Source organism: Trachurus trachurus, assembly GCF_905171665.1.
Source record: "Trachurus trachurus genome assembly, chromosome: 1".
NCBI lineage: Eukaryota > Metazoa > Chordata > Actinopteri > Carangiformes > Carangidae > Trachurus > Trachurus trachurus.
In genome coordinates, this window is record NC_139891.1 from 37,045,479 (window position 1) to 37,117,567 (window position 72,089).

The window sequence follows — 72,089 nt, forward strand, 5'->3', positions numbered from 1 at the left end:
GGGTCTTAATATTGACGGGCGGGTCGGATCCGGGTTGTATTCAGAAATAATCACGGGTGACGGGTCGGGACACGGGCTTAAAAACCAACGGGTCGGGCGGGCGCGGATTTCCAAAATTGGACCCGTGCAGGACTCTGCTCTGGAGCTGGGAGTTAAGGTGAAAATGTAGCATGGTTTAGCTACAAATCCTGCATTGTTCCTCTTTAAGAGTTTTGGGACCGAGGATGATGGATAGAGCATGGTGAAATTTAATAATTTACTTAAACAGCACTTAAACAACAAAGTCATAAAATCCTTGTATTTACAGTGCAGGATTGTGCTGACACCTTGTGGTGACTGGTGGTATTACGTCTTCATTTTATATCAAATGTGTTGTATGATACAATCTGAAATCATAAATGTAATTGATAGGACATAAGGGATTTTTTTTTTGGGAGAAAATAGAAACCATAAAACTGACTCACCGGCTCATGATGAACTTCACAATATCTGCAAGTTGCTCTTTGTCCACAGCAGCAAAACTGTTTCCACCTGACAGGAGCAGGGTTACAACCACCAGGCACAGGCCCACCATCTACACACACACACACACACACACACACACACACAGATACAGTATGTCTTGTAATCTATTTATCTATTATTTATTCATAAATAAACAATAATAATAATTGTAATAATAAAATACATAAAATCATAAACGTTGTGATAGTAATTATCAAGGCAACACCTTTAGGGGATTTCTTCATATCTGGTACTAATTAAACCCAGAGGAGAACTGATTTCATTTTGGTCGTCCCAGTCAGAAGGCGTTTCTCACCATAACTCATGAATTTGTTGTATTTTTTAAAGAAGTGACTGTAGTTCAACTTCATTGTGTTGTCGTAACGCTCTGCAAAAACACTCCTGGTCAGGGAGACTGACAGTTTTTTTTAATACAACAGCTAAAGTTAACTACAGTTAACTGTTGGTACAATCCACATGTTAACTTTTGTAACAGTGACACAGTAGAAGTCCAGTTTTAGGAGACGTTCATAAAAAAAAAAGGACATTTATGCAGAAATTCTTCTGTTAGTCTTGAACAGCACCGGATTTACAAAATATATCAAATGTTCCTCACCTTCATTGTCGCTGCCTGCAGGTTTAAAGAAAAGAAAAGACAGGATACCATATTAACATTTATCTGACAAATGACTTCTCGGTTTACAGCATATTTACAGCATATCAAAACCTCATGGCTGAATTTTCATGGTTCATCTTTTACCTGCTCCGGTGGAGAAGAGGTGTTGGGTGTATTCTGTCCACAGCCTGGGTGTCTGAGCGAGGGAGGGAACATGTTTATAAGGTAGAAGAAGAAACCACAGCCAAACCCTCAGAGTGGCACCACCAAGCCCTTATCAGGACATTCAGACTTGAGACGATAAGAAGAAGAGACAAACTATAAGACATCACACTAACCATGTTTCCATCCACTTGTCGATCGAATTATCTGAAGATCGATAAAAATAGGCTATTAATGCGAATAATGTCGGCTCAAGTGCATGTCCATGTGCGTAATGATGTCTTGTGCTGTTTTGCGATCATGTTGCTGTATCGAATAGTTTTATTGCAATTTAAGGTGTTTCCATTCATTTTTGCGCACAGGAAAAGTGTGACGAGCTGCTGAAGTCGTTGCCTGGAAACCACTGAGCCATACGCACACCGGCCAAGTTAAGTTGGTAAATAGGCTGTTGACTGGTGCTTATAATGCAACATGCCTGTCATCCAAGGCTCCAGGAGCACAGTGGCCCCTAATTTAAAACTTTAGGAGCGCAAACAGAAAAATTGGGGCGCACACCGAAATCAACTTGCAGAGTAAATTTTCACATTTCCTCTAATTTTCACTGTTTTACTGATAAATACTTTCATGAATGCAGAAACTATAATGTTTTTAAATTCACATTTTATTGTGCAACAGTTTAAATACTGAAAATATAAAGTTAATGTTTAGGCTACACTGACCAACAACAGAACAAGTAGACACACCACTTGTGGTAAACTCATCCTAGAACAGACCGGTGAAGCACAGCTGCATCTTTCTTTGTTTACTCCCGAACAGCCAGGAATACCATCGCAACTCCATACACCGTCCAGGACAGTCCAGGAAAATCAACGGTAGAGGTAGTCGATATTGCTCAATGCGAATAAAAACGTGTGGATGGAAACATGGTCACTGAAACAGCTCAAACTTTTTCACCACTCTGTTCATTTTTAACACCAAATAATGACGTGATTGAGAATTTGAAGCAAATCTTTAATTCTTAGCAGCACACATGATGTCGACATGTTGGTCGGTCAGTCTTGTATTCCTGGAAACCTACAGACATGGTCAGTGGTCCCATGCTGAGGGGTGTGTGCGCTGCAGCTTTCTCAGCCTTTAGTCAGGTGAAGACTTCCTGTTTTTATCTCACCTCTTGTTTTAACGATGGGAACAGAGTGAATGACTGTGGTCAGGCCTGTGCAGCTGATGGCAACAAACAGTCCTTAAAGTGTTTTGATGCTGGGAATCTAAATGAAATGTGTGTGCTTGTTAGGTGTTTGTTAGATGTGTGTGTGTAAGTGTGTGTGTGGTCAGTGCACAGTGTTGCCCACAGTTTGTCCAGTCATGCTGACTAAGCAGTTCTGCAGCAGCTTCAGACTTGTTGGTGTTACGAGCGTTGTGACACCCTCAGTTTCTCAGAAATTGGTGGCCTCTGTGTCGTTACCCACAGGTTTCTGTAGACTGTTTACCAAACTTTAGACCAAGAAAGATCATTATAAAATGGTTCACTTTGGCTCAGTGAGAAGATCCCAGCAGTTTGTTCCACGAGACCACTTTTTTGGACATGCTATATTATCACAACAGTTATGTTTACACTCATTCTGTTGGTTTGTAGGAATACAGGTTTCCTAGCAACATGAGGTGGATCAACCTGCCCCCTATCCTCAATTCACCCCACTCTCCCTTACATCCCTGCTGAGGTCAGACTTCCTGTCTGTTTGACTGTCAGGCTCAGAAACAAACCAGTTTCCCTTTGTGTTAATTGGTGTTTATGAGGCTCAACAGTGAAAAGCTGAATTAACATTGAAAAGTGATAGAGTGTTGTGTTTGTGACATTTCCATCACTTTACCTCATGGATTTGATCTCACTTACTGTTCCAGTTGGACACCTTTCCTAATATGGCATGTTTACTGCATAGTTTAAAAAATGTCCTCTACTGTTAAGTCGAATGCTTTTTACAGTAAAACATGGGACTATAAAATAGGCTGAATAATAGTGACAGACACACAAAAAATGACCAGAATTGATGCCAAGCTGAGTTTTAATAGAGGAAAAGAAAACCAAACAGCAAGATCACCAGGTGACCAGCAGGTGGCACTATAGGACAGATGTGACAATATCATAGCGTACTGTACACTACATCACATATGAAAGATACAAACATAAAACAGAGTTACAGAAGCTCCAGCATTCAGGTAGAAAGCCAAATCACCACTGGCAATGATCATTTCCCAAAAGAATTCAAAGTAACAATGAAATTAAATGGAAAGCATAGATTGTTTCTTTTGAGGGTAGATTAACAATCACTCTGGTCAGTTTTTAACACACTGTTCTACAGGTTTCTTATCAGTGAAGCAGTTGATGCATGTAAAAGCTTCATTCTCTGGTTTATAACAACGGAAAACTTTGTCGTGGCCAATGGTGTTCCCCAGCTGTTTGAGGGCTTCATCTGGTTTTTCACTTGGGATGTCATACACTTTGGAAAACACAAAAGCAAACTGGGTCCAGTTAGAGAAGACTGCTTTAATCTTTGGTATGATAGAGAACTTGCCACCCTCCTTCATACAGTGTGTGACACATGGGGAATTGAAAGTGTAGAAGACTAGAAAGTGATCTTTAACTTTACTAACTAATGTCTCCATGTTTTTCAGAACATGTACCTCTGCGTGAACATTGTCGTTAGGTAGTGCTGCAACCATCGTGTCACCCACATACAATCGTCTAGTCTGGTCATTAAGTCCCTTCTTAACAGCGTCAGCTTTCGCAAACACATCCTGAAGCTTATCCAAGTCCTGGTTCTTTGGGATGTTCAAAGCCACACTGACCTGTTCGATTCCTCTACCATACCTGCCAAACAAAGACATCACAGTGTGAATATATCATCTGTTTTGTTACATATGAGACGGTTGCAGTTGAACAATATGTGATGAAGAACCAGGGGGTGATGCAGTCTACATCAGCTCAATGCATTGCAACTTAAACACATGTTACGGATGATAATCCAGTGGGTTGGATTTCAACCTGGGCCCTGTTTCAGGAAGCAGGCTCAACCAACTCTGAGTCAAATCCCTAGCTCCGACTTGACTGAGCCTGAGCTGGAAAACAGCTGATCAGAATTAGTTCAATCATCTCTGAGTATGTTGAGCCTGAGCCTGATTTTAGTCTTACAAACCCTCAGATGTACAGTAGGTGCAGGTTCCCGACATGCTGGTGGTTTGTTTTTGACACCATGTCATGAGTAACTTTTTTGGCCACCAATCCGTTTTAAAATGATCATTCAATGACCACTGAGATGCCTATAGATGCTGTGTAGGCCTCTGTCAAAATGCCAGGGCTTCTTTTGGTGCCAGAGTTGGTCATTGATGTTCTCCCTCTACACAGGCTGATGTTATAAAGTTGAACTACTGCTGCTCACACTGTCCCACATGAAGACCTGCAGCGCTTGTCTTATAAAAGAGTGCTTTTAGACAAGCCATTGTCTTGCAGATGTGTTCACTGTCTCTGATAGTTAAAAAAAAAAAAAAAGCTGCCATCGGTGAAGAATCGAATAACCTAAAAACATAAAATCTGCTCTGATTATAATGAATATCCATGATGTATAATATCAATGTAGAGAAGAATGTTCAGGTTATCTATAGACTGTGTGTTGAAACACTAGCTATCTTTCATAGAAGTAATAAATCATCCAGGAGCGACAGAACATCAAACAGGCTCTACTATAACAATCCGCTCTTCAACAGCCCTTAAAGGGACAACAAGGAGTTTCTATTTGGTTATGAAAAAGTCTCATGTTAATGTGGATGAATCTACGCTACCCACACTTGTTAATGGGCCCATTTTCAATGAATATATTGTTTTGTTATTATTAGTGGTGGTGGAAATGCTGGGCGAGCCGACCAGTGTTTCCTTACTTTCGGTTTCGTGGCGAGTCATGAGAATAACGCCGCAGAATCTCCGTTTATGGTGGGAACTACGACGGTATGTGATCGTCTTCCAACCTCTGACTTTAATTCTTGATGAATGAAAACATGAGTCTGTCTTGCGCCGGTCAAAGAATTTCACGGTGCGGAGGCTCATAAATGTAGTGTGGAAACACTTCGCTTTTCCAAAACTCCTCGTTGTCCCTTTAAAGTTTCACTTCCACATCCACAACTTTATTCACAAAAGGACACAATGTCTCTGCTTCCTGCTCCACGCTTGGTGGATGATCAACCTCAGGCTTAGATGAACCAAACTTGCCAGGGAGCAGGTTTGGTTCAGAACACATGTTGCCATAGTGACTGATTGGCTCTCTGAAATGGAAAACTAATCTCAGGCTTAAAGCAGATATCAGCTTCACGGCCGTTTCGGCTAATGCTGCGTTCAAGGCAGGCTTTTGAAACCGTAAGTTACAGCTTCAAGTCACAACTACGACTTGGTAGCGTTCCAGGTAACCCGTAGCTCGTGTTTTTACCATCCTGTTGTCTGTGAAAGTTCCCTATAACGGCCACTCGTAACTTCCGACCCGTGAACTCGTACCAGATCGAACTGGTATGACTTCACAGGAAGGAAAAACACAAAGTACGAGTTTCTTTGAACGCACCATGAGTTAGCAGCCCCCGCCCTTGTCAGGCATCAATTGGTCCTCGTGCTACGTCACCACATTCACGCGCATCCCTTGGCTGCACACACAGCCCTTCATGCCGTTCTCTCTCCTCATTGGATAACACTTGTATCCCACAAGGAAAATTTTCTCCTCGGGTTACAGCAGAGCAGAGTGACGGAGAGACTCGTGTTTAGGCTGAAATACTTCATGTAAGTGATTGCTGACGGAAAATAGGACTATTTAGGACTTATATTAACAAAAACATTCCACTGATATCTGCTCTAACATACTCAGAGTTTTCACTAATCCCGCTTTCTGAAACAGAGCTTGATCAGCTGTGCTCTATCATGTGATGTTAGCATCATAACTTACATAGGTAGAAAAGGAGGAGTGGTGGGAGCAAAACACAGGGGTTCTTTTTCCATCTTGAGAGAATGAAATTTATTCTAGACTGGCAAGTTAAAGCAGAAGTAAGCGATATTTTTGTGTTAATATAAGTCTTAAATAGTTATATCTTCCGACAGCAATCACTTAGTGTTTGGTCTGAAACACGGGTCAGTCAGTCACTCTGCTCTGCTCTGAGCCGAGGAGAAAACATTTATCGTATCCTACAATTTTTATCCAATGAGGAGAGAGAACGGCATAAAGGGGCGGTCCTCTCTGTGTGTGCAGCCAAGGGATGCGCGTGAACGTGGTGACGTAGGGACGAGGGCGGGGGCTGCTAACTCCATCTGCTGACAAGACGTTATGGTGCGTTCAAGGCAACTCGTGTTTTTCCGACCCGTGAAGTCGTACCAGTTCGATCTGGTACGAGTTCACAGGTCGGAAGTTACGAGTGGCCGTTATAGTGAATTCACAGGTAAAACAGGTCGGAAAAACACGAGTGGGTTGCCTGGAACGCTACAAAGTCGTAAGTCGTGACTTGAAGCTGTAATTTACGGTTTCAAAAGCCTGCCTGGAACGCAGCATTAGCCAAAACGACCAAATCGCTTACTTCTGCTTTAATACCTGTCAGTGGTAATGCTACTAATATTTCCTTTAAAGGGTCAACGAGGAGTTTGCTTTTGGTTCTAAAAGAGTCTCATATTAATGTGGATGAATCTACATTGCTCACTTGTTAATGGGTCCATTTTCAATAAAAATATCGTCGTGTCTTTATAGCTATTTTGATATTATTATTTAGTGGTCGACTCGCCCAGCATTTCCTAGTTTTGGTTTCCTGGATGCTGCCCAGCGGGTCATGGGAATGACGCCACCAGATTGCCGTTTAAGTACGACGGTATCTGATCATCTTCGAACCTCCGATTTTCATTCTTGATCAATGAAAACATTCTTGGCAATGTTTTTGCTTTCGTCCGTCTTGCGCCAGTCCAAGAATTTCACCGTGCGCGCAGAGGCTCATGGGAAATGTAGTGTGAAAACACTTCGCTTTCCAAAACTCCTCCCTTTAACTTTACAATTTAAAAATTAAAACAATGAAAACAGTAACAGCGAATAGATGAAAAGATGAATGAGTCATTAGACAGACTAAAAACAAAATGACTCACGTTTTAATCAGGAAGTCGACAACTGTTGTGATGGTTTTGATGTCCAAGTCATCAGCAGACACATTGTTTTCAGTAGACAGGAGAAGGACCAACACCACAGCTGTCCAGCACAGGCCAGCCATCTGCATAAAGAGTGATCATGTCTTAAACATTCAGCATTATATCAATGTAAAAAAGCAGAGATAACAAAAGATAAAGAAATTATACTAATTTGTTTTATGAAAAATATTCAATTTATTAACTGCAATTTTCATTAACAGCCATTTGCATCTGCATCGACTGCTGTCAGTGAATGTGCAGGTACAGCTACACTGTGGTTCAATCATAAAACCAAGCAACAAAAAGAATAACGATCCAAAGTAAACATTAACATAGGCATTAAATGTCATGAAGTACATAAAGTGTTATTGTTTCTGGTGTTAAGCATCATAAAAAATACACCATGTCACTCTGCAACATTTCCATCAAAACAGGGTTTCAAATTAATAATTCAAGCAATTATAGATGTGAGCATTGAGCTAAACTTCCTCCTGAAGTGAAATCAATGGGGAGAGAGAGAGAGAAGCACTCACCTTCAGCAGTAGAGTTAGCAGGTGTGAAAGGTTCAAAAACTAGAAAACAGAAGATCAAAGTTAGGCTTCTTTCTCATCTCATGGCGGCTCTAACAAATACATTCAGTAAACACTACTACATACACAACACGAGTTCCCATTGAGCTATCTTGATATGGAAATATGTTGCTCACCTGTGGAATGAAGAGAAGGTGTGAGATGGACGATCTGATGCTGTCGACTCCCTCTGGGCTCCTTCAGCTCTGGGAAGCAAAGTGTGGTTGAACTCAGTCAGACTGAGAGGTTACCTTTATACACTGGAGTGAGACAGAGAGGCCAAGCCTTTATTGTGGCATCATTATCTTATCTATACAAATTTCTTCTGTTGAATTAATTCAAAGCTGAAGGTTAAAGACAGTAAATGTATCATCAGTGCAGACCCTTCCTTTGTCCATGTCAGTACAGTCAAATCCTTTATCTAAAAGTAATATATAAAAAAATAACTAGAAATGATGCTGAACAACCACAGATTGTAAGACTGGTTATAGTCAGGGTTTGGTGCAGGTTTAGGCACAAAATGGACTTTGTTGAGTTTAGAGGAAGGCAAGGCAAGGCAAGGCAATTTTATTTGTATAGCCTGTTTTTACCAAAGGGTCTCAAAGGGCTTTACATGGCATCATAACAACATCCTCTGTCCTTAGACCCTCACATCGACTGAGGAAAAACTCCATAGAAAACCCTTTTAACTGGGAAAAGTTGGAGAAACCCCAGGGTGAGCAACAGAGGAGGGATCCCTCACCGAGGACGGACAGACGTGCAATAGATGTTGTTACAGACAAGAAAACAGTTTGGACAGTTTCACCTTTCTAACATAAATAAATTAAATTTTAGTCACTGGATTTCAGGATTTCATTTCATATCTTATGATACTTTACAAAAAGAGGTGTGACATCCAGCAGATCTCAGGGTGGGCGGAGCCATCTGCCTCGACCAATTGAATTGGAGATGAAGAGAGAGAGAGAGACACACAGAGAGATGTACAACAGTTACAGACAAAATCTAATCCAGTATTTCTTGTTTGCTAAAACACTAAACCCTACTGTCTGAACCCATTTGTTGAATCAGTCACTTTTTTGTGAAAACCAGAAGAACTTTTCACCTGGTTAGACACAACAAACACTTTCTCACTCACTAAAACATGTTTTGTACTGTGATGCACTTGTGTTGCATGATGCTGAGCTCAGGTAGCAAAGTTAAACACAATTGAAACACAGGTGACACATCTTAAACACAACAACTCATCACACTTGTGGCTACTGATGTGAGGACACCAATATAAGTCAGTTCAGAGAGCACTATGGTTGTTGAAGGTTGTCACAATGGACAGAAACAATCTGAGAGGCAGAGGAAGAGTCTATAAGAGGTGGTCTAGGAGGAAGAGGAGGGGAGTGAACAAAAAACAGTAATTTCTGATCAAATTTAAGCCACTGAGGACAGAACAAGTTCTTGTCTGTGGACAAAGAAAACAACCCAACACCACCAGATTTAGGGGCCGTGTCCACAGGACGCGTTTTCAGCGCTCTGGGCGTCTACTTTCCATTCAAACCCTATTGAGTTGGGCGTTCACAGCGCTCAGCGCCTTCGGCGGTAAAACGCCCTCGGCGCTTGCTTCTTTTTGTCGCGGCGCTCAGAGCGCTTCGAGTTGAAATCTGTTCAACTTTTAGAACAGCGCTACACTCGTCAAAACAAGTCGTTAAACAAGGCCGGAACACTGAAGTGTCAGAGTACTCGTTTTGTAACCTAGCAAAAGTGGCATTCTGACGAGGGAGAGGGAGAGCGCTAAGTGCTGGGAAAGCAGCGCTGAGAGCGCTGTCAGCACTGAAAACACGTCTGGTGGACACAGCCCCTTACTGTAATCCAGGATTCAGAGCAGAGAACAACAGGTGACTGCTTTTTTTGTCATTACATAAATGTTTTGTAACACCACAGGGGGTGTTTCTATCAGGCCAGGTGGGGAGTGTGCAGGAACCAGACAAAACAAAAGAGTGAAACAGAGAGTAGCCTTTATTGTGGCATCTTACAAAGTCTCTTTCGTTTTAAATTCAAAAAACAACTCAAACTTCCCTGGTCCCAACAACCAGCCTCTCTCAGTCCTTCTCTCCTCTCCCCCTCACCCAGCCTCACCCGGCTGGCCTTTGTCTCCGTTCCCTCCCCTTTGATCGGGAATCCCCCACACCTGCCAGCTTCCCTGGGCATCATGGGAAGGGTAGTTTTCCCCCTCTGGAGTCCTCCTGGACCTGCTCTGAAGGGATTGTCCCTGCCCTCCAGGACACGCACCCACAGGACCCCACAGTTTCCAGCATGACTATGTACTAAGTATTTAATAGTTTCTTTTCCAGTATATTTGTCATTGGATCATTATCTCTCCAGTATTGGCTTTGTCATTTTTCAAAAACACAATAGCATAATTTTTCCATTGTTGAATGAGACCCATCCTTTGCAGAATGCTTTCCCTATGAGTGCTGCTTGTAAATTATGCGACACATGGGGAGGCATAAACATAGAAAAGCGGCAAATCATTATCATCATGACTACTGAACAGGTGGTTCAAGTGGTCTAGAACACGTGACTCTGTATGACCAGCTCCTCTGGCCTGTTTCAGAGCTTGGGCTGCAACTACTCTGCTGCCAATGTACACATCACCGTTGTTTGTTATACTCTTCACACCGTTGGCAGGATCACTTATGAAGACTCGATGAAGAATTTGGTCAGTGGTCTGGTGCTGGTTGTCTGGGATCCTTGCAGCCAGACTGAACATACCCTTTAATCCATAGCCTACCTACAAGAAACACGGCATGCAGATGCAGAACTCAATACACAGAAGGTTGAGTAATAAAGGCTGTCAGATTAATGTACATTAAAACTTAAATAATAATCATGGCATTAGGATGTGCATTAAAAACTACACCTACTGGTCTCACAGTGATTACTGTTAACAACTTTTTTGAGACTAGGGTGCAGTTACCTAAAATGACCACTAAGTGGTGGCCTTGCACCATTTACCAGCGCTATTGTAGTGCAGTGTTTTTTTCTCTCTTTGCAGGAGTCAGTAGTTACAGAACAGAATAAAACAACAAACATAGTCATGGATAATATGATAAATATTGTGGGGTTTGGGGAGCACATATGTCTGATTATGGTATTAGTAGTTGTTGACAGCAAGACTGAGAAAACCTATGTACTGACCTAACTGAAGTTGAAGTATGGATTTAATATTCAGTATTCAGTATTATTCAATATTCAGTCTGCACACAATGGTGACCTCCCCTAACAAATGCAGCAACTTGAGATCTTAACACATTGAGAGATAAAATAAAAAAAGTATGTAAATATATTTTAGGATATGATCCAGAAATTGACTCACTCTCTCAAGATGCCATTGACAATTGCTGCAAGCCTGTTGTGGTCCACAGCAGCCAAACTGTTTTGAGTTGACAGGAGGAAGGCCAGCATCAGAGCTGTCCACCACAGGCCAGCCATCTGAACACAGATCAAGTTCATTAGGACACTGTCATTATGAAAGGGATCAGACACAAGGATAATGATAATGATCGATTTTAAGGTCCTTTTAATAGTTTTTAAATGTCTTAACGGCCTTGCGCCCTCTTATTTATCTGACCTGCTTTTACCATATCAACCCTCGCGGACCCTGAGGTCCTCCGGCACCGGCCTTTTATCCATACCAAAACCCAGAACCAAAACCCATGGTGAGGCGGCATTTAGCTATTATGGCCCCCACCTGTGGAACAGCCTGCCGGAGAGCCTCAGGACCGCAGAGACTGTTGATATTTTTAAGGGAAGGTTAAAAACACACCTTTTTAGTCAGGCTTTTAACTAGATCTTAAATTCTTCTTATGGTTCTATCTTATTTTTCTGCTTCTATCTTGCTTTTAAAGATGTTATTAACCTTAAATAATTTTACTTGTTTTACTTATTTTATTTATTATCTTACATATTTTTATCTTTTTAAACTGTTTATTCTATGAACTAATTTTTTCAATGTTTTTATCCTATCTTATGTTTTTAGTTTTTAGCTTTAACTCCAGTGTTTCCTCAGGGGGGTCTTCCACGCTGGGAGCTGTGTCTGGGCTGCTGCTGGGGGCGCTGTCCCTGGGTCCCTTCTGCTCGGCTGGCTGTGGTCTGTCGGGGTCGGGGGGCCTGGGCGCTGGTGCCCCCTGTGGCACGGCCTGCCACTCCTCCCAGTGTGGACGGCCCCAAAGATAGCGCTTCCTCAATCCTCAGTGTCATGCCATGTCTCCCTAGTGTCAGTAGTGAGAGAGAGTGTGTGTGTGTGTGTGTGTGTAGGTGTGTGTGCAGTATGGGGTGTGGGAGGGAGGGGTTTTTACTTGTAATTTGTTTTTCTGTTTCTATTTTTCTGTGTGTAAAGCACTTTGTGTTGCATTCCCATGTATGAAAGGTGCTCTATAAATAAAGATTGATTGATTGATTGATTGATTGATAACAACATAAAAACTATTTTCATTTCATTTGTGTAATACATTGTGTTACAATCGTGTAGTGTGTCAGAGTATTTTTTTATCCATTGATATAAGAAGCAAGCGATTAAGAAAGCAAAAAGGAGTCACATTCCTTGACTGAAATATTATTTTGGTCCACCTTGACTATCGTACACACCCAAACACCAGTTGGGTGTGTACAGTATAGATAAATCTGGGATCTCTGGATTACAGACGTTTTTTAATCATAGCTACAGCCAGTGACAGCTACTGATCACCCCAAAGTGTCAGGAAAGTGTTAGAAAGAATAGAATAGAATAGAATAGAATAGAATAGAATAGAATAGAATAAACTTTATTGTCCCCTAGTGGAAATTTGTCGTGGACTCAGTACATGGTAAAAGCTACCTTGTAAAGAATAAATATACATAAAATACATATGACAGTTTGGACATACATGTACACACACTCATGACACATCCAAAGGGAAAACAAACAGAACATCAATTATTGCACACTTCCCAGAAAAACAAAACAAAACTTATTGCACACATCCCAGTCCTCAGCGTATGCCGCCTACAGAGCTAAGTGTTAAGGCCTAATGAACGCCAAGTAAGACATTGTTGACCATGTTGCTACCTGTCTGTTAAAAAATTAAGTTACGAAGACAAGACAGAATTCATTTACCTCCACTGCTGGAGAGTGTTGTCTGTTGAATGTCGTGTCTTCTCAGTGTTTGGAGACACAGTGCTGCTACAGTCAGTAGAAAGGTGCATTTTAAGACCACAACCAAATCCAAATTAGGAAGAAGAGAGGAGGAAGATGGTGGGAGAAACATATTGCAATTTGAATTAGGAAGCCACAAGACTGTGGCCTTTTGTCCTGGACACAAGCCTTAATCAAACGATTCATACAATAACTGCATTAAAAACTAATTGGAAATGATTCACAGGAAGCCAAGACGCTTATTCAGTAGATGCAGGGTAGACTGATGTCAGGCCATGAGTTGGTGCCGAGTTTACATTCTCTGCTTGGGTCAGGGGAGGATTCAGAGACAATAGGTTCAGACTCCTATATCTCCACATTATATTGGTTATCTTCCAATGCTTTCCAGATTTCTTTGTAAACACCCCAGTTGTTTTTCAAGGCATCTGTTATTCTCTCTACATTGCACCATATTCTTGAGCACCCATTGGAGTTGAAATTTTCTTGCAGTAAAAACCTACTGTAGCATTAATTTTACCTGCAATGTACCAAAGTCACTCAATTTTAGGTCCTTTGATCCTTAAATCAAGACCTGTTGGCTGGAAGTCAAACTATTTTATGTTGAACTTCTGTGAAATAGTCACAGGCAAAAATAATCACAAGTTTATCCATCAGCACCATAACTTAATTTTGTTCACACTACCAACTGCAGTGTATGAATGTTCCTTGACTCTAATTACATTTTCTGCTGCAGATATTATACTTAATGGTCATTTGTACCTCATACAACCCCACTTCAAGAAAACTGAACTTTAAGCAGGATGTGCCGGTATAGATTCATGCAGACATGATATTTGTTACCGTAGCTCTACAATGATGAACACACAAGGAGGATGCTTAACCAAGCTTTAATTGAGACAGAATAGAGACTTTGACGCTTACACAGGAATCGTAACAATGAAATGAGGACTGTAAACACTTTTCATCAAACCTTGTTTTTTTTTTGTTTTTTTTGTTTTTTTTTCTGTTTTTCATATGCATTGAGAGCAGTTTTTGTTATATATGCCACAACAGTTGGAGAAACTAATTGTGGGGAAATGCAACAGAATTTTTGGTATGTTTATCTTGTACTGGACTGTGTCCCCTGCCAACTCCTTTGTTTACCCCCACTGCTGACCGCGCCCCCATGACACACCACCTCCCCATGGCTGACTGCCCCCCCACGACATGCTACCCCCTGACTGACTACCCCCCGATGGCTGACCACCACCCCCCGAATGACTACCCTCCGATGGCCGACCACCACCCCCCGAATGACTACCCCCCGATGGCTGACCACCACCCCCCGATGGCCGACCACCACCCCCTGACTGACTACCCCCCGATGGCCGACCACCACCCCCCGATGGCTGACTGCCACCCCCTGATTGACTACCCCATGGCTGACTGCCACCCCATGACTGACTACCTCCCCATGGCCAACCACCACCCCCTGACTGACTACCCCCCGATGGCTGACCACCACCCCCTGACTGACTACCCCCCGATGGCTGACCACCACTCCCTGACTGACTACCCCCCGATGGCTGACCACCACTCCCTGACTGACTACCCCCCGATGGCTGACTGCCACCCCCAGAATGACTGCCCCCCCATGGCCAACCACCACCCCCTGACTGACTACCCCCCGATGGCTGACTGCCACTTCCAGAATGACTACCCCCCCATGGTTGATTGCCACCCCCAGAATGACTACCCCCCCATGGTTGACTGCCACCCCCCCACTGCTGATTGCCGCCCCAAGAGGGAACATTTTGGTTAATGATTTGTGGGCCATCTGAGTAACAGTAACGTGTAACCTGACCACCAGTAGAGCAGCTTTCACACTGCATTGAGGGTCTGTTCTTGCAGCGGTATATGTTCTCTAGACCGACTCTGCCCCCAAGCCGCTCAAGTGATGCACGTAAATCATTTTCAGGAAGGATCATTATACCACTCGGCCTGAATACGTTAGAAAACACCACAGCACGATTAGTCCAGTTTGTAATCCGCTGTATGCTGTCGAGGATGCTCCAGCGGCTTGATTCACTTGTGCATTTTTTGTCACATGGAGAAGAAAGAACATAGAAAAGCAACAAGTCATCACTGTGACCATTGGTCAGCAAAGTGTCGAATCCCTGTAGGGTGCGGTATTCCGCATGATCAGCTCTCCCATGACTAACTGCATTTTGGCACTGACTCTGAACTTGAGCCCATGTAACATTGGCACGGCATTGTTCCAGAACATCACGCCACGGCACACGTTCATTAGGACACTGAGTTAAAACGTCCGGCCACTTCAGAACCGTGGCTGCCACCACCCTCGTTCCCGTGTACAACTTACAATTCTGGATCGAACTCTTCACAGCATCACTTGTGTCAGTGACTTGATTGAGATCATACGACCTACTGACACTGTTGTATGGTATGCTGACAGCCAGACTAAACATGGGATACTTTCTGTTGAAGGAAACAGATGCATAGAATGTAAATATGTGTCTTTTAAAACAAAATATCCATTCTAGAAACTGAGATAAATGGAAGTACTGACTGATCAAACAATGGGTGAACTAAGGCCAACTTGATGTCATGAATTTTGGTCATTTCTGAAATCCAATGGTGGAAAATGAACATGATGTGATTTTTGTTTTCAGATTTTTAACTGAAAAGCAGGTTTAAGTTGTAGTTTGTAGTTTATGGCATACTAGGCTATATGAGTGGAGCTTGCACAACCATTTACTAACTTACAGTCTTCCAGCGTTCATGTAGCTCGGTTTATACCTGCCAAAGGAAGCAGATACAGTAGAGTTAGAAAGGCAGAGTGCTTGTGTAGCCGATGTCAATCTGGCCCTCTGCATTGTGTATTGGTACGGACTGCCCCAGGTGGGGTTGGAACCCTAGTCTCCCGCATGGTGGGCGACGATGCAAACCGTTTTTGCCAAGAGGCCAATGTCCACTTGGCAGCCAGTTTGCACATCCTTTATGGGTGAGTGAGTGCACCCAGACCCTCCGTTACATTTGGGAGGGTGAGTGTTTGGAGTATGTTCCCTATGACCGCTATTAGCCCCCAAGCAAAGGATCGGTTCAACCCCTGACCGAGTTGATTTTAGCAGCATGCCACCCCCCTCCCCACCCCCCAAAAAACAAAAAAACAATAATATACAGTATCTACCAATACATTTTCATTCAGTTTGCTTTTGTTAATCTTTTATCCAAAAATATCCTCTGTGGCCTGTAATGTCAAAGGCCTAAAGCTTCTCCCTCTACATTACAAAGTTGACTCACTTGTTCAGAACTTGTTGTACAATTGTCGCAAGTTGGTTCTGATCCACAGCCAGACTCTTTCCAGCCGACAGCAACACGGCCAGTGTTACAACCATCCATCTCAGGCCAGCCATCTGGGTGGAACAGGGACAACTTTCACTCTCTAACCATGTTGCATCTTTGTCCCAGTCATGTTATTTTGCACTATACAATAAAACAATATCAGGCCTCAGCTGACTCTGTGGTTATTTCCTGAGTGACTTGGGGCGGTCTCCCCTCACCCACATTGAACCCTTGCACCCTTGCCTGCTACTCATTAATCTACAGCCACCTGGGTCAAATTACTAATGCTAGCCGCAGAGTGAAGTATTTGCTCTACACTATCTACTTGTTTTCAGTCATATGGCCTAATACTCATTCCTAGCCACTCTGTTTCTCCAAGGAATAGCCTTTGGTGATGCCATCCCTCCACACAAGACAATCTCAGACCAGACTGCTCTCAGTTGTGGTTCTCTGATGGTCGAACAAACTCCAGAATGCAAACAGAGAAATCTCTTGATGATTAATGTCATCTCAAAGAGCCTCTTGTCTTAACACTGAAAGCCTTAAAGCTGTAGTGCATAACTTTTACATGTCTGTTACATACAAGCAATTACTAGATGAGATAACGCTGATTGAAACACACATTTCAAAACATCATAAAAGAGTAAACACTTGATTTTAGTGCAAAGGCTACGAGTGGACCCTTAAATTGTGAAAAAGTGGAAATTCTTTTACCTGCTTCAGTTAAGGAAGTTGTCTAACAGGCTTGGATTTCTTCTCAGTTGGAGGTGCTGTTGCGGTGGTTGCAGTTATAACAGTCAGGTCTTTATGGAGGAGGATTTGACCATGGCAGCACCAGATTGATCCAGCAGTTCACAAGCAAGTCTTTGCAGCGACCTATGATCTGTCACGTTGCCTCTGCTGCTCTCTGTGATAAATATTTATTTGTCTGGTTTTCCAGCAGCTGTTTGCTGTCCTACAGTAACCTGCTCCCCCAGTTTTACTTGGAGGCCGTTATGGAGAAGCAAGCACCCTAAATACACAAGTCAAAAAGGACGCAGATTCAATGTGTAGTTGTCATAGTTGGGAATATTGCTTTATAACTATTTAAGTTAATTTTGGGCATTTTTGCTTTTATTGGATAGGACATTGGGGATATGAGAGGAAATATTGTGAGAGAGAATTGGAGAGCAGACACACAATAAATGATCATACCAGTTGGGAGCAGAACCAGCAATCTCCTGCATAGGAGCCACAGTCCACGAGGGCTATACTCTCAAACCATTCACCCACCAGAGAAACCTACATAATAGTGTATAATATGGTTCTATATAATACTGGGTTGGTTTAGGGGTTTGACATTAAAATGAATCCATGTTAACCTTTTTCTGGGGCTTCTGGGGAGTTGTTAAAACAACATTCAAAATATTTAAATGTCTTCAGACATATTTCTTCTTGCTCCACAATGATGAACACACAGACACATGGATGGATGCTGAGCCAAGCTTTAATTTGGAAAGAACAGAGGCTTGTGTACAGGTACAGTGTATAACAAAAAGAGGTCATCAAACATCTTTATTTTAGTCAAATTAACTACATATAATTTTGATTTTAATCATACATCAGGTAATTATCAACAAAGTTTTTTTCACCACCAATTCAGAAATCAAATTTATTTATTTATTTAATCAATGTAATCTGTAAACAGTTTCATGCTCAATGTAATTGAAGCAAAAGCTGACAAGAAAAGGAGCATGTATGTTTGAGCAGGTTAGGTTGTGTGTGTGTGTGTGGGGGGGTTAGGGTAATTAGCGCATTTAGGGGTTATTAGCATTGATGTTTGGTTGCTGTCTTGTTATAGTTATCATGGTCCGGTTCCTTAAACTACGCCTAAAAGCCCAACGCATGATTCTACCTGGGACGTTAGTCTCACATACGAGCGCTGAGATAGTGGTCTTCTCTCCAGGAGCGGGGACCTTATTTATCTGGATTTGCAGGTTGTAAAAAGTTGGGTTATTCTGAGGAATGGCATCCTGTATGTCAAGGCGAAGATTTGGAGATGTTAGCACATTAGACACAGCCCTACCTCGCAAGAGATTGGTGTCCCATCGGTTAATAATGGAGTCTACTGCTTCGGCACGTAAGCGACTGTTGGTCGGACCAAAGTTGTGTTCAGCATTTTCCTCAATTGCATATACAAATCTCCCTCTGTTGTCTTGCCATTTACAGATGATGTGTTGATTATTCGGCTGCCGTCTGCTTCGGCGCGGCGCAGTATTCATGCAGGGGCTGTCCATGTCCTCCACGCTGCCACTGGGAAATCCTGGGCGGCCGCCACTGACACCACCTCCACCTGGTCTGGCCATGCCCCCCGTGTTGCCACTGGGAAATGCTTGGTTGCTGCCTCTGAAACTACCTCCACCTGGTCTGGCCATGCCCCCTGTGTTGCCACTGGGAAATGCTTGGTTGCTGCCTCTGAAACTACCTCCACCTGGTCTGGCCTTGCCCCCAGGAGACCGAGGGCCCCTGACATTACGTCCGTCTTGTTGAGGCTGTATAAACTGATTTTTACCAGTGAACATGGGTAAAGGTCTGTCAGAGGAAACAGATGCACAAAAGATTAATACATCAGTATATTGATGCTGTACAGAAAGTTAGAAAGATCGTTTTTAAAGTGCTGAGTATGAGTATTGATTGATCAACCAATTAAACTGAACTGCGGACATATTACTCAAGATGTCTGTCATGTTCTGTTATTCGGAGATCAAATGGTCTTTACTAAAAATTAAAAAAAAGCATTTTTTCAGTCAGTCTAAAGCTTGAGCATGTTTTCACAGTCATCTTGATGTTATTTTCTTGTCCTTTGTCTTTGCAACATTTCTATTTTTAAAGTGCTGTATGAGTTAAGTTTAATCTGTAAATCTTTACTGACCTTTGATCATCTTGGTTGGGTTGTGTATAACTGCCAAAAGAAACAGATGAAAATATTAGTGGGCTTGTTTGTTTCTATAACTGAAGACTTTGGTCAAAGAGAGCTGCGGTATTAGTGCCAAAAACGTCCACTAGGGGTCACTTTTTCCTCTTAATTTGACAATAACTTTCACTATATTGCAGCAAATGGCATGATTTTTGCTGACAAACCTTATTTTTACATACAATTTGAAAATATGATTTCGAAATTTTCAAAAGGTCAATATATTACACTGTCGGCAAATTTACTACCCTTTAGCGGTATTAGTGGCTGTTTTTGGCAACTAACTTTGATTGCTGTAAAAATATATCAGATAAATATTTCTTTCAAATTTTTTTTGCATAAATCTGTTAATCAACTTCAGTCTTGATCAAAACTACTAATTTTTTTTTTTTTAAATCCAAATTTTAACCCTTTGAATGCCAATTTAAAAAATGAAGTCACTGATATGGGAAAAATACACACAAAATGAGCTATTTTCAATATAAAAAGTGATCGGACAAAGGATTTTTTTTTCATGTTATCACAATCTTGGACATGTCTTAGATTAGTAACATCAATGACTTTTATGCATATTTAGTTTTCGTGCAGCAACAGATTTTCAAAAAAAACTCCTTTTCTGGTATTAGTGGCTGTTTTTGCCCCATTGACTCCCATTATAACCACATGTTTTGAATGCAGAGACATGGCACTATATAAATATCATTTTTACAGTCAGGGTGATCAACCCTGTTCAGAAGGGATCAAATTACGTAATTTTACTGTTGATTACCTATAGTTCACTCATTTACCCATTACATTTTGTATAGAAAGATGGAAAAGTGTAGGAATATGCTCATAAACTCGATTATACAGATACAGAAACTAGGCTAGTAATACAACAGGCCTATGTAATGGGTAAATGGGTGAACCAGGTGATCAACAGTAAAATTACCTAATTTGATCCCTTCTGAACAGGGTTGATCACCCTGACTGTAAAAATTATATTTATATATAGTGTCATGTCTCTGCATTCAAAACATGTGTTTATAATGGGAGTCAATGGGGGCAAAAACAGCCACTAAGGATATTTTTTTAGAAAATCTGTTGCTGCACGAAAACTAAATATGCATAAAAGTCATTGATGTTACTAATCTAAGACATGTCCAAGACTGTGATAACATGAAAAAAATTCTTTGTTCGTTCACTTTTTATATTGAAAATAGCTCATTTTGTGTGTATTTTTTCCCATATCAGTGACTTCATTTTTTAAATTGGCATTCAAAGGGTTAAAATTTTGATTAAAAAAAAAAAATTGTAGTTTTGATCAAGACTGAAGTTGATTAACGGATTTATGCAAAAAAAATTGAAAAAAATATTTATCTGATATATTTTTACAGCAGTCAAAGTTACTTGCCAAAAACAGCCACTAATACCGCTAAAGGAAGTTTTTTTTAACGCTATAGACAGAGACGTAACTCAAACACACACATCAAATATGAGGTTACTATGCAGTTCAGTTTTATTATCATAAATATTAGAATAATTGTCTTTTCTTCAGACCACAAGACAATTTTTAAGTATTTACTTGTAGAAACGTTGCTTTAAAAACGCTAAACAGCTGTTGCAGACACCATCACCATCATCACCATATTCATCATCATCATCATCATCTCGGGGTTAGGCCATGTCCAGGCTTTAAAGCTTTAAAGTCATTTGACTCACTTTGTCAGAGTCTGGTGAACAACTCCTGCAAGTTCCTTCTGGTCCAGGTTCAAACTGTTTGCCGTAACCAGGGAGACTGCCAGCGTCACAACCGTCCAGCTCAGGCCAGCCATCTGAGTGTTTATAATAAATAACAATAATAACAGGACAGAACGTAACATAGAGGTCATTAAAACACCAGGGCACTACTACATTCCAGTGGTATTGGTTAATGCAGATCAAAGTGTCTGGAAACCTGGAAGTTGTATTTGTATCTGCAGTGATGGCAAGTAACGAAGTACAAATACTTTGTTACTGTACTTAAGTAGAATTTTCAGGTACTTTGTACTTTTAGAAGTATTTATTTTTCTGACAACTTTTTACTTTTATTCTTTTACTCTTTACTTTTTAACACAAATATCGGTACTTTCTACACCTTACATTTCCCCAAAAGGCTTGTTACTTTTTTTTATCTGGGTTTCCGCGGCAAAATAAATTTACGGCAAAATAAAATTAATAAATGATGGAAGTTCTCACCTTGGCTGCTGCTGCCAGCAGGATCTGCTGAGACCTAAAGGAGAGCAGACACAACCCCCATAATAATAATGGTAAAACATGGATTTGTTTTTGATTAAAACAAAGGATCTGAATGTACTTTTAAACTGTGTAAAAATGGGCATTCTTTTACCTGCCTTGGTTGAAGAAGATGTCTAACTGATGCTGCTGATTGGATTTCCTCTCAGTGTGCGGTGGTGTTGCAGTGATATAAGGGGATGGTGTTTTTATAGAGGAGAGTTTGAGCATGGCCAAACCCTCAGTGGCACTATGCCCTTATTTGACCATGTCTTGAAGAAATTATGAAGAAGGAAAACGATGAGAAAGACATTCTGCAGTTTGATTGAGGAAGTTGAACCCTGACTGTATTATTTGTGTTGTGATGTAGCCGTGACTTAGGACCTTTGCCGGCTTGTTGTCGGTGGATTTTGAGTTATCATTCAGTGTGATTGTCCCCTGTGGTGTACCCCAAGGCTCCATCATCAGTCCCATTATATTTTCCCTCACAGTTGCTATTCAAAAAAAAATACTATAGCTACTTTGTAAAAAAAATTAACCTGTAAGTTTTAACCTTACTATCTTATGGACTGTCCTCACATATGGTCTGGTGTATTTAATTATTGACTTATCAAACAAAAGAGAGGAAATGAGAAAAAGTTTGTAACCTGACACACTAGATATGATTTTAACATTTTAATACAGTTAAAGTAATACAGTCTCTGTATTGCTCAATTTCTATCAGTCAATCTTAGACCAAGGTTTGGTTGAACTGATGGACGATGATATTGGTGATTAATGATTGCTGATTGCTGATTACACTGACTGATATGTCAAGGTAACATTTGCCATGTTGTTCCATTCATGTACTAGCTTATTATTTATAGTGCAGTCTCTCATCCTACTGCCGGTTATGCTGCTGGAAATATACTATCTCCACAATGTTTTCATGGCCTGTTTGCTTCTCCTAAACTATTCCTGCATCATGGCTTTTCCTATAACTGGACAGTTCCAACGATCCCAATTTTTTATTTTCTTGACACCATGGGCCCTAGTCTCGTAGACCGGGCGAAGTCTAACCTCAGCGTAGCTTCGCCACGCCAACGGGGTGTGGCCCAGGTCCATTTCGCAAGTTTGGTGGGCCACGCAGTCAGACTTAGACCAGCGCAAGCCCTCCCCTCGTCCCTCCTACCGGCGCAAACGGTGAAGAGGGAGGAGACAGGGCGGGAGGGAGACAGGAGGAGGAGAGAAAGGCGTGGAGTGGGTTTGACACAGCCGAGTCAGATCTTCACCAATCAAATGAGCTCCTCTCCTCACCTTTAACTGCGCGCTGCAAGTTTGTCATTTTATACTTGGACATGGACGGAGGAGACAGCGACGCCAGAGGCCGAACCTCTCCCCGGAGGAAACAGCTGTTTTGGTCCGGAGGTCCGAGCTCAGAGTGACCAATAATGAGTTTACTAATAATAATACAAATATCCTTAATCAGGTTTGATCTGATACACTGAGAACCCCTGCCCAATGTAAGAAACAACAACTAATAAACTAATAAAGAAACTCACATTTATCCAAACCCTGTGTAAGCAAGATGAGAGGTGTAATCACAACATAAACAAACACCATGCGTAACGGATGAAATCAGCGTAAAGGACGCTCTCTCTCTCTCTCTCTCTCTCTCTCTGTCCGTCTCTTTTTTTCTCTTTTTTTTCTGTGATAGAGATGCTGAGTATACTGTAGTAGGCTATATACTGACTATCTGATACAGAGGCTGTTGTGGTGGACTAAGAGAGATGAAGATTTGTGTTTTGTTTTTCATTACGGCTGCGTGACGCGGTCGCTCGCTCTAATGAATTAATAAGTAAATAAATAAATAAAGCGATCATCACAAGGGCAGAGTGGTATCTCAACACGGCAGCGACATGCAGTCATCCACCCTCAGTCCTGCTTTTGGGACATCCACAGCTGCTTTTCAGTGCCAGTTCGTCCCTGCTGTGTTAATTCAGGTGGAGTTTCCTTTACGCGCCGACAGCCTTTGATCTCTGCTTTGATCTGACGTCAGATGTGACGGGACAATCTATATAGATATAAATTCACTGTTGATTCCATTAGTTGCATTAAATAGTGGTTATTGTGGATATTTATTGCATTGAAATGTGTCTGGAACTGTGTAAATCTGCCTGTGAGGTCTTGGTGACGTGTGTGCACTGCAGGTCAGTCAGCCAAACTTCCACTGCACCTGCTGCGCTTCGCTCTGCGCTGAGACTAGACCTGGTTGGAGGTGGCGAGCTTTCAGCGCAACCTCGGCGAGACATTTTCGCACAAAACTTCCACTGCACCAAGCTGAATCTGTGACGCCTCCCCCTGCTGCGCGGCCACGCCTATCTCAGCGCAGTGCGATCTGCCAATCTTCCAATCTGACTTTGCACTAGGCTGCGCTGGTCAAAACTTGCATTAGACCAGCTGCGTTACCTTGTGCCACCTGCGCTGCGCCAGCAAACTAGGGCCCCATATGTTAGCAACCAAAAGATGCCTGGATTTATTATTATTATATTATATTATTATTATTATTATTATATTATAATTATTATTATTTTATTTTTATTTATTATGTTTATTCCCAGCTGATGAATGTCAGTCTGACATACGCGCAGCTTTGGTTCCCTTTTGTTCTCTTCTGTTTTATCCCTGGTTAAAGACCTTTTTCTGACCTCATGCTTTGTTTGTGCAAAAGTGTTTTGACCTTTTAACCAACTCTGTCTTTTCATCCTGACTTGCAGATTGAAGATGGAGATTTGAGTAGAAACACAGAAGGAGACTGAGGAACTTGTTGCACCACACCAACCAGGTCAGATGTGGTATTGCAAAATCTTTAGTCTTTGGATATGTATAAATGGTGTATGAATAGAGCATGTATCAAATATTCATGATGATATTTTATTTATTTCAATGAGATTTTTAAGCACCATATATGAGGAGCAAGACGCCCAGGAGGCATAGAAAAACAACATGATATAACTTTTATACCATATAATGTTTTTACCCAAACTTTATACAGCTCCCCATCAGAACTCTGAGAACTCTTACACTTCTGTTATATGAGGATGAATGTTTTCATGGTGTTTTGAGTTTATTCTTTTATCTTTTAACTTATAGTTTAACTCTGTTATTGTTCCTTTTGTCTCTTTTCTGACCCTTGTCCTTTTTTGGACTAAATCTGTCCCTTCATCCTGACTTGCAGAATGAAGATTGACATCTCAGCAGTAGCACAGAGGGAAGTGTGCAATTAGGTAACTCTCACAACAGGAACTCAGGTACAACTTGTTCTCTGTGGCCTGAGTAAAATGTACTTTTAATATGTAACTGTGCACCACTGTGTATGCACAAAATTCTGCACTATTAAAACTTAAACTTTATCCTGCATCCTAAGGCTTTCTGCTCGAAAACATCTGTTCCCACATATTCCTTTGTAACTTAAAGCAGAAGTGAGTGATCCGGTCGTTTTCGCTAATGCTGCGTTCCAGGCAGGCTTTTGAAATCATAAATTACAGCTTCAAGTCACAACTTACGACTTTGTAGCGTTCCAGGCAACCCACTCGTGTTTTTCCGACCTGTTTTACCGGTGAAAGTCACTATAACGGCCACTCGTAACTTCCGACCGGTGAACTCGTACCAGATCGAACTGGTACCACTTCACGGTCGGAAAAATACGAGTTTCCTTGAACGCACCTTAACAGTCCTCGTCGCTACGTCACCACATTCACGGCGTTCCTTGGCTGCACACACAGCCCTGCATGCCGTTCTCTCTCCTCATTGGATAAAAAATGTAGGATACGATAAATGTTTTCTCTTCGGCTCAGAGCAGAGCAGAGGGACTGAGAGACCCGTGTTTCAGACCAAACACTCTATGTAAGTGATTGCTGTCGGAAGATATAACTATTTAAGACTTATATTAACACAAATATATCACTTACTTCTGCTTTAAGTGAACAGGAGCATGCAGTGATATCGTCTGTTGACATGATGAAATGGAGCATTTACGTACTTCCTTTTCAGCATATTCACATTTTCACACGAATGCACATTACACATATTTAATCCTCCAAAATTGTTCTGTTTGTTGCATATGTAATCTGAGCCAGGTAAATTTAAGAGTAATGATGCAAGTGACAACGATAAGGACGGACAGAGACAAATGATTCCCCCAAGATTACAGTTTTTATTATATAAAAAATACAGCAGTTTCTAATAGAGCAGCAGGAATATTTAAAAAGCACTTTAATATGATGGCCTCTAAATAACATAAGTCAGTAGAAGGAGTATTACAAGATGGTTAGGCGAAGCCACCATCGAGGGAGGGACAAATTCTACAGGGCCAGAGCACTCACCCTACTTCGTGCTCAACACATGCACAGGCACACACAGCAAAAATACCCAAACTACAAAAATATATAAACTGAGGGGCATGCAAAATTACCAAACACACAGGGGGAGTGTGAAGCTCGGGTGAGAACTCTGAACCACCAGTCCCTCCACTGTCAGGGCGACCACGCCGTCACCAGTCCTGCAGCGCTCACACAAAGATAGGAAACAGATTTAAACCTTACATGTACTGCTGCAACAATCATTTATGATTATTATTTCTTGGGGGAAAATAGAAAAAAAGGAATTAAAGGGATAGTTCACCCAAAATTCAAATTTCACTCATTATCTACTCACCCTCATGTCAACTAAGAGCTGTGAGAATTTTCAGAGTCCTCCGTTCCTTCTCTGAGTTACGGGGGGGTCTGCGCAGCAGTATTTGTCCATATAATGGTTGTGAATGGACACCAGAGCTCTTCGTCCAAAAAGACACACCAAAAAACATCCAAATACCTCCATACTGCTCGTCTGTAATGTCCCTCTTGTATTGAAGCCCCGACATGAGAAATTGTTCCGCCGGTCAGTGCAAATCACGTGAGATTTGCACTTACACAGGCAGAGCAGTGAACTGAGACACTGGGAGCTTCCGCTACAAACAAGCTTAAAATATAGACTTATTTAATTTTTTTCGGAACAATTTCTCATGTCGGGGCTTCAATACAAGAGGGACATTACAGACGAGCAGTATGGAGGTATTTGGATGTTTTTTGGTGTGTCTTTTTGGACGAAGAGCTCTGGTGTCCATTCACAACCATTATATGGACAAATACTGCTGCGCAGACCCCCCCGTAACTCAGAGAAGGAACGGAGGACTCTGAAAATTCTCACAGCTCTTAGTTGACATGAGGGTGAGTAGATAATGAGTGAAATTTGAATTTTGGGTGAACTATCCCTTTAAGGCTAACAAAATCCGACTAAAGATAAAACAATATCAAAACAAGACGAATGCGAGAACAATCATGTACTCATAACAAACAAATAAATACAAACAAATCAATGTAAACAAAACAGCAGTGGCAGTCTGTCTAGTAAAAAAAGAAAGAAACAAATTAAGTAAACAACATCCTGCTAAACAATCCTAAACAAAATAAACTGTTGCTTTACCTCATGACATACAGGCTCGAGGTGTACGGCTCTATTAGTGGGAGCGAGGTTTACACCAGACAGCGACAGAACCTAGTAACAAACTAAACTAAACATAAAAACGCACATAAACACAATAAAGACATCTTGCGACAATATTTAAAACACCCGCCTACCACAGAAAGACATCCAACAATCACACTGGGACGGGGGAGAAATGGGGACGCGGCAGCAGCAGAGGAGAGGTCTGTCCTGCTTGCCGGTGTGTCTATATACTGACAACAATTTGGGAATGAGGAAGTGGGAGGGGCTGACCTCCCTACGGTGTCCGGCTAGGGATGTTTTGGCTAGGCATGTTTTATGTTTTGATATTGACTACGGACTCTTCACTGGATGACACAATGAGAAAAGAATTTCACCATGCATGCGGAGGCTCATGGGAAACGTAGTGTGAAAACACTTTGCTTTCCAAAACTCCTTGTTGCCTTTAATATAAAAAACAATTCCTTTAAACCTGAAAGCATTGTAGGTAGCAATTTAGCTTCTACAACTAAAGCAAATCTAATGAGTTACAGCAAAATGACTAATAATAATTTGTGTCAAGTCATCAAGCTGCATCAATGTCCATCCAACTTAAATGTTTAAAACTTAGGGTTAGGGTTAGAAGAAGTTTAGAAGAATTTCAATCTAGAGGCAAAAAATAATAAAACCAACTCACCGTCTGTTGTGATTGCCTGATGTCTGTTATTTGATACTTACAGTCAACTGTATTTATACCAGCTGCCTGTCTCAAAACCTTGGAATGAAGCCTTTTGCAGGACCTTGAACCTGACTGTTTAACAGAACTTAAAGCTATGGTCTACAATTTGGAGCATTGGTAATTATTATTAACATTGTTTATATGGTGATTATGGTCCTGTGGTCCGAGCTACACAATATAAATAGCAAAAAGAACCAAAAAAATCCATTCAGTCTATCAGCCGTGGGCCTGCATAGAAATTGACCAATGGGAGCCATCCGCCCCGGCTGGGTCTCTCTGCACTGCGGCGCCATGGAGCTACGGGTCCCGGGCTTCCTGCTCCTCTCCCCCAGACACAGTCACCCAGCGCGAGGAGTCTCCCTGTAGCATGAGGCTGTGCACCAGTTGTCGCCGCAGTCCCGTTGCCGCCTCATTACTGGCAGCTGGTGCACAGCGGCGGCATCGGGACTGGCACCGCCGCCGTTAGCAGCGCCGAGCACAGCCGAGCTACAGCCGAGCTACACGGAGACTCTTCGCGCTGGGTGACCCAGGACAGGGTGTGTGTGGGGGAGAGAAGCAGGAAGAGTCGGGGCCTGCAGCTCCGCGGCGCCGCGGTACAGAGAGACCCCGGTCAGGCTGCAGCAGCGGTGCTGAGTTTATGTTGAACAGGTAATCTTTGGTTTTATTGTGGAAGTTGTGACTGTGAATACAACATTTTACTCTGCATTCAAAGCCGTGTTTGGTTTCTGCTGGCAGCAGGCCTGTTGCTTGCTCCGGGGGGGTCGCGAGGAGGCTCCGAGGGGCGGGCCGTATGAGCTCGGAGGGGAGGGGTGTGTGTCTGGGGGCGGGGGTGCTTTTTTCAAATTTTTCTCATCCTCTTTCAAATCGTAGACCATAGCTTTAATGTTAATCAAACACTGTGGCCACTGCTTCAATTACAACCTCGGTGTCATACAAACCACATGAACCTGTCTGTTGTCAGGTTTGAGAAAACTCTCAATAGAATGGAAGAGGATTGAATTCACCTAAACCTTTGATTGTTTGGGTTTTGGTTTACGTACAGTATTATTTTAAAAATACATCAGGAGGACAGGTGTAGGTTGCAGAGTGTATATTATTAATGACAGCCATTTGATATTACAACTTAATTGTCAGAGCTCCTTATTGAGGTTCTGTAAACAAATGCACAGTTGCAGCCCTTTGGCTGCAGAGCGCTGATGACCCAGTTTCTGAGGGTCATACGAGTGCAGAGGATAAACACACAAATATTTCACGTGGCTTTCAGTCAGCCAATCTGTCTTGCTCTTGAACTTAAGGGATAGATAACAAATAAATAAACAAATACATTTTAAAAAAGTACACCAATATATATATTTTTTTTATTTCAGTTGTTTTATACTTTAAGTGTTTTGAGCTTAATCCAAAATTCATACATTTATGTTGATTCATTTATGTTTTTAAGCTGGTGACAGGGAAACTCGTCTAGCTTTTCACTACCTACATCCAGACGTTAATGGCAGCTTTCCTCTTATGATCTGGGCACTTGTTCTTTGCTATAGAGTAAATTTAAAGCAGAAGTAAGTGATATATTTGTGTTAATATAAGTCTTAAATAGTTATATCTTCCGACAGCAATCACTTACATAGAGTGTTTGGTCTGAAACACGGGTCTGTCAGTCACTCTGCTCTGAGCCGAGGAGAAAACATTTATCGTATCCTACAGTTTTTATCCAATGAGGAGAGAGAACGGCATGCAGGGCTGTGTGTGCAGCCAAGGGACGCCGTGAATGTGGTGACGTAGGGACGAGGACTGTTATGGTGCGTTCAAGGCAGCCCGTAACTCGTGTTTTTCCGACCTGTGAAGTTGTACCAGTTCGATCTGGTACGAGTTCGCGGGTCAGAAGTTACGAGTGGCCGTTATAGTGACTTTCACAGGTAAAACAGGTCGGAAAAACACGAGTGGGTTGCCTGGAACGCTACAAAGTCGTAAGTTGTGATGTGAAGCTGTAATTTACGGTTTCAAAAGCCTGCCAGGGGCCTGTTGTTCGAAACCTAGATAAGGGATTAAGCCGGGATATGCTGGTTATCCTGGCCTAATTTAGCCTCAAGTCGGTTGTTCGAAAGCTGGATACCTTTATCCTGGTCAAGTTACTGTGGCAATTTATTCTCTGCAGCTAGCCTGCTCCAGACCAGGCTAACAGCCAGGCTTAGTTGATTCTGTTGTCTTTATCTGTGAAGTCAGCAGCCACTCTGATCAGAAATCAATGTGTTTCATACATGTTCTTATGTACATATTGGCCTGAATTATAAACAAATGAAATGCATTAACAATAATCAAAAAACATGAAACATTTACAATATTTATTAGGCTTTTTTTTCATAATTAGGCCTTCAAAATTATTTTCATAAAATATGTTACGATTATATTGGCCTAAATATTGGTTGAGGTAAGAAAATAAGAATAAAATTGAGTGAGTGTGAGCACCTTCCAAATAATTTATAGACCTCGTCATCATTGTTATCGGCAATTTATTGAAGCACCAAACAGCATAATGTTGTAATATTTAATTAATTTTCACCTGTTGCACATTTGGCCATGTGCTGTAAACTTTACTTCAGATTTGTGCAATTAATCATCTTCCACTGCCCCTGTTTAACTCTCTCAAGTGGAAACAAAACTAGATCAACCTTTAAAAACCTTAAGAATGTTGTACACACCAATGCTGAGCTTTTTGCTATCATGGACAGTTTTACAGTGACAATTGAATTGAATTTACTGACTCAAAGATGAGGATAACAATTATCTTGTCTTTTGAGTTGAATTTTTTATTGCAGGAATATAGCAATGACAAAGCAGCATCAGCGCATTAAACACAAAAATATCATATCAATATTACTCCTATCAATTTAAGCCTGTCTCTGATGTGTAATTAATTTTTTTTTTTTTTTTACCATTTTTGGGTAGGATACAGACTTGGGATGGCCAGTCATGAATTTCCTGAGATCCGTCTGCCTAAATCACATAGGTTTGAGTGATGTGAGCTGGTTGATTAATCCACCACTTTCCGGAGAATGACGCTGGGTGTCGCCATGACACTCGATTCCACCGGAAAGATTAACTGGACTAACCGTTAGCTGTTAGCCGTTAGCCGTTAGCAGTGTCTTAAATAACTTAATAAACGGCCCATGAAAAAAACATTTTTTCCAGCGGATATCCTAGTTACAACATGATTGAGCTAACTGGAGTAGTTTCATGTCGTGTCCGACAACGGGAGGGTTCTGACAGTTGACGTCCTGATGTTGGTTTGCTGCTACTGACAAGCTAACAACTATGATAACCATGACTAAAAACGTGCACACAGAAATAGTAATGTTTGTTTAATAATTCGTTTTCTAGACTTAACAAACATCAGATTAGTCAAAATGGTTCTGGCGGCCCGGAGCCCCCACATTTGGTACCTACACCGGTGGCTAACGCTACCAATTAGCCGCTTGCTAGAATGTTACTACGGAGTGAAACGGAAGTTGAAAACCGACTTCTGTTGTGGTGTGACGCAATGGATCATGGGAAAATAAAGTGGTAGATATCATTGCCGTCTTGTTATAACTATCTTGGTCCGGTCCGTTAGACTACGCCTAAAGGCCCAACGCATGGTGTTACCTGGGATGTCAGTCGTACATATGAGCTGTGAGATAGTGGTACTCTCCCCTCTACCGCGGTTCCTGTTCAGCTGGATTTGCAGGTTGTAACACCACTGATTATTCACATTAATGATGTTCTGTATGTCAAGGCGAAGATTTCGAGAACTTAGCACACTGGACACGGGCTGATCTCGCAAGAGGTTGGTTTCCCAGCGGTTGATCAAGTCTAATGCTTCGTCTCTTACATTGTTGTCAGCCCTTGCAATGTTGTTTTCAGCGTTTTCTGCAGTTACAACAATCACTCTGTTGTTTCTACTGTAAGAACAGATTTCAAGTGGAGGCGACCGTTTGCGTCGGCGTGACGTGGAATGCATGCAGGGTATCAAATCAGTGACTCCGCAGTAATCCCAGTCGTCATTGTAGTTAGTGTAGCACCAGTTATAATTTTTGCCATGAGTTTCACACCTGTGATTTGAGCGACAAGGCACATTTTGGTATGTGACGTCTGGTTGAGGTGAGCAGTACTCCCAGCTGTTCTCAGTGTAACACCAGTAGTACTCCTCAGTGTCACCGTACCGACAGGCATCAGTGCAGACATCCTGATACCTGGTCTTATGAGTCTTGGTCCTGGGTTGCACCTGTCCACAGTAGTCCCACCCCCCTTTCTCTAGGTAACACCAGTAGTAATTTTGTCCATACTTGTTACAGGGCCATGATGCCTGACAGGGGTTGCCATAGTAGTCGACATTGTTGCTTGGTGAGCAGTAATCCCACCCTTCACGGGAATTGCACCAGTAGTAGCTTTGCCATCGCTGTCCACAGTAGTCATCACACTGGACTCCATATGTGGAGGTGTAATGCTTTATCTGACAGTCATAAGAGCATTCTTCATCTTGCCACTGAGAAAATACAGAGATCGGCAAAAGGGAGAAGCAGAGGATGAAGGTGAGCAACAGTGTGAGGAGTTTCCTTTGATCCGCCATGTCAGCTCGGTACTGGAGAGAAGAGGATGGACAGGAAAGAGACAGAAGACAGAAACCCATTAGAATCATACACCATCCAGACTTGTCAAAACTCAAGTGCTTAAACATCACAACCATGATAGGTATTGATCATCATACGTCTAAATGGTAAATGTTCTTTATACAGAGCTCATCTGTCATGTCTGAAGCTGTTGCAAAGCCAGTGACTGAATCGAAGATTGGAGACAAACACTAGATGTGATCATGGAGAGTATTTCCAGATCCACTTCCTCGTTTGTCACCACTTCGTAAATTAACTTCACAACCCTACAATACTGAATTTATACCTCTGGAATTAGATTTTTGACATTTTTTAAAGTCAGCTTCAGAGTTTCAGCATTTGGGCCGAAGGTCTGTTTATAGAAATATGAACCTAGATGTACAAGCACAGTGTTTTGACATGTTAAATAGTATTCCAGTAAGTTTATTTTAGCTGTTAACTTAAACAACAATTCCTTTAAACCCTGAGAGCATTGTAGGTAGCCGTTAGACCAAAATGACTAATAATTATTTGTGTCAAGTCATCAAGCTGCATCAATGTATCCACAAGTCCATCCAACTTTAAGGTGTAAAACTCTTACTCTTCAGTCAAGAGTAAAAAAAATAAAACCAACTCACCGTCTGTTGTGATTGCCTGATGTCTGTTATTTGATACGAACTGACTACTGTATTTATACCTGCTGCCTGTCGCAAAACCTTGGAATGAAGCCTTTTGCAGGACCTTGAACCTGACTGTTAAACAGAACTTTATGTTATTCAAACACAGTGGCCACTGCTTCAATTAGTTTTATTCTGAATTACAACTTTGGTGTCATTACAGACCATATGAACCAGTCTGTTGTCAGGGTGTGTAATGGAAAATTTTATTTTTATGACCCTTGATTGAACTTTGAAGATGTATGCAAATGAATTTTAGGTGAACTTTAAAGAAATTGCAAGTTGCACTTTTCTCCTGTGCATAGGGCAATATGCAGGTGTCCATCTTGGTTCCTGTTATTTTGTGATGACTCACTTAAGCTTAAGCAGGCAGTTGTCTCCATATCCAAGACCACAGTGAGATGTCAACATGCTGAGGTGTGGAAAAAAACACAACAAACCTTCGGTTACAGACAACCACTAGCTTCCTGCCTTTACATATGAGTTGATCTTATAATAGCCCAATGAAATGTCATAAGCACTAAGTGCAAACTTGTACCATGATTGGTCTGTTGCAAACTTATTCTGCAAGAATGCAAGAATGTTATTGGACAATGGAGGAGCACGTGGCTCCTTCTCGATTTTGTGCCTATGTAACCTGATGTAACCAAACTCTCATACAGACTTTTGTGTGTGTCACAGTCCACCTCTTGCAAGATAAAAATAAAGTTCTTAAAGTGAATCCGTTCTTTGCTGGACTTGTGATTTTCTCTCTCACAAGTTAAAGGAAATTTCCACAACAAGTGAGGAAAAACACAGTTAAACTCTCAATAGAATTGAGTAGGATTGAACTTACCTAAACCTTTGATTGTTTGGGTTTTGGTTTACCTACACTATTATTTTAAAAAGAAATTATAGGAGGGCAGAGGCAGGTTGCAGAGCGCATTTTATTATTGACAGACATTGGATATTGCAACTTAATTATAACAACTACTTATTGTGGTTCTGTAAACAAATACAACATACACAAATGCAGACTTTTGGCTGCAGAGAGCTGATGACACAGTTTCTGAGGGTCATTTGAGTACAGAGGAGAAATACACAAATATTTGACTTCTGCTGTGAATTTGATAAAGGACATACATAGAATACAACATCCTCTTCATGACCTGTTACCACCACCATGTGGTAGCTGCACTTCAGGACACTCATAGGACACCATAGGTTGGCTGAACTGAAGGCCAAAACAAACAGGCTGAGTCACCGCTGCACACAGCTGTAAGGCCTCACAATGAGACTATGAAAACATAATTTCTTCTTTCATTTTTGTGTGTTGCCAGCTGCATCTGCTTGATGGCTAGTTACCTTGCCTGCTGTGCTGCAATCTTAAACTTAGAAAAAGAAGAGTTCCCGCACACTAGGCCAACTTGCAGAATTTTATTATGCAACGTTTCGGTACTAGACCTTTCTCAAGCAAATGTTTGCGCCACCACAGGAAGCCATCTTAAATAGGAGTGGCTGTGTGACACAAACCAATCACTTTCCCACACGTCTGGATGTGGGGAATTCAAATATTCAATATCAACATATAAACAATAGAAACAGCATCAATGTAGTACAAAGGTAAAGAACAATGAATATACAATATAATAAATATTAGACTGCCGTGACTGGATACATTAGGTCCTAATGGAAGGTAATAGCAAATGATCACAGTCAGAAACAATAAATACGACAGATACAATAATAAAATAGAAGACAGAGGGACTTGCAATAAAAAGTGTGCAAGGATACAATAGAAATCTGAAAAAGTCTAAACAAATCATGCAGGGTCTACCTACATATGTAAATGAGCACAAGACCAGAGGTCATATAGGTTCATAAGTCTGGTGATGTGGACATAAACATACGTGGCTGCATCTTCTATAGCTGGACAAAACCCCACCAATAGACATAACAAATGTTAACAATAGCAATGTTAACATGAAAAATGTGAAGTCTAAGGGATCACAAAAAACAGGTGAACAACATTTCATCACTAAGGGATCATAGGAAACAGGTAAATAACAGTTCATCATTAAGTCCCTTAGGTGCCAGTGTTTGGAGGGTGTCGATCCAGAACGCTTCTCTCTGCTTTAATAATTTGTCATGGTCACCTCCCCTGGGTGGTAAGGTGACCTGCTCAATGCCACAGAACCGTAAGGAGGAGATGTCATGATGAGAATTATTGAAGTGTATGGCTATGGGATAGTTCGGGTCATTCCTGCGGATACTGCTTTTATGTTCACTGATTCTTTGTTTGAGTTTTCTTGTGGTTTTCCCAACATAAGCCAGACCACACGGACAACGTATCATATATATCACGTGGGTGGACGCACACGTGATAACACTATTGATTGAAAATTTTTTGCCCGTGTGGGGATGGGAAAACTGATTGGTCTTATAAGTGTTGTTACACTGTGCGCAGTTACCGCAGCGATAATTGCCATTAGGAAGCGGTTGGAGGAGTGTCTGGGTAAGTCGACTGGATCGAACATTTTTATCAAAATTGGCACGAACTAAATGATCCCTTAAATTTCTCCCTTTTTTATTTACAAACAGAGGAGGATCTTTAAAAGTGGATGCCAATTCCGGGTCGAACTTGAGGATATGCCAATGTTTCTTAAAACAGGCTTTGATGGCAGTGGAATGTCTAGAATGTTGCGTGATACATGTAACAGAAAACTTTTTTTGTTTTTTTACACTCTTTTTGAGTAAATCAGAGCGTGCCTTTTTGAGAGCCAGCTCATATGCTTCATTAATCCACAAAGGTGGATATCCACGCTGTGTAAATCTTTTTTTCATCTCCACTGATTTTTCTTTAAAATCCTCCGTGGAGTGGCAGATCCTCCTCAAACGAAAAAACTGGCTGATAGGGAGACCTTTTTTCAAAGAAGTGGGGTGAAAGCTTGTAGCCAGCAGAAGAGTGTTTTTGTCAGTATCCTTTCGATAAAGAGTTGTGTTGATAGATCCATTATTTTTTATGACCCACATATCTAGAAAGCTCACCTTTTCGTCACTATAATTAGATGTAAATTGCAGATTACTGTCAAAACTGTTCAATAAAGTGACGAATTCTGCCAGATCATCTGAGCTTCCATGGTAAATACAGAAAATGTCGTCAATGTATCTGTACCACTTTACAATCTTAGAGATGTATGTATTTATCACGGGGTTGAAAACAAAGTTCTTTTCAAAGAAACCCACGAATAAATTTGCATAATTAGGTGCACAAATTGTGCCCATACTGGTACCTGAAACTTGCAAATAAAAATCATTTTCAAAACTGAAATAGTTGTATTTCATCACAGATGTAGCTAAATCGAGGATGAAAGTGTTAGGAGGGTTAAGTGTACTATCTCGATCTTGTAGATAGAAACTTAGTGCCTCCAGGCCACCTTCATGAGGTATATTGGTGTAAAGGCTCGTGATGTCAAGAGTTAACAGAAGGACATTATCTGGCAAATCATTAATGCATGACATTTTATTAATGAAATCCGTTGAGTCCTTGATGTAAGCTGGCAGGGTCAGAACAAAAGGCTTAATAAAGGAATCAACATAGTTAGACAAAGGAGACAATAGGGAATCTGTCTGCGCCACAATCGGGCGGCCAGGAGGGTCCGTGAGTGACTTGTGTACTTTAGGCAATGTGTATATAACGGGCCGTATAGGATGCTTGCAAAAAAGAAAACCAAATTCAGATTCAGAAATCCAACCTCTCTTTTTGGCGTCTTCCAGGTAAGAGAGTATTTCCTGTTGAAAGGAAGTAGTGGGGTCATAATTGACCTTCTTATAGAATCTTGTATTCGACAATTGAGAGAGGATTTCATTTTTATATTTATCAGCATCTTGTACACATATCCCACCCCCCTTGTCACACGGTTTAATGATAATGTCTCTGTCCATCATCAGCTCATCCAGAGCAGACTTTTCTTTTTTTGTTAGATTGGGTGTGTTGCTGTGTGGTCTGGATATCTGCTCCATGATGTCATGCTCCACCACTCTACAAAAAGTATTTATAGATGCGTTGTTGGTGTATGGGCAAAAAGTACTTTTGGCTTTAAAGACGGGAGCTTGAATCGCTGGACCCGTGTTGTTGGAGAAAAAGTGACGTAGTTTGATTCGTCTAAAACACTTAAAGAGGTCCACTTTAAGGCCAAATACATTAAGCCCACTATTGGGTACGAAAGACAACCCCTTGGACAGGAGAGACATCTGATCATGAGTTAATTCCTTTGAGGAAATGTTGATTACCGTGTCTTGGAGCTGCTCCGGGTTAGACTTTATCTAAAAGAGACACGCCTTACCATGCATGGGTCCACTCTAAGTGAATACTGGAGAAACAAAAAGATTCCCAGGGGCCTGCGTATCCAGAAAGCCCCCACAATAGGGAAATCTGATGAGGACTTCATCAAACGCTGGGGAGAGATTTTAAATAAATGCTCCCTTGATCTGATGCTGCTCATCATCAACCAAGTGTCTACTGAAGCAAGCACAGTTAAAGCAGAGATTCTGAAAAAAGAGGAGGATCTCAGAGAAAAAGTTGGAATAAACTTCTCCTCCATTGAGAGTTCCATAAAGACTACAGTAGGTCAATACAAAGAGAAGTTACTCAGCATCAAACTAAAAAAGTACAAACGTGACACTGAAGACTATCAGAGGAACGAAATCTACAACTGGGAATTCAAGGAGGCTCCGTCTCACTCACCTACCCATGCGCAAAGACGCACGGCTGCGCCAGGACGCACGGCTGCTCCAAGAGCCAGGGTTGGGCCCACGAACAGGTCTGCGCGCCGACAACCACGTCACCGCAGGGACCAGGCCAGCTACTACGACTCTTCCCTGGAAAGTGACTTCACCCTGGACAGCGACTCTGGAACCCCACCAAGCAATCCCTCTTTTTTATCCAGCCGCGAGAAGACGGGCAGACGAGGGCAAAGAAATGCAGGAGGGGCAAACGCTCATCCAGACACCGGGCGCCGACCGTGGACCCGGAGCAGCTCCAAGACACGGTAATCAACATTTCCTCAAAGGAATTAACTCATGATCAGATGTCTCTCCTGTCCAAGGGGTTGTCTTTCGTACCCAATAGTGGGCTTAATGTATTTGGCCTTAAAGTGGACCTCTTTAAGTGTTTTAGACGAATCAAACTACGTCACTTTTTCTCCAACAACACGGGTCCAGCGATTCAAGCTCCCGTCTTTAAAGCCAAAAGTACTTTTTGCCCATACACCAACAACGCATCTATAAATACTTTTTGTAGAGTGGTGGAGCATGACATCATGGAGCAGATATCCAGACCACACAGCAACACACCCAATCTAACAAAAAAAGAAAAGTCTGCTCTGGATGAGCTGATGATGGACAGAGACATTATCATTAAACCGTGTGACAAGGGGGGTGGGATATGTGTACAAGATGCTGATAAATATAAAAATGAAATCCTCTCTCAATTGTCGAATACAAGATTCTATAAGAAGGTCAATTATGACCCCACTACTTCCTTTCAACAGGAAATACTCTCTTACCTGGAAGACGCCAAAAAGAGAGGTTGGATTTCTGAATCTGAATTTGGTTTTCTTTTTTGCAAGCATCCTATACGGCCCGTTATATACACATTGCCTAAAGTACACAAGTCACTCACGGACCCTCCTGGCCGCCCGATTGTGGCGCAGACAGATTCCCTATTGTCTCCTTTGTCTAACTATGTTGATTCCTTTATTAAGCCTTTTGTTCTGACCCTGCCAGCTTACATCAAGGACTCAACGGATTTCATTAATAAAATGTCATGCATTAATGATTTGCCAGATAATGTCCTTCTGTTAACTCTTGACATCACGAGCCTTTACACCAATATACCTCATGAAGGTGGCCTGGAGGCACTAAGTTTCTATCTACAAGATCGAGATAGTACACTTAACCCTCCTAACACTTTCATCCTCGATTTAGCTACATCTGTGATGAAATACAACTATTTCAGTTTTGAAAATGATTTTTATTTGCAAGTTTCAGGTACCAGTATGGGCACAATTTGTGCACCTAATTATGCAAATTTATTCGTGGGTTTCTTTGAAAAGAACTTTGTTTTCAACCCCGTGATAAATACATACATCTCTAAGATTGTAAAGTGGTACAGATACATTGACGACATTTTCTGTATTTACCATGGAAGCTCAGATGATCTGGCAGAATTCGTCACTTTATTGAACAGTTTTGACAGTAATCTGCAATTTACATCTAATTATAGTGACGAAAAGGTGAGCTTTCTAGATATGTGGGTCATAAAAAATAATGGATCTATCAACACAACTCTTTATCGAAAGGATACTGACAAAAACACTCTTCTGCTGGCTACAAGCTTTCACCCCACTTCTTTGAAAAAAGGTCTCCCTATCAGCCAGTTTTTTCGTTTGAGGAGGATCTGCCACTCCACGGAGGATTTTAAAGAAAAATCAGTGGAGATGAAAAAAAGATTTACACAGCGTGGATATCCACCTTTGTGGATTAATGAAGCATATGAGCTGGCTCTCAAAAAGGCACGCTCTGATTTACTCAAAAAGAGTGTAAAAAAACAAAAAAAGTTTTCTGTTACATGTATCACGCAACATTCTAGACATTCCACTGCCATCAAAGCCTGTTTTAAGAAACATTGGCATATCCTCAAGTTCGACCCGGAATTGGCATCCACTTTTAAAGATCCTCCTCTGTTTGTAAATAAAAAAGGGAGAAATTTAAGGGATCATTTAGTTCGTGCCAATTTTGATAAAAATGTTCGATCCAGTCGACTTACCCAGACACTCCTCCAACCGCTTCCTAATGGCAATTATCGCTGCGGTAACTGCGCACAGTGTAACAACACTTATAAGACCAATCAGTTTTCCCATCCCCACACGGGCAAAAAATTTTCAATCAATAGTGTTATCACGTGTGCGTCCACCCACGTGATATATATGATACGTTGTCCGTGTGGTCTGGCTTATGTTGGGAAAACCACAAGAAAACTCAAACAAAGAATCAGTGAACATAAAAGCAGTATCCGCAGGAATGACCCGAACTATCCCATAGCCATACACTTCAATAATTCTCATCATGACATCTCCTCCTTACGGTTCTGTGGCATTGAGCAGGTCACCTTACCACCCAGGGGAGGTGACCATGACAAATTATTAAAGCAGAGAGAAGCGTTCTGGATCGACACCCTCCAAACACTGGCACCTAAGGGACTTAATGATGAACTGTTATTTACCTGTTTCCTATGATCCCTTAGTGATGAAATGTTGTTCACCTGTTTTTTGTGATCCCTTAGACTTCACATTTTTCATGTTAACATTGCTATTGTTAACATTTGTTATGTCTATTGGTGGGGTTTTGTCCAGCTATAGAAGATGCAGCCACGTATGTTTATGTCCACATCACCAGACTTATGAACCTATATGACCTCTGGTCTTGTGCTCATTTACATATGTAGGTAGACCCTGCATGATTTGTTTAGACTTTTTCAGATTTCTATTGTATCCTTGCACACTTTTTATTGCAAGTCCCTCTGTCTTCTATTTTATTATTGTATCTGTCGTATTTATTGTTTCTGACTGTGATCATTTGCTATTACCTTCCATTAGGACCTAATGTATCCAGTCACGGCAGTCTAATATTTATTATATTGTATATTCATTGTTCTTTACCTTTGTACTACATTGATGCTGTTTCTATTGTTTATATGTTGATATTGAATATTTGAATTCCCCACATCCAGACGTGTGGGAAAGTAATTGGTTTGTGTCACACAGCCACTCCTATTTAAGATGGCTTCCTGTGGTGGCGCAAACATTTGCTTGAGAAAGGTCTAGTACCGAAACGTTGCATAATAAAATTCTGCAAGTTGGCCTAGTGTGCGGGAACTCTTCTTTTTCTAATTTGGACTTGATTGTCGCCCTCCGACGCACCTGCCTGAGAAGTGGATGTGCGAAGATTTTTGCTTTTTCGCAATCTTAAACTTGAAATGCTTTTTGGTCTTGGTCTTTTATGTCTTTGTTTGTGTTTTGTAAAGCTTTTAAACGCTTTAGTGAAATTTAATGTATTTTATAATGTTTTTTTTTTTTTCAATTTAAAGCAGAAGTAAGTGATATATTTGTGTTAATATAAGTCTTAAATAGTTATATCTTCCGACAGCAATCACTTCTATAGAGTGTTTGGTCTGAAACACGGGTCTGTCAGTCACTCTGCTCTGCTCTGAGCCGAGGAGAAAACATTTATCGTATCCTACAGTTTTTATCCAATGAGGAGAGAGAACGGCATGCAGGGCTGTGTGTGCAGCCAAGGAACGCCGTGAATGTGGCGACGTAGGGACGAGGACTGTTATGGTGCGTTCAAGGAAACTCGTGTTTTTCCGACCGTGAAGTCGTACCAGTTCGATCTGGTACGAGTTCACCGGTCGGAAGTTACGAGTGGCCGTTATAGTGACTTTCACCGGTAAAACAGGTCGGAAAAACACGAGTGGGTTGCCTGGAACGCTACAAAGTCGTAAGTTGTGACTTGAAGCTGTAATTTACGATTTCAAAAGCCTGCCTGGAACGCAGCATTAGCGAAAACGACCAGACCACTTACTTCTGCTTTAACTTGACTCATGGCACCACTGCTAGCACGAATTAAATGAAATCAGATCAAATCAAATCACATTTTCACACGAATACACATGACACATTTTATCTTCCAAAAATGTTCTGTTTATTGCATCTTAGACATAATTAACACATGTTTTATGTATTAATATTGACTCCGTACATTGGATTACACAATTTATGTGATGAACAAGATCATATTTAAGGATAAGTATGTATCTAGGTAGGTTTCTAGGTAGGTAGGGTTACAATCAGAACTCAATTTTTAGGAGATGGTAAAGAATACAGTTATCTCTATAAATGTGAAATATAAATGAAATATGATGATAAATGAAAAGTTAATGAAACATTTTGTATTTAGTGATTAATGGAGCAACTCACAAAGAAATAGTTTACTAATGTGGAGCTTGTTACTAACTACACAGTCATTTTATGTACATGCTGAAATAATCATTAGTCACATAAGTTTGAGTGATGTAACCATTACGCCTAAAGGCCCAACGCATGGTTTTACTTGGGATGTCCCTCGTACATATGAGCTGTGAGATAGTGGTGCTCTCTCTTCTTCCACGGTTCTTGTTCAGCTGGATTTGTAGGTTGTAACACCACTGATTATTCACGTTAATGATACTCTGTATGTCAAGAAGATTGTGATTTGCTGATGCACAGTGGACATGGGGTGATCTTGCAGCAGATAGTTATAGAGTTAAATAGTTTTCCCATTGGTTGATCAAGTCTACTGCTTCGTCACGTATATTGTTGTTGGGCCTTACGATGTTGTCTGCAGCATCTGTTTCAGTCACAAACATTTCCCTGTATGCAGGGTAGCCAATCTTTGACTCCGCAGTAATCCCAGTTGTCATTGTCGTCAGTGTAGCACCAGGTATAATCATAGCCATGAGTTTCACACTTGTGATCTGAGCGACAAGGCACATTTTTGTAGGTGACATCGAATGATGGTGAGCAGTAATCCTGGCCGTTCTCAGTATAACACGAGTGCCTGTTACTGCTATCGATAGAACAGAGACTAGTGCAGACATGCTGATACCTGGTCTTATGAGTTGAGTTCACCAGTACCCTCCGTCCACAGTAGCCCCACTCCCCTTTCTCTAGGCGGCACCAGCTGTAGTCTTGTCCATTGAGGTCACAGGGGTGTATTTTGGTACAGGGGTTGCCTTGGTAGTCAACATTTTCGCTTGGTGAGCAATAATCCCACCCTTGATGGGTATTACACCAGTAGTAGCTGCTGCCCCCTTGCAGTCCACAGTAGTCATCACACTGGACTCCATATGTGGAGGTGAGATGCTGTATAGGACAGCATGGTAGCTCCGATGTGTCTACAGAGATCGGCCAAAGGGAGAAGCAGAGGATGAAGGTGAGCAAGAGTGTGAGGAGTTTCCTTTGATCCGCCATGTCAGCTGGGTACTGGAGAGAGGAGGAGGGAAAGGAAGAAGACAGAAACTCATTACACATTTTACATCATCTAGACCAGTGATTTTCAAGTGTGCCGTGGAAAATTACCAAATTTAACGATCCAAACTAGCAATGCATATTTTGACTTTTTTTTTTCAGACTTATAACCGACGGTCGTAAGTGATTATAACCGTTAATGGATGAGATTCAACACTCCATCGAGTGTCTGTGACTATAGGCTTGTGCCGACCGGCCAGTCTCTTTTTGTTTGCTTTTTAACATTTTTTATAAAACACACGTGCGCTGCTCCCGCTGTGCTGCGCCAGAACAGCAGAGCGCTCCTCTAGCTCGTCTGTGCAGCTGCAGGTGAGTGATGGGGGAGTCGGCTGGAGAGCCCCTCCTTTTTTATTTTAGGGGCACCGTCCTTACAGGGTGAAGCACGCGTTGCAAGTTGTACTCAAAGTTTGTTCTGACTTTCTATCACAGGGAGTGCACAGCATAAGTGTAAATCATCATGTTTGCTGTGAAATGTGACTGACGAGTGGAAGTGTGTACGTGTTGACAAGCTCCCATGAGTTGATTGACATAGCTTAAAAAAAAAGAAGAAGAATCGGAGTCAAATCAGAATACAAGTTCTTGTTATCGGTTAACAGTTGAGCATCTGTGTCTGTAATAGTGACTCTGGCAGAGTTGGCTAATAAAATAGGACTCTTTTATGTCAATGGGTGTAGTGGCAGAAGCCTGCACAATGGCCTTGCCTTAGCAATGTCCATTACTGAGTCAGAACAAACTAACTACACTGTAAGAATTTGTATTATATTTACTGTATTAGGCTGCACTGTGTCATTTTGTAACATTTTTGGTTAGTGGTGTGCCGCTGGATTTTTTAAATGAACAAACTAAAAACGAGTGCAATTGATCATAGTTCTAAATGGTAAATGTCCGGTAACACTTTACTTGAAGGTATCGTCATAAGAGTGACATGACACAGTCATGAACGTGTCATAAACATTATGCCAATGTCATAACGTTGTCATTAAGTGTCATTTGGTTTTTGTAGGGTTAGGGTTAGGGTTAGGGTTAACCGAATGACACTTAATGACAATGTTATGACATTGACATAATGTTTATGACACGTTCATGACTGTGTCATGTCACTCTTATGACGATACCTTCAAGTAAAGTGTTACCAAATGTTCTTTATACAGAGCTCATCTGTCATGTCTGAAGCTGTTGCAAAGCCAGTGACTGAATCTAAGATTGGAGACAAACACTAGATGTGATCATGGAGAGTATTTCCAGATCAACTTCCTCGTTTGTCACCACTTCGTGAACGAACTTCACAACCCTACAATACTGAATTTATACCCCTGGAATTAGATGTTTGAAATTTTTCAAAAGTCAGCTTCAGAGTTTCAGCATTTGGGCCGAAGGTCTGTTTATAGAAATATGAACCGACAAGCACAGTGTTTTGACATATTTAATATTCCAGTAAGTTTATTTTAACTGTTAACATAAACAACAATTCCTTTAAACGTGGAAGCATTGTAGGTAGCATTTTAGCTTCTACAACTAAAGCAAATCTAATGAGTTACAGCAAAATGACTAATAGAGTAAAAAAAATAAAACCAACTCACCGTCTGTTGTGATTGCCTGATGTCTGTTATTTGATACAAACTGACTACTGTATTTATACCAGCTGCCTGTCTCAAAATCTTGGAATGAAGCCTTTTGCAGGACCTTGAACCTGACTGTTAAACAGAACACAGTGGCCTTGAAAACAACATAGAAATAAAACATTTATATTCAAAGGTGAACAAAAAAACATGAGAGGTGAAAAAAAGAAAAAGGAAAATATAGAGAAAATAAAGTAAATAATAATAAATAGATTTTTTTTTTTTATTAAAAAGTGTTTATGTAAACACTTTATAAGTACAGCATACAGAGAGTTTTGATAGTTTTTTTTTGCTCTGGGGAAAAACATTGTTATATACTGTTCATTTCTTTTATAAACACAGAGAAATTTGTTTTTTTTGGTTTGTGAATTTGTGAATGTGAAACTTAGCTAACAGTAGAATGAGATTAATAAGAAAGACAGCGTTCTCATCTTTACTACTCTGATCACAACAACCAAATAAGACATTTTTATAGTATAAGACAGAGTCTGGGAAAATACAGGCAACTATAAATGTATTCATCTCATTCCACAGTTCACGAGTAAATTTACAATACCAAAATAAATGAGAGCATGTTTCAGGAAGAGATTCGCAGAAGGAGCATTTTACATCAGTGTCATTCTTCAATTTTTGTATTAAGTGACAACTTCTTTTACCTTATTAATTAGAAGAAACTTCTTTGGTAATGACCAGACTTTTTTCCAGTTGATATTACTAACAAAATTGCTCCAGTAAAATGTTGCTGTAGGAGTAGAAACAAAATCATCATTAACACAAGGCTCTTATTTATTTTCAAGTTCATACCTTCAGAGAAAAGCAAAATGTACCTAATGAAGTCTCTAATGGATCAGAAGGTGACAATGACAGGGCTGGAGAGTGGTCAGCATTCTTAAATAATATACATGAACCAGATGGGATTGCATCAAAAACTGGACTATTATTATTATTATTATTATTATTATTATTATTATTATTATTATTATTATTATTATTATTATCATCATCATCATCCAAATCATTGTGTAGTTGTACAGAAGTCCCCTAATTGTCCCCTAATTGACTCACTAAAAGAATACCATTGTTGAACCATTTATCATAAAATAGTGACTTACTCTTGTACAAAATACTACAGTTATTCCAAATACAGTATTTCTGTGGGGAAAAATTGGGCTTGTAAAGGTAAAGGTAAAGGTACTTTATTAGTCACATATACAGCTAGTACAGTGAAATTGTTTCTCTGCATTTAACCCATCCCTGAGGAGCAGTGGGCCGCCGCGGTGCAGCGCCCGGGGACCAACTCCAGATTATGAGCCAGTGCCTTTGGTCAGGGGCACTGACTGGAGGATCAGGCTAGCTGGCATGTTTTTAGTGGTGGTAATCAGTGCCCAAGCTAAAAGTAGCCTACCTGCTGATGAAAGTTGGAGAGTTTAAGCAGGATTTTCTGAATATTATAATTGCAGAGCAAAATGAATTTTAGGCCACCTAGATGGGAAAAGACACGGTGAGAGATAAAGTTCCAAATAGAGGGTGGATTTAAAAAAAAAAAAAATTTTTACTATTTGGTGGAGATTTCAATATTACAATAATCAAATGGACAGGTGGCCACCAAGGAACGCCGACTCCTTCAGTTCTCATTTGAAGAGGTTTAGATTTATTTTAACTGATGTTTGGAGAGAGACACATGTAACTGTCACAGAAATCCTATACATGGTACAACTAGTCAATCTGTAGCTTGTCACGCATTGATTACTGGCTGGTCTCTAAAGATCTGAAAAATGTCTTAACAAACATTCTACCTTTGCCGTTATCTGATCATAAAACTATCAGTATAAATATCCCTTTATTGTCTTCCCCCTCCTCCATTAAATCCTCGTACTGGAAACTTAATAGCACCATTCTTAACTCATTGAGTGCCATTAACGTCTATGGACGTCAATCAAAATCCAATGCTTGAGTGCCAATGACGTCCATAGACGTCAAATGCACTTTTCTGCGCCGAGAGAGAGAGAGTGGGAGAGAGAAAGAGAGAGAGAGAGGGAGAGAGAGAGAGACCCCTCCATGGACACGGCCGTTGGTCACGGGCGCTCAGAGCAGTAGGGGCCGTGTCCACCGGACACCGGACGCTATGAAAAAAATGCGTAGTACCAGACACACGTCTCACATTGATGGTGAGTCACACCCCCTCCTTCTCTCCAGTGGACCTGTGTCCGCTCTGTTCCCACTCCGGTGCGTTTGATGTATAAAAACACTCTGCAGTGACACGGTGGAAACTCTCTGATTGTTCAGAACGGAGCGGAGACGCCGGTGGATATTCATTTGAGCGCGTGCCTGAGCTGCGCGCATGTAGACCTTTCTCTCTTCCTCTCACATTGCGGATTATTGTGTGCGTGTGTGCATACTGTATGTAGGCTACAGAGGCACCTATGCATAAATACTGTAATACTGTCCCGTCTAAATAAACAGAACATTTACATTTAGGCTATGCAGTGTGATTTTGAATTATATTTTACACAGGGGTGCCGTGAGATTTTATGCAGTTTTGAAAGGTGCCCTGACTGAAAAAAGTTTGAGTAACACTGCTCTAAGTCATTTGAAGATCAATACAATCCACCGATCAATGCACCCCAATGTGGCCCACTTGTGGCGGCACTACAAAAGGAGCTTGATGCAGAGACTCAAGGTGGCATACAATGATGGCTTGAGTTGGCTTGTTCGTTCCCCAGGCAATTGATTTTTTTTCTTAATTTCTGTGAAAAAGCCTTTATTTACTCTGTTGCAATCGGGTGTTAAGATGGTCCGATGGTGGGCTGGTGCGGTCAGAATTTTCCCGGTAGATTTTGGTGCCCCACTCCGCCCCTGTGAGGGTCATTTGAGTACAGAGGAGAAATACACAAATATTTGACTTCTGATATGAATTTGATAATAATAATAATAATAATAATAATAAATTTTATTTATTGGCGCCTTTCAAGAACCCAAGGTCACCTTACATGTAAGAAATGAGACAAAAACAAGAAACAAAAACAGATATAAATACAATAGCACATAGATGAATACATACAAAGAAAATACAGTGTGGCTAGAAACATAGATAAGGTGGATAAAATGGTTAGGGGACAGAGTGTTGTAGGGAGTAGGATAATTTAAAAAGGTGTGTCTTGAGGTGGGATTTGAAGGTGTCGATGGAGTCCAGAGTGCGTATGTGTAGTGGGAGTGAATTCCAGAGTCTAGGTGCAGAACAGCTAAAAGCCCGAGCACCAAGTGTGGTAAGTGAGAAAGAGGGGGTGGAAAGCAGGGCGGCGGATGAGGAACGGAGTGAACGGGGTGGGATATAAGGATGAAGCAAATTAGAGAGATATGGGGGGGCCTGGTTATGGAGAGCTTTGAATGATGCTTTGATAAACGACATGCTTTGATAAACGACATGCAGAAAACAGAACACCAGTTGGCTGAACTGAAGGCCAAAACAAACAGGCTGAGTCACCGCTGCACATGGCTGTAAGGCCTCACAATGAGACTATGGAAACATAATTTGTTCTTTTATTTTTGTGTGTTGCCAGCTGCATCTGCTTGATGGCTAGTTACCTTGCCTGCTGTGCTGCAATCTTTAACTTGAAATGCTTTTTTGTCTTGGTCTTTTATGTGTTTGTATGTATTTTAATGTATTTTATAATGTTTTTCAACTTAACTTGACTCATGGAGTGGTCTTTGCACCACTGCTAGCATGAATTAATAAATCAACGCTTACGTCCATCCTCCTCAAAGTGAAGTTTTGCGGGGCGAGAACTATGGGAAATCACAAGACTAGATTATGGCTCATTCGCAAAACACCTTTCAATGGAAACACTCACAAATAGCAATTGTACTTTTTCGAAATATCGCTTTTATTTTGTGAAAATCTGTAATGGAGACACAGCTAGTGTCTCCCTTTGTTTCTGTCCGATCATCTCTCTCTCTTTCAACCTCGTACTGTGGCCTATATGATTCCTTGCGTGTTCTTCTGGTTTTCTTGAGAGTCGAATAAATCTTGTTTTCATCGAACCTTTTCATCTGTGTCTGCATTTGGGTCCAGTCCTCTTCCACATCCTGACAAAATACAGTTAAACTCAATAGAATGGAAGAGGATTGAACTTACCTAAACCTTTGATTGTTTGGGTTTTGGTTGACGTACAGTATTAATTTAAAAAGACATTAGGAAGACAGGTGTAGGTTGCAGAGTGTATATTATTATTGACAGCCACATGATATTACAACTTAAAGGTAGGGTTGGAGATCCTGGAAAATCGGTTCTATCAGGCCACATTTTGAAAAGTCAAGTCAAAAGTCCCAGCCGCTTTCCTCAGACTTCTGTCTGAAGCCACAACTTTCCACAGATGTGGGTGAAGACACTCAACGAAGACTCTGGTCATGCACGCCAAAGGAGGGAGAGAGACGGTAGCTTGACTGACACATCACGATACAACTAACCACAACGTGACATTGTACGTGATTGGATGGTGTTTTTTTAGGCTTGTTCATTCCCCAGGCAAGTAATTTCTTTAATTTTTGTGAAAAAGCCTTTATTTACTCAGTTGCAATTAAGTGGACTCCTGGCAGGTTAGTAAAAAAATGATCCAGAATGAGATCTCCAACCCAACCTTTAATAATAAGAATTACTTATTGTGGTTCTGTAAACAAATACAACGTGCACCGCTGCAGACCTTTGGCTGCAGCGCTGCTTTTTTTTTAATTGCACATTTGGAGTTTGGGGAAACGTAATTTACTGTCAGTTACATTGTGTGATTGACAGTAAAGTTTACTGAACTGAACTGAACTGCAGATAGCTGGTGACCCAGTTTCTAAGGGTCATTTGAGTACAGAGGAGAAATAGGAATATTTGACTGGTCGTGCACGTGAGAGGAAGGAGAGAGGGAGAGAGACGGCAGCATCACGATACAACTAACCCAGGGGTGGATTGGCCATAGGGAGTACCGGGAGTTTTCCTGGTGGGCCGGTCACTAATGGGCCGATAGGCGGCCGTTTTTTATTTATTTATTTAACTTTTTTTTAATCGCCATGCCTCGCCTTGCCTATTGTAACTCTCCCGACCCAGGGAGAGAGACATGCATCGGCTCGGCCCACAGTGCTCAGCTGCAGACACAGCAGAGAGGTGACGATTGGCCCAGTGGCTTGTCTACCTGGCCCAGTGGCCCTATGAGAGGCTACAGAGGCCCAGGAGTCCCACCCACGCATGTTCTAGACCCCCCTCCCCCCCTCGTCCAATCACTTTTAATGATGAGGAGTCATGATGAGAGAGAGAGCGAGAGAGAGAAAAAACAACACACCAGCGCACGAAAACGGAAAAGAAAAGTAAACAAACGCAAAGGCGGTGCGGAAAAATGATGCGGAAAGTAACAGAAAAAGAAAAGCTCTAGTAGCACAGACTGTTAAAAGTACAACAATTACGCAGATCAGGGGCCGCCTGGCCCGGCCAGGGCTAGAAGCACCGATGCTGCAGCTTCAGCAGCAGGTCCTTCACTGAGTCTGAAGAGAGTGAGGCTCCCGTTACCAGTGCCCTTATGGTGCAGGAGGAGGCTGAAAAAATAAGTGTTGAGGAAGACTCTCCACCATGTGAAGGAGGTACAGTAGTGATACCGTGTTAAGCAGGTATGTGCTTTCCAGAATGGTGTGGATAAACATTCATTAAAATACTGTAAATGGTCCAGAATGGTTGCTATGAACTTCACTTGACATAATAACTAGCTATAGCTACAGTAATAACTCTGATGGTGTGGTGTGTTACAGCTAAATCTAGTTATCTAAAGTATTGGAAAACAATAACTATATTCATACTATCCTGATTAATTGATTAGTTGCTTTTATTAAAGTGCCCTCACTCAAATTTGGTCATGAAGGACATTGAGCTAACAACTTAACAAATGCTTTCCATATTTTTTTCAGTCAGTGTTTATGGTTTATTGTCCTTTCAACAGTTTAACATTATACAGTTAAAATTAATAAAACACAGATTAACTACTGTTACAGTAAAACATCATTCTGCATACATATTACTCATGATGCAGTACACAAATTACAAGTATTTCTTGTCATGCTTCATTGTCTATACATTATGTTGAGCTGTACTGTCTTTCTATGATAAAATTAGTGTTTGTCCATTTTTCAGATCATTGTACTATTGTTTTCCATACTTTAGCCAACTAGCCAAAGTTCTGATTGCATGCAGACTGATTATGTGCATGTAATATTGTCCAAACTTAACCTATTCCACACTATTCCTCTACTTTGTTCTATATTGTATATCGTTTAGTAGTGGTGTGTTTGTATGTAGGCTACATCAATGTACATCAACGGTGCTAGTTGGCAAAATATCCGCGCACAGATAGTGGGCCGGTCTGGACCAAAAAGTCCAGGGCCAAATTTTTGTCCCAGTCCACCCCTGAACTAACCACAACGTGACATTGTACGTGATTGGATGGTGTTTTTTGAGGCTTGTTTGTTTCCCAGGCAAGTGATTTTTTTCATTTTTGTGAAAAAGCCTTTATTTACTCAGTTGCAATCAGGTGTTGAGAGGATTTCTAGCAGGTTAGTAAAAATGATCCAGAATAAGATCTCCAACCCACCCTTTAATTATAAGAATTACTTATTCTGTTTCCACCACGAGATAGCTGCACTTCAGGACACTCAAAAACCACCATAGGTTGGCTGAACTGAAAGCCAAAACTAACAGGCCGAGAGTCAACGCTGCACACAGCTGTGATGCCTCACAGACTATGAAAACATTATTTATTTATTTATTTATTTATTTCATTTTTGTGTGTTGCCAGCTGCATCTCCTTGATGACTAGTTACACCTTGCCTGCTGTGCTGGAAACTTAAACTTGAAATGCTTCTTTGTCTTGGTCTTTGATGTGTTTGTTTGTGCTTTGTAAAGTTTTAAAACTCTTTAGTGAAATTAAATGTATTTTATAATGTTTTTTTTTTCAACTTGACTTGACTCATGGCACCACTGCTAGCATGAATTAATAAATCAAATCAAATCAAATCAAATCACATATGAACATTTTCACACAAATACACATGACACATTTTATATTCAAAAAATGTTCTGTTTATTGCACATTAAACAAGCCTGTGAATATTCTCATTTGTTCAGGTCATAGTATCTCAAAGGAATTTTCAATCGAAAGCAACTGGACTTGGTTATTTGTCTAGACTTGGTTAATTGTCTAGACAAATAACCAAGTCCAGTTGCTTTCGATTGAAAATTCCTTTGAGTTGCATATTAAACATTAACACATCTTTTATGTATTAAAATTGACTATGTACATTGGATTACACAATTTATGCGATGAACAAGATCATATTTAAGCTATAGTGCGTAACTTCTACGTGTCTGTAAATATCCGTTTCACCCAAGCCACTACAAGAGGAGATGATAGAACGCTGATTAAGCCGTTCGGCTCCTCAAACGCCTCGGGGTATTGTTCAGTATTTGTTCTTTTTGTATTTGTTGTCTTGGAGCGACATTCCCGCGCTGGTTCACAGGAAACGACCAAAACGACGCGTTTTACTCGGTTTTACCTGACAACGAGAAGGGAGGAGGGAGGCAGGGGTGGATTGGCCATAGGGAGTACCGGGAGTTTTCCCGGTGGGCCGGTCACTAATGGGCCGATAGGCGGCCGTTTTATATTTATTTATATATTTATTTAACTTTTTTCGCCATGCCTCGCCTTGCCTATTGTAACTCTCCCGGCCCAGAGAGAGAGACATGCATCAGCTCGGCCCACAGTGTTCAGCTGCAGACACAGCAGAGAGGTGACGATTGGCCCAGTGGCTTGTCTCCCTGGCCCAATGGCCCTATGAGAGGCTACAGAGGCCCAGGAGTCCCACCCACGCATGTTCTAGACCCCCCCTCGTCCAATCACTTTTAATGATGAGGAGTCGTGATGAGAGAGAGAGAGCGAACGAGAGAGCGAGAGAGAAAAAAAACAACACACCAGCGCACGAAAACGGAAAAGAAAAGTAAAAAAAAACGCAAAGGCGGCGCGGAAAAATGGAGGAAAGTAACAGAAAAAGAAAAGCTCTAGCAGCACAGACTGCTAAAAGTACAACAATTACGCAGATGTTGGCTGCAGGGGCCGCGTGGCCTGGCCAGGGCTAGAAGCACCGATGCTGCAGCTTCAGCAGCAGGTCCTTCACTGAGTCTGAAGGGAGTGAGGCTCCCACCAGTGCCCTTATGGTGCAGGATGAAAAAATAAGTGTTGAGGAAGACTCTCCACCATGTGAAGGAGGTAGTGATAACCGTGTTAAGCAGGTATGTGCTTTCCAGAATGGTGTGGATATAAAATACTGTAAATGGTCCAGAACGGTTGCTATGAACTTTACTTGACATAATAAATAGCTATAGCTAATAACTCTGATGGTGTGGTGTGTTACAGCTAAATCTAGTTATCTAAAGTATTGGAAAACAATAACTATATTCATATACTATCCTGATTAATTGATTAGTTGCTTTTATTAAAGTGCCCTCACTCAAATTTGGTCATGAAGGACATTGAGCTAACAACTTAACAAATACATGCTTTCCAAATTTTTTTCAGTCAGTGTTTATGGTTTATTGTCCTTTCAACAGTTTAACATTATACAGTTAAAATTAATAAAACACAGATTAACTACTGTTAGAGTAAAACATCATTCTGCATACATATTACTCATGATGCAGTACACAAATTACAAGTATTTCTTGTCATGCTTCATTGTCTATACATTATGTTGAGCTGTACTGTCTTTCTAAGATAAAATTAGTGTTTGTCCATTTTTCAGATCATTGTACTATTGTTTTCCATACTTTAGCCAACTAGCCAACGTTCTGATTGCATGCAGACACATTATGTGCATGTAATCTTGTCCAAACTTAACTTATTCCACACTATTCCTCTACTTTGTTGTATATTGTATATCGTTTAGTAGTGGTGTTATTAAGAGCTTGTGTGTTTGTATGTACATCAACAGTGCTAGTTGGCAAAATATCCGCGCGCAGATAGTGGGCCGGTCTGGACCAAAAAGTCCAGGGCCAAATTTTTGTCCCAGTCCACCCCTGGAGGGAGGAGAGTGCTCCGCAGCTGCTAGAAGCAACACCTGTTAGCAGCCTGGTGTTAGCCACATCGTTAGCCTAACGAGCAGGTGTGTAGCCTGTGTTGCTGTGTGTAACTTACTGCGGGGAGTCTGTGTGCTGTGACGAGCCGTGTGCGGTGAGTCGCGAGTGTTATAGTCTGTGAACTGTGGTCCGTGACCAGCAGCATGTGGTGTGTTGCGAGTGTTACTGTTACTGTGTGTGATGTGCATTACTGTACCATGGAGAGCTACAGGGGTAGCGGTGGGGACGGGAGGGGCGGGTTACACCGGGCCATAGGTGCCGGCTGTATCGTTGTCATAATGCAGAAATCCTTTAGGGGGCGACAGAAGTTACGCACTATAGCTTTAAGGATAAGTATGTATCTGGGTAGCTTTGTAGGTTACAATCAGAACTCAATTTTTAGGAGATGGAAAAGAATACAATTATCTCTATAAATGTTAAGTATAAATGAAATATGATGATAAATGAAAAACATTTGGTATATAGTGATTAATGGAGCAACTCATAAAGAACTACACATTCTGCTAAACTCTGACATGTGGTCATTTTATGTGCATCCTGTAATAATCATAAGTTTGAGTGAAGTAACTGTTGACATTATTGTCTGGTGTTGGAGCTGGTTGATTGATATCATTGCCGTCTTGTTATAACTATCTTGGACTGGTCCCTTAAACTACGTCTAAAGGCCCACCGCATGGTGTTACTTGGGATGTTAGTCGTACATATGAGCTGTGAGATAGTGGTACTCTGTCCACTACAACGGATCGTGTTCAGCTGTATTTGCAGGTTGTAACACCTCTGATTATTCACGGTAATGATACTCTGTATGTCAAGACGAAGATTTTGTGATTCAAGCACACAGGACACGGGCTGATCTCGCAAGAGATAGTCCTCCCATCGGTCGATTAACTCTAATGCTTCGTCACGTAAATTGTTGTTGGGCTTTGTGATGTGGTCTTTAGCGTCTACTTCAGTTGCAGTGATCTTTATCCTGTTGTTGTCTTCCCAAGTACAGATGTTGCGTGGATTACCAAGTGACATTTTGCTTTGGAGTGACATGGAATAAAATGGAATATGATCCATGCAGGGTATCAAAGTAGTGATTCCGCAGTAATCCCAGTCGTCATTGTAGTTAGTGTAGCACCAGTTATAATCATAGCCATGAGTTTCACACCAGTGATCTGAGCGACAAGGCACATTTTTGTATGTGACGTCTGGTTGAGGTGAGCAGTATCCCCAGCTGTTCTCAGTGTAACACCAGTAGTACTCCTTATTAACATCGTACCTACAGGGATCAATGCAGACATCCTGATACCTGGTCATATGAGTCTCGGTCCTGGGTTGCACCTGTCCACAGTAGTCCCACCCCCCTTTCTCTAGGTAACACCAGTAGTAACTTTTTCCATATTTGCTGCAGGGGTATTGTTTGTGACAGGGGTTGCCATGGTAGTCAACATTGTTGCTTGGTGAGCAGTAATCCCACCCTTTATGGGAATTACACCAGTAGTAGCTTTGCCCTCCCCATCTACAGTAGTCATCACACTGGACTCCATATGTGGAGGTGTAATACTTTATCTCACAGTCATATGAGCATTTTTCATCTTCTCCCTGGAAAAGCGAGAATGTGTCAACAGAGATCGGCCAAATGGAGAAGCAGAGGATGAAGGTGAGCAACAGTCTGAGGAGTTTCCTTTGATCCGCCATGTCAGCTTGGTACTGGAGAGAAGAGGATGGACAGGAAAGAGACAGAAGACAGAAACCCATTACAATCATACACCGTCCAGACTTGTCAAAACTCAAAAACTCAAGTACTCAACCATCATAACCATGATAGATATTGATCATCATATGTCTAAATGGTAAATGTTCTTTATACAGAGCTCATCTGTCATGTCTGAAGCTGTTGCAAGGCCAGTGACTGAATCTAGGGACCCCTTCGAAAACGAGATGGTTCATCTCAAGGGGCTATCCCAAATAAATTGAAATTCTAAGATTGGAGGCAAACACCAAATGTGCTCAGAGAGTATTTCCAAATCCACTTCCTCATTTGTCACCACTTTGTGAATGAACTTCACAACCTTACAATACTGAATTTATACCCCTGAAAATAGATACTTTAACATTTTTAAAAGTAAAATACTCTCTAAGGGTCACTCTCTTGGAAAAAGGAGCTGGCCACTGGCCAAAATTCATTATGGCGCCCATTTTTCAAGAAGGCTTCCAAGTATTGTACCAATATGTCCAATATCAGCATGAAATTATCAAAATCAATTCTTTAGATCCAAAGCATAGCCATATGCCACTTCAGAGTAAACAATATAAGAATACCAAAAGTTATTGGAAGGTACAGTATAAAGGACTTGATAGAAGTCAGAGGTTATGTGACCTTTGCGAAGACGGCCAGCTTGGCAATGAGTTCCACGTTCTGTTTGAGTGCAAGAACACATGTATTGCATATCTTGGAGAAAAATACCTCCCTAAATATTATGTTTGTTGCCCATCTGTGTTTAAACTAATTTTGTTATTACAGTCGGATAAGACAAAAGTTATTTGGTGCCTTTCTGAAGCGTGTCCTTCCTCTGTTTAAGTGATACTTTTGACAGGTTACCTCACGACCAAGTTTGTCTTTCAAGTAGCTGACCAGAGTCTAAAGTGGGGGAGAATTTTGTCGCAAAGACACTCACCAATATAGTCTTTATTACCCGAATGTTCCCACCAGCACTGGTTCCAACAATGCCGCCTGCCTTCTTTTCCCTGGGGGGCTTTCGGTGGGGTTTGGGCTTTGTCGTGGTGTCTCCAGTAACATGTTTCAGCCGGTGGCCCACCTTGACCACACGAGACCAGTTTGGGGTGTTTGTCGCGTCACTCCAGACTGCATGCGGGGCTCCAGTTGCTGCGTTGTTTGGTCAATCCCGGCTAGAGGCTGAGCTCTCCACCCTCCGGCTCGAGTCTTCCTCGCTGGTCTGGACCGCCACGCTGCCCCTGGGTTCCTCACTGGTTTGGGAAGTCGGTGCTCTCCCTCCGCTTACACCAGACTGTTCAATGGCACCCAGCCTTTGGGTTATATCCATGGTTACAGCCCACAGGTCGTTACAGGTGCTTGTCTGCATAGACAAAGCCAGAGTCATGGCGTGGACGTCTGCTCCTAGCCGCTCGACTTTCCCCAAAAGGCAGGACACATCGAGGCTATTGAAAGTCACTGGTGGTTCATCAAGAAAGTGTGAAACAAACAGAGGAGCATCCTCGCCGACCTTGTTGAGTAGCTTAATACAATTCTCGACGTTTTTTTTACATCTTTTTGTGCCCCCGTGTGCGCTACAAGCTTGCGAGTGGAGCTTGGGCAGAGTTCAAAGGGCACTTTGGTGGAATTCACAATCCACTCCTATCCAAAGTGGTCTACTGTCATTGCCATGATGTCGTCTTGGCTCAAAGTTTTCATTTTGACAGCTAAGAAGTTTAGAAGTTCATCTTCCATAATTTTCCCCGTGTCAGTTAGGTATATTTCTGGTTTTATTCGAATTTTACTCACACCAGCAGCACCTCTACTCTCTCCGTCCGCCATCTTGTCTCGCGTACAGCGTTTGTACAGCCCCACTGCCTGCTTGCTATGTCTGATTATTTGTATTGTCTGATGTTTGTTTCTGCTCCATACCACGCATGTGGTCGTGAGAATAAATAAAAAAGTGAAGTGAAAAAGTGAAGTAAAAAGTGAAGTGAAAAGTAAAGTGAAAAGTGAAAAACAACCCTAGGGACCTGTTTAACTATTCTGAAGTGGACACAAAACTAGTTGAACCCTTAAGAGCCTTAAACATGTTGTGCACACTAAGGCTTCGCTTTTTACTATCATGGACAGCATAATAGTGATAATTTAATTAAAACCTCTGACAAAAAGATGAGGATAACGTTTGTTTTGTCTTTTAGGTTAAATATTTATCGCATGAATTTAGCAGTGACAAAGCAGCATCAGAGCATACAAACAAAATTATCAAATCAATTTCTCCCTATCAATCAACCCTACCTCTGATGAATAATTACCTGATTACAGTTTCTGTAGGATACAAGGATACAGGCTTCAGGTGCCGCTCACGAATTTCCTGAACCCGTTCTGCTGGGGTGATGTTTAGGGCTGAGAGTTCCTCAGAGCGGAATGAACTGGCACTGGCTCTGGTAGCTGGTTCCTCACCAGGCTCAGCCAATCCCGATGGCAGGGAGTGTGGGGATCACCCAGTGCAAGTCTTCTCTTTTTCTTCTAAGTCTAATGGCCAAGTTCTACAAGTGCACCAGTTCTGGACTCCTCGCAGGAGTAGGGTCTAACCAGCTATGCTCGGAAAATCTTTTTATAGGCCAACACCCTTCCCCTGCGTCATGGGACAATTTCTCCATCATTCTGCACCAGTACTTGCCTTATTTGGTTCATAGTTTTACTTCCCCATCTTTAAATCTCTGCCACCTTCACTGACCAAGCAGCCTTCTCTCCTCGACTTGCCTCAGCCTGTCTTGCGGGCACATCACAGGTTCCTTATTGCATTAACCCTTGTCCTGCCAATCCTACTTCCCTTTTTAACAGGTTACAGCTATTATTTCATCAGTTCAGGTTTCATTCTCTATAGGGAAGGGAACAGAACACAGAACCACACAGCAGATAGCAGCTAAGAGTAGTGCACCCAGAACAGGGATTGCAGTCCCTTCTTATACCCCACTTTATGACTCTGGTTACTTCATTACTACAAGTACTTTTAGCTTTTTAGCCCAGGCAAAAAACACAAATCAGGATGTAGTACTTAACAGATGCCTAGACCCCAGATAGTGTTGTAGCCATCCCCAGATAGTGTTTTACCTATAGGAATTTGTTAGTAAACAAGGTTCATCCTGGTGTCTTTCTTCTCGCCCAGGTTTATTAGGGTCCGGGCAGCAGACCCTATTGTTTTAAAACTTCACCAAAATGTAGCCCCAATAAACTTTTGTTTACTTAAACTCATTACAATTTATGAATTCCATCACTCTGTTTTTTTCAATCTCCTCACACATTTTAGCTCAATAGACACCAAACTTGCTAGAGAGCATCTGCAGACTGTCCTCCACAAACTATCCACACATTTTCTGATTTATCAAAAATTGAGACTACAGTGCATGAAAATGTTTGACTGTATACAGTACTGTAAACATATACATTTTCAATCTTCCTTAAAAAAAAAAGACAATATTTTCATGATTGATGAAGCCAAACTTCATCAATCAATCATCACGATTACCAACGTGGCCGAACAGCTGATTGTTGTCACAGCTGATTAGGTGAGGCGGCCAGGTGTGCAGGAAAGGCGGGGCACCCAGCGGCTCCAGGCCTATGGCTCCAGGCAAGAGGGATCTCGGCGCACAACCACCTACTTTTAAAGACAGCGCCCCCAGCGTAAGTCAGCTGAGGCACCAATTAAGGCAGAGCATGGCCCAAATCCCATAGTACCACAATAAGTCAAACTATCAGCTGACACTGAACCCCAACCCACAGCAGTGATGTCACAGCTGTGCAATGACATTCACTCTATTAAGCTTTCCTCCACCGACTAAGTTATGCTCTGACAAGAAAACTAATAGGTATGTTGGACAACAAACCTAACAAAACCTAGAATCAAAAACTGTGTTTCTGTGTTTCATAAATCATGAGATATTCCAATTAGTTTCACAGTGGTCATTATGCACGCCATCTTTTCACAAAAACACTTATAATAATGAAATGTGAGACCCCAGACATTATTTCAATCTGACTCTCTCACCCACTTGCCTTAAATGCAAGATTGAAATTGGTACCCTAACTCACTGTTTTTGGTCATGTTGAAAACTGCAAATGTATTGGTCTAATGTACTATCTGAAATGGAGAAGATATTTGGTTTAAAACTGGAGATGGACCCAGTGTCCCTTATTTTGGGCCTCCCAAATCGTCGTTTAACATCAAAACATAATAAGAGGCTGTACTGTATACTTACTTATGCAGCGAGAAAGAATACTCTGTTACAATGGATCAATGACAGGGTACAGGTAACTATTAAAGGCTGGCAAGGAGCAGTGTTTGATCTAGTGCCATTAGAGTACCTTACATGCATATTACATTTAAGAACAGACCAATTCCATAAAGTTTGGGAACCCTATTTGAAGTATGTAGAGCCTGGTGTCTGTTGTATAATGTTGCAGGGATTTTCTTGAATGCTCATACTGTATATTTTTTCTTACTGGAAACCTAATTATATAAATCTGAGCTGACGATTGTTGTTGTTTTTTTGTTATTTGTTTTGTTTGTCTATTTGTTTTGCTTTTCATTCCTGTGGACCATATTATGTCCATCCCTTTCTTGTAAAAGTTAAAAATCAATAAAAAAATATTGTTAAAAAAAAAAAATGAAATGTGAGACCCATAACATACTTTGGACCAAAATGAATTGATTTTGATAATTATATGCTAATATATTGGACATATTGGCACAATACCCGGAAGCCATCTTGAATATTTGGTATTGGAGTGGCCTTGTTCCAAAAGAGTGACCCTGGGAGAGTATTTGTGCCAAATGTCATGCTTGATCACCAAGTCAATGATTCTTGCCATAATCCACTCCACCATATAGTCTGACCGGGGTGTTAATGTGGTATTTTTTTCATGGCTCGTTGGATGTGGTCTGTGACTCCTTTGATGTATGGTAGTTTAACAAAACTCTGTTTTGTGTTTTTTTTCCTTTTTGTTTCTTGTTTTCCTTTGTTTGTGTCTTATTTTTTAAAATGTTCAGTGACATCTATAAATAACATTGTATTCAACAACAACAACACAAAACACTTTAACTCACAATGAAATTAAGTTGACAAATCAAGTCACGTCATTGGTCAGCCAAGTGTCACATGGTTGGCCAGTTGCTCTTTTTAAATGAATTGGCACATATTCTATGGTGCAGTGGCATATCCCCACCACCAGATGTCAGGACACAGCCATTTTTATGTCTGCATCAAAGCCTGTCCAGTATTTTTCATCCTAATAAATCATCAACTTGTGAACAAAGTAATTAATGATTGAGTTAGCTTCTTAGTTAGTTTCTGTCATTTGTACTGAATTTTAGTTTGTTACTTTATTTTTTGATCATTAACTCATATACTGCAGGAATCAATCAATCAATCAATCAATCAATCAATCAATCAATCAATCAATCAACCAATCAATCAATCAATCAATCAATCAATCAATCAATCAATCAATCAACCAATCAATCAATCAATCAATCAGGAATTCATGCATTCATAGCATAATACATATCATTTTTTATTAAAAAAAAAAGAGTAGGTTGAAGCTAATAAGCTTGTATATGCCTGTATTTCGTATTGATTCCAGTTAGATCAACATTTAAAGCTATTTATCATTTCAATATTGCAAAAAGGTGTTCCCAAAAAATAGCATACCAAACTCAAAGCACAAATGTATTAATAAAAATATTAACCCAATAATATTGATAACTAGAAAAAGCATTTCCAAGAATGGAAATGGTGTGAATGCTGAAAGCAGCTGAACACTGTTGCAGAATTAGCAAATAGTGCAAGCAGTGATCACCATACAAATGTTTGACCGAGGTAGGAATCGAACTCACAACCTCATGGTCAGTAGACTTTCACTCTGCCTCTAGGCCACAGTGTACACACAGTTACAGAGACTGTTGTCTGTTGATGAGCTGCACTCTGTCTCACTCTGAAGTTAACGAGCCCAAAGCTGCACCTGTTGGAAACACACTGTGTCAACACCAAGAAAGCTTGAGAGTCAAGCTTGAATGACTTACAATGAAAATTTCTGTGAATTTCGGGCTGAGAGCAGCAGTTTCAACATGAAGCAAGTTATCAGAAGTCAACAGAGGACGACTGGGAAAATAATTCACTATAATTGTTGTTGAGGCAAGATTTGAACCAGGAATTGAACCCACAACCTCATGATCACTAAACCTTTACTCTGCCGCTTCGCCACAGAGAGCACAGACATAAACATGTTGCCATTGTAATGTTATGATGTGCTGCAAACGGTGGCAGTAGCAATTAATGCCTCTCTTAACGAACACCTGTAACCAATTGAGGGTGGGGGAGGGGAGCAGAATTCAACATCACATAACAAGATTGCTCAGGCTGGATTCGAACTAGTGACCTTGGGGTTGGCAAGCGGCCACCTTACCAACTGGACTACAGACAGAGTTGTGGAGAAGAGAGGTTGAAGAAGATTTGAAGAGTTTCAAGACTGTTCCAATGCATTCTCTATGGGGAAAGAGAAATAGTTGAATATTGCAAAAAGTATGAATAGTTGAAAAGAGAAAAGTAATAGCACACCTGTCCGGAAAAGGCTGAACATTTTGATGTGAGAATTGTTGAAATAGCACAAAGTATGAAGGACTAGTTAAGTGCCAAAGAAAATGGCCGAACAGAAGAACAATAGTGTGAATGCTTTCAGCATTCACACTAATAATAAACATTGAATCTGAGACAATTTGAATGATTCAGGGGAAATCCAACAACACCTTCTATAGCATATGTACTGGATCACTGCAAAGTAACTGATTCTTTTGGAAAAAGATAAAGAAAAGTAACAAACACTGAAACTTTGACTCATGGAATGTGTTGAAACTCTTCTCCTGGAAAGAGTATGTTTCACTAGAAAATTTCCTCTCGGGAAATTTTGAATGGGCCACGGGAGCTACTGCGGGTTGTGCCATCTCTGTCAACATGGGAATCAAACCCACGATCTTAAGGTCAAGACAGAGCTGATCAGACAGACACATGATCATCTTTCTATAAGCACTGATATGGAGGAGCTGTAACCACATTAGGTTAACTGTGTGTGTGTGTGTGTGTGTGTGTGTGTGTGTGTGTGTGTGTGTGTGTGTGTGTGTGTGTGTGTCACATGAAGTTACCTGTGTGTGTTAGAGTGTGGGAGAGGAGTGCGCGCTTCCGCGCGCATTTGTATGTAACCTGTGTGTTTTGATGTGTGTGTGACTGTAATCACATGAAGCTGGTTCTAGAGTCTGTGTGTGTGTGTGACTGACTTGACACATAGTTAGTTAGTAGCTGCATCCTGTGTCAGTCTGATTTAGCTGTGTCTGTGTTTATAAACATTTAAACGAGCGCCAGGTGGATTGTTTATGAAGTTAACGAGCTCTGGCCTGGTTACCACAGCAACTCCAGGTGGTTACCATGGCGATAGGGGCCCCCGCAGGCTGAGACAGACAGAAACGTGGAGAAAAAGAGCCATTTTCTGCCTCTGCACCGGTCTCACATTTAGGCTTAGCATGACAAAACGGTAACTCCTATCAGAACAAAACACAGATCAACGTTGCTCTAAGGACTTACTGAAAATTTTGGTACGATTTGGTGTTTCTACAGTAAATATTTTGGCGACGCTGGCAGTTTTAAAACATCAGGCCGTTCTGCTTCTCTCAGAAAATATTTGTATTGGAGTCAATGAGGAGCAGAGACAGACGTGGCCGCACTTAGAGGCTCAGAGTTTAAATTCTGTAAGTCTCTCTGATATTTTGAGCAGATGATGAGTGACAGGACAAGTTTGTCTTACAAATTCTGAAAAAATTATGTGTGTAGAGTGTAAATTGTGGCCGGGCCGAGTTTGGAAAGAGAAAAAATCTGGAGTTTTTCTGGCATCTCTCCCACTCTAACCGATGATGTCACGCACTCTGACACGAACATTCCGTCCAATACACACCCATTATAATCTCATAATTTCTCCAAAAATGATCATGGTCATTGATCAGGGATTGATCAAAAACTATATGACCCATCAAAACGTGGAGTAATACGCCAATACACAAGACTTGTGTCTACTGTTTAAAGTTTAAATGGAGTCTCTAGGTGAAAGTATGCCTGAGCAGTAGACGTTTGTTAAACTCCAATGATTGGTCTTTTTCGCTCTTTTTTTCCCGCCCGTCCCATTCATTTCAATGCAAAAATTTTGCACGGTTTTTCGCGACTTACGTCGCGAAAAATTCGTATACTGTTGAGAAAAGTAATAGCACACCGATCCCAATCAAGCCGCACGTTTTGATATATAATTTGGCCTGCAACTCTTCGAGTTGCAGGACTAGTAGCGAACCGAAAGTTGGCCGGAAGTGGAAAAATAACTAGAAAAAACATTTCCAAGAATGGAAATGGTGTGAATGCTGAAAGCAATGCTGAATGAGCTGGAGAAATTGTTGAAAGAAAGAAAGAAAGAAAGAAAGATTGAAACAAGAGAGAAAAAAGAAAAGGACAGAAAGAAAGAAAGAAAGAAAGAAAGAAAGAATCAAACAAACAAAGAAGTAAAAAGACAGAAATGGAGTGAAAGAAAGAAAGAAAGAAAGAAAGAAAGAAAGAAAGAAAGAAAGAAAGAAAGAAAGAAAGAAATGGAGTAAAAACAAAGGAAGAGAAAAGGAGTAGAAAGAAAGAAAGAAACAATCAAACAAACAAAGAAGTAAAAAGACAGAAATGGAGTGAAAGAAAGAAAGAAAGAAATGGAGTAAAAACAAAGGAAGAGAAAAGGAATAGAAAGAAAGAAAGAAACAATCAAACAAACAAAGAACTAAAAAGACAGAAATGGAGTGAAAGAAAGAAAGAAAGAAAGAAAGAAAGAAAGAAGAAAAAGAGAGAGGGGGATGATAGATAGAAAGAGGTAGATGGATGGATGGATGGATGGATGGATGGATGGATGGATGGATGGATGGATGGATGGATGGATGGATGGAGAGGGAAGGATAGAAAAAGTTACGTAAAATACAAATGAAGGAGTAGAAGAAAGAAAGAAAGAAAGAAAGAAAGAAAGAAAGAAAGAAAGAAAGGAGACAGAGGGGTTAAAAAATGGGGAGGGGGATAGATAGATAGATAGATAGATAGATAGATAGATAGATAGATAGATAGATAGATAGATAGATAGATAGATAGATAGATAGATAGGACACATGTTAAAAGCTGCATCCTATGTCCTAGGCTCCACCTGTAATTGTACTACTATTAATAGAGTTGGAAAGACTAAACGTCTGAACTTAAATTCATGAGAAAAATATAAATTGTTGGAGATGTTTACATCAAAAGTATAAAATAATTGAGAGACTGATGAATTTGAGCTGAAAACCTGTGTGTGTGTGTGTGTGTCTGGGTGTGTGAGTCTGACGGTCTCTCTCTCTCTGTGTACATGTGCAGAAAGTAAAACTGTTGATAAGCGCCACAAAACTCCTCTCTCCCTAATGATCTGATTGATTACACCTGCGTGGTAGCCTGCCCTCAGAAGTTACCATGGTGACTTTTAACTGCTTACATTTTACTGTGTGGAACAGTGTTGTGTTTGTGTGTTTGTCTGTTACAACGTCTGAAAGATGAGTTATCACATTAATTTTATGACCCAAAGTGGGCTCAAATTCAATTTTCTTTTCTGTACACCTTTAACTGCTTACATTTTACTGTGTGGAACAGTGTTGTGTTTGTGTGTTGTGTCTGTTTGTGTATGCGTGCATGTGTGACTGTGTGTGAGTGTCTGTGTGTGTCTGTCTGTGTGAGTGTGATGCCTGTGTTTGTGCGTGGACATCCTCTGTCAGTCTGGTTTATCATGTGTCTGTGTGGGGCTGTGTTTAAAAACATCTTAACGAGCGGCCAGGCTGCACCTGCACTGTTCTATTTATAGACTTTGATAACGAGCTGGCCAGTACAGCTGGCCACTGCGCTACACACAGCAGAGCAGAGCAGAGAGATTTGGGCTCTGAGCAGCTTCCGAAAACAGCCCAGTAAAAGAGAACCGTACCTTTTATCAGAATGTGGCCATGACTACTGGGGCAAGGAGACCTTCCTGAGCACATTGATGTGCATTAAATGTTTGTAGGGCAAAAACTTTTCTCAGGGTCGCAAGGTAGAAAAGGGGGGCATTTCTGCTTTTCTAAAACAATCAGCTCCTACTTTTATATTGAAGTGGATGAGCCACTGGAGCGGGTCTAGCTGCACAATTAGGCTCATAGAGACAATTCTGTAAGTCTGTCTGCTGTTTTGAGCACATCAAATGAGAGACGACAAGTGTGGTACAAACCGGTGAGGAAATCATGTGTCTAGAGTTTAATTTGTGGCCGTGCTGGCAATTTATCCAGAAAAAATCCTGAATGTTTTTTCGATCCCTCTCACTCTAACGATGATGTCACTCACTCTAAGCCCTGCTCGTTAAGCGCAATACACAACCATTATAAAGTTGGATTTTGTCGAAAATTTTAATGATTTTAAAACGGCCACATATCAGAAACTGTTGAAGATATTAATAAGCTGAGTAATATGTGAATAGATTAAAAGTTTGTCTACAGTTTAAAAGTCAAATGGAGTCTGTGGGAGAAAGTATGCTGACGTTTGACAGGTTCAAAGTAGTAAGAAGATTTTAAAAGTTTGAAGATGTTTTCAATGCATTCCTATGGGAAAAAATTTGCAGAAAAAGTTAAATAATTTAAAAAGTATAAATAGTTAAAAAGAGAAAAGTAATGCCGATAAAGTTCCAAAAAAGCTGCACATTTTGATATATGAATTGTTGAAATCGCACAAAGTATGAAGGACTAGTTTAAGTCCGTAGAACGGCGGAAAGTAGTCAGAACTAGAAAAAGCATTTCCAAGAATGGAAATGGTGTGACTGCTGATAGCAACTGAACGCTGTTGCAGAATTAGCAAATAGTGCAAGCAGTGATCACCATACAAATGTTTGACCAAGGTCGGAATCGAACCCACAACCTCATTGTCATTAGACTTCCACTCTGCCTCTAGGCCACAGTGCACACACAGTTGCAGAGACTGTTGTCTGTTAATGATCTGCACACTGTCAACATCAAGAAAGCTTGAGAGTCAAGCTTGAATGACTTAGAATGAAAATTTCTGTGAATTTCAGGCTGAGAGCAGCAGTTTCAACATGAAGCAAGTTATCAGAAGTCAACAGATGACGACTGGGAAAATAATTCACTATAATTGTTGTTGAGGCAAGATTTGAACCAGCAACCTTCAGGTCTCCAGACCAGCAAGCTAACCACTAGGCTACAGACAGAGACAGTATGTGAGGGGTAAAGAAAACCTTTGATACAATGAGCTTTATACTATGAGGAATCAAAGACTGTCCAATGACAGCTGAATAATTGGAATCAAAAGTCAAGCAATGATGTGAAATGACTAAGGCAGGAATCGAACCCATGACCATATGATCACTAAACCTTTACTCTGCCACTCGGCTACAGAGAGCACACTGCTTTCATGACTGTTGTCATTCATTGTAATGTGATGATGTGCTGCAAACTGGTATGAGTAATCAAGGAGATAACAAACACCTGTGACCAATTGAAGGCGGGGGAGGAGAGCAGAATTCAACATAACATAACAAGCATTCTTCCCTTGGATTCGAACCAGTGACCTTAGGGTTGGGAAGCGGCCACCCTAACCCCTACACTACAGTGGAGTTGTCAAGAAGTCTGTTGTCTGTTAATGATCTGCACACTGTCAACATCTAAAAAGTTAAATATTTTAAAAAGTATAAAGAGTTAAAAAGAGAAAAGTAATGCCAATAAAGTCCAGAAAAAGCTGCACGTTTTGATATATGAATTGTTGAAATAGCACAAAGTATGAAGGACTAGAAGAAGACCGTAAAAAGGCGGAAGAAAATGGCCAAACAGAAGAACAATAGTGTGACTGCTCAGCAGTCACACTAACTAGAAAAAGCATTTCCAAGAATGGAAATGGTGTGACTGCTGTTGCAGAATTAGCAAATAGTGCAAGCAGTGATCACCATACAAATGTTTGACCAAGGTCAGAATCGAACCCACAACCCTATGGTTAATAGACTTCCACTCTTCCTCTAGGCCACAGTGCACACACAGTTGCAGAGACTGTTGTCTGTTGATGAGCTGCACTCAACACCAAGAAAGCTTGAGAGTCAAGCTTGAATGACTTAGAATGAAAATGTCTGTGAATTTCAGGCTGAGAGCAGCAGTTTCAACATGAAGCAAGTTATGCTTAAAAAAAAAAGTAAGGAAAGTGCAGAAATTAACCACAACAAGTAAGTAGAGGACACTTTTGTGAAAATAGTGCAAGCAGTGATGACCATACAAATGGTTGACCAAGGTAGGAATCGAACCCACAACCTCATGGTCATTAGACTTCCACTCTGCCTCTAGGCCACAGTGCACACACAGTTAACACCAAGAAAGCTTGAGAGTCAAGCTTGAATGACTTAGAATGAAAATTTCTGTGAATTTCAGGCTGAGAGCAGCAGTTTCAACATGAAGCAAGTTATCAGAAGTCAACAGAGGACAACTGGGAAAATAATTCACTATAATTGTTGTTGAGGCAAGATTTGAACCAGCAACCTTCAGGTCTCCAGACCAGCGAGCTAACCACTAGGCTACAGACAGAGACAGTATGTGAGGGGTAAAGAAAACCTTTGATAAGAGGATCACTGGCTTCTGCTTAAAAAAAAAGGTAAGGAATCGTGGCAGAAAAAGTTAAATATTTTAAAAAGTATAAATAGTTAAAAAGAGAAAAGTAATGCCGATAAAGTTAAAAAAAAAGCTGCACGTTTTGATATATGAATTGTTGAAATAGCACAACACCTAACACACTAACCATATGGCCACAGAGAACCTGAGTTACAATGAGCTTTATACTATGAGGAATCAAAGACTGTCCAATGACAGCTGAATAATTGGAATCAAAAGTCAAGCAATGATGTGAAATGACTGAGGCAGGAATCGAACCCATGACCATATGATCACTAAACCTTTACTCTGCCACTCGGCTACAGAGAGCACACTGCTTTCAAGACTGTTGTCATTCAGTGTAATGTGATGATGTGCTGCAAACTGGTATGAGTAATCAAGGAGATAACAAACACCTGTAACCAATTGAAGGCGGTGGAGGAGAGCAGAATTCAACATAACATAACAAGAGTTCTTCCCTTGGATTCGAACCAGTGACCTTGGGGTTGGGAAGCAGCCACCCTACCTCCTACACTACAGTGGAGTTGTGGTGAAGAGAGGTTGAGACTTTGATGAATGTGAGATTTTTCAATGATTCTTAAAATAAAGAGAAATTAGTATAAATTAGCCACACCAAGCAAGAAGAGGACTTTTTTGTGACCTGTGACTATTTTTTGGTGAATTAAAATGAATTAAAAAGCACTTAACAGCAAGTTACAAAGTTGAGCTCCTTCTCCTGCTGATGTGAAAAAAATACATTGAGCTGAATGAGAGCAGAGAGCTCCCTGGCTGCATTTAAAAAATATTTAAAATTATTATCTAAGTCTCTTTGCATTTTTGACCAGAATTTTAGCCAGAAGACAAGTGTGGCTACAAAACTGGAGAAAATAATTTGTCTAGAGTTTAATTTGTGGCCGTGCTGACAGTTTAGCCAGAAAAACTCTAGAATGTTTTTTTGCCTCTATCCACTCTGACACCACTCTGGCTCTGCTCGTTAGACGCAATACACACCCATTATAAAGCTGAAAAAAATCAGAAAAAGTTAAATATTTTAAAAAGTATAAAGAGTTAAAAAGAGAAAAGTAATGCCAATAAAGTCCAGAAAAAGCTGCACGTTTTGATATATGAATTGTTGAAATAGCACAAAGTATGAAGGACTAGAAGAAGACCGTAAAAAGGCGGAAGAAAATGGCCAAACAGAAGAACAATAGTGTGACTGCTCAGCAGTCACACTAACTAGAAAAAGCATTTCCAAGAATGGAAATGGTGTGACTGCTGATTGCAACTGAACGCTGTTGCAGAATTAGCAAATAGTGCAAGCAGTGATCACCATACAAATGTTCGACCAAGGTCGGAATCGAACCCACAACCTCATGGTCATTAGACTTTCACTCTGCCTATAGGCCACGGTGCACACACTGTTTACATCAAGAAAGCTTGAGAGTCAAGCTTGAATGACTTAGAATGAAAATTTCTGTGAATTTCAGGCTGAGAGCAGCAGTTTCAACATGAAGCAAGTTATCAGAAGTCAACAGAAGAAGAAGTCAGCATTGGGCTGAATGAGAGTAGAGAGCTCCCTGGCTGCATTTAAAAAATATTTAAAATTATTATCTAAGTCTCTTTGCATTTTTGACCAGAATTTTAGCCAGAAGACAAGTGTGGCTACAAAACTGGAGAAAATAATTTGTCTAGAGTTTAATTTGCAGAAAAAGTTAAATATTTTAAAAAGTATAAATAGTTAAAAAGAGAAAAGTAATGCCGATAAAGTTCAAAAAAAGCTGCACGTTTTGATATATGAATTGTTGAAATAGCACAACACCTAACACACTAACCATATGGCCACAGAGAACCTGAGTTACAATGAGCTTTATACTATGAGGAATCAAAGACTGTCCAATGACAGCTGAATAATTGGAATCAAAAGTCAAGCAATGATGTGAAATGACTGAGGCAGGAATCGAACCCATGACCATATGATCACTAAACCTTTACTCTGCCACTCGGCTACAGAGAGCACACTGCTTTCAAGACTGTTGTCATTCATTGTACTGTGATGATGTGCTGCAAACTGGTATGAGTAATCAAGGAGATAACAAACACCTGTAACCAATTGAAGGCGGGGGAGGAGAGCAGAATTCAACATAACATAACAAGAGTTCTTCCCTTGGATTCAAACCAGTGACCTTGGGGTTGGGAAGCAGCCACCCTACCCCCTACACTACAGTGGAGTTGTGGTGAAGAGAGGTTGAGACTTTGATGAATGTGAGATTTTTCAATGATTCTTAAAATAAAGAGAAATTAGTATAAATTAGCCACACCAAGTAAGGAGAGGACTTTTTTGTGACCTGTGACTATTTTTTGGTGAATTAAAATGAATTAAAAAGCACTTAACAGCAAGTTACAAAGTTGAGCTCCTTCTCCTGCTGCTGTGAAAAAAATACATTGAGCTGAATGAGAGCAGAGAGCTCCCTGGCTGCATTTAAAAAATATTTAAAATTATTATCTAAGTCTCTTTGCATTTTTGACCAGAATTTTAGCCAGAAGACAAGTGTGGCTACAAAACTGGAGAAAATAATTTGTCTAGAGTTTAATTTGTGGCCGTGCTGACAGTTTAGCCAGAAAAACTCTAGAATGTTTTTTTGCCTCTATCCACTCTGACACCACTCTAGCTCTGCTCGTTAGACGCAATACACACACATTATAAAGCTGAAAAAAATCAGGAAAAGTTAAATATTTTAAAAAGTATAAAGAGTTAAAAAGAGAAAAGTAATGCCAATAAAGTCCAGAAAAAGCTGCACGTTTTGATATATGAATTGTTGAAATAGCACAAAGTATGAAGGACTAGAAGAAGACCGTAAAAAGGCGGAAGAAAATGGCCAAACAGAAGAACAATAGTGTGACTGCTCAGCAGTCACACTAACTAGAAAAAGCATTTCCAAGAATGGAAATGGTGTGACTGCTGATAGCAACTGAACGCTGTTGCAGAATTAGCAAATAGTGCAAGCAGTGATCACCATACAAATGTTTGACCAAGGTCGGAATCGAACCCACAACCTCATTGTCATTAGACTTCCACTCTGCCTCTAGGCCACAGTGCACACACAGTTGCAGAGACATTGTCTGTTAATGATCTGCACACTGTCAACATCAAGAAAGCTTGAGAGTCAAGCTTGAATGACTTAGAATGAAAATTTCTGTGAATTTCAGGCTGAGAGCAGCAGTTTCAACATGAAGCAAGTTATCAGAAGTCAACAGATGACGACTGGGAAAATAATTCACTATAATTGTTGTTGAGGCAAGATTTGAACCAGCAACCTTCAGGTCTCCAGACCAGCAAGCTAACCACTAGGCTACAGACAGAGACAGTATGTGAGGGGTAAAGAAAACCTTTGATACAATGAGCTTTATACTATGAGGAATCAAAGACTGTCCAATGA

The 72,089-nt window shown here is 40.9% G+C and overlaps 1 protein-coding gene and 2 long non-coding RNA genes across 3 annotated transcripts; all 3 read right to left on the bottom strand.

Annotated features, from left to right (window-relative positions):
* Nucleotides 1-14,976: 14,976 nt before the first annotated feature.
* LOC310988105 lies at nucleotides 14,977-17,444 on the bottom strand. Its single transcript, XR_014595471.1, has 4 exons — nucleotides 17,286-17,444; nucleotides 16,530-16,642; nucleotides 15,993-16,025; nucleotides 14,977-15,704 (listed from the first exon to the last, which is right to left on the bottom strand). It is a non-coding gene; the product is annotated as an uncharacterized lncRNA (long non-coding RNA).
* Nucleotides 17,445-18,110: 666 nt separating this feature from the next.
* Nucleotides 18,111-22,178, bottom strand: LOC310990027 (uncharacterized protein). Its single transcript, XM_083977239.1, has 5 exons — nucleotides 21,893-22,178; nucleotides 21,742-21,775; nucleotides 21,226-21,338; nucleotides 19,483-19,512; nucleotides 18,111-19,142 (listed from the first exon to the last, which is right to left on the bottom strand). Exons 1-5 carry the CDS (start codon nucleotides 22,006-22,008, stop codon nucleotides 18,368-18,370), a joined length of 1,068 nt encoding a protein of 355 aa, XP_083833365.1. The 5' UTR covers nucleotides 22,009-22,178; the 3' UTR covers nucleotides 18,111-18,367.
* A 19,857-nt stretch (nucleotides 22,179-42,035) lies between these two features.
* On the bottom strand, nucleotides 42,036-45,070 carry LOC310985808. The gene is made up of 2 exons (XR_014595370.1): nucleotides 45,004-45,070; nucleotides 42,036-43,378 (listed from the first exon to the last, which is right to left on the bottom strand). It is a non-coding gene; the product is annotated as an uncharacterized lncRNA (long non-coding RNA).
* Nucleotides 45,071-72,089: the final 27,019 nt, after the last annotated feature.

Coding starts and splice junctions, on each gene's coding strand:
- LOC310990027 (XM_083977239.1), bottom strand. CDS start 22,008: ATGCTCAAACTCTCCTCTATAAAAACACCATCCCCTTATATCACTGCA. Junction 19,513..21,225: donor GTTCACCAGACTCTGACAAA/GTGAGTCAAATG, acceptor TTCTTTTGGCAG/TTATACACAACCCAACCAAG. Junction 19,143..19,482: donor CCCAACCAAGATGATCAAAG/GTCAGTAAAGAT, acceptor TTCCTCTGACAG/ACCTTTACCCATGTTCACTG.